Here is a 72,089-nt window from a genome sequence, read left to right as displayed (position 1 = left end):
TATCTCCATAATTATCAATATCATAAGTATTACAATAATAAATATTTTGCTTATTTTTATTTCATTTCTTTGGGATCATTATAATTTGCGAACTATATAAAAAAGGGTTTTGTATCCGCTCCATTGCTTCCTGCTGGTGGGTAAGTTGGAGTCCTCCATACAGGTGGCTTTAACGCTCTAACGTTGCTAACGAGCCCTCGGGTTGAACTAGTGATGTCGTACTATTAATTTATTATTAAGCCAAAAATGTTACTGGTTTTATTTTATATACAGAGTATTATATTTTATGATTTGTTTGTATGGTGTTTCAATTAAACTTTTTTTTATTTAATTTTATTTTATTTGCATACCGCCGACTAACTTGTTTTACATTTAATTTAAAGTGCAACTGCACTCAAAATCAAAATATACTTTATTCAAGTGGGTTTTTACAAGCACTTTTGAATCGTCATTTAACAATTAAGTGAAGCTACCACCGGTTCGGAAAGTAGATTCTACCGAGAAGAACCGGCAAGAAACTCAGTAGTTACTCTTTTTCAACATTAAAAAAAATACAGTCATGTTAGTTTAATACAATTATTTAAATTAATATATCCTGCCTGGAAGTCAACAGGTATTAATTGCACGCTTTTTATCATCTACAAAATCTTGTATCGAATAATCTTTCTTACCTATATATATATATATAAAAATCTTTTTTACCAATTTTTTTTTATAAACGATTTGAATTTACGGGACGGCAAAGTTAAAAATGTCTGCGGAATTTTATTATAGAAATGGATACCTTGTTCCAAGAAAGATTTATTGACTTTGCGGAGTCGGAAACTTGGCGTTATAAACAATAAACACTTCGAGTCGAAGCATAGATTATAAAATAAGTTACGAATATTAAGAAGATAAAACTTATTACTTCTCTTGATACATTCAATAAACAGTTATTTAAAAACTGTAAAGAAAATAAGAATTAATTTAAGTTGCTATGTTTCAGCTCTGCCATCCACAGGACCAGTTATAACCGGTTCTCGGCTGCGATATCAGATTGGGGATCGAGTTCAAGTGAACTGCACGTCTGGACGCTCGCGCCCCGCCACGAGGCTCTCGTGGTACATCAACGGCGAACCGGCCCCGCTCTCCAGTGTTCTCGAGCCGGAGATTTACAAACACGAAGATGGCTTAGAAACTACGAGTCTCGTTCTCGATTTTAAGGCCAAGCCGAAGCACTTTAAGAAGGGAGACTTGAAGTTAAAGGTGCGTTAACCCAATTTCCAGGAAACAAGGCACTTAAATCTAATTCTCGGAAATTAAATAAATTATGAAATATTTTCCCTTGATAAACAATTTAATGAAAATATTGAAGCTTTTGTATTTATTTATAGATAATTTGATCCCTCCCTAAACGATATACATATTATTATTATTATTTTAACAGGAAAACAAAAAATAAGAAAATTGTTATGACAGTCTTTTGTTATATTATAATGTATTTAACTTTACCGTTGACAAAGATTTTAGTCTTGTAACGGTTCAGATTACGTTAAATAATATACATTATACATATTATGTGTTCCGGGCTAGAGGTATCCAGTATCGTACAGACATAATGAATGAATTTGAAAGAGATAATTGGAGCTGTTTGTTTAATTTTACCACCTACGACCAGGTCTCTTATTCGTGTCTACCGTCTTAGAAATAATCAATAATTAATTCATAATATACTCGGATATGAAACTTAAACCTATCGGACAAAATCGTGTATATTCCACGCGGCTTAAGAAACACATGCAACGTTACATGACAAGCGGTCCGAACAATATATGTACATGTAACATGTGTCGTGTGACATACACTAGCCCGATTGGCTTGAAATTTTGTATTTACTCCTTTCGAAGCGTAGACCTTCATTAAGGATTTTTGAAAATTTCAATAGCAAGTAGAGCGACGGCTAACTTCGTATAAATTTAACCTGTCCGAAGTCCGGACGGACAACTAGTATAATAAAATAGAATACCTATTAATGTAATTATCAGTTTATGCTATTTACTAATTGGTATTTGATTACTTTAAATACCAGTTAATATTTATAGTATGATATTATAAATTAATTTTGCATCGCTACATACCTTTTTACATTACTAAAAATATAAAAATGTATACAGTTTTTAAATATCAGGTCCCGTACAAAATATTAATTTAATGTTAAAAATATAAAAACAGTTTTTACTTAGAATATATTTATTTATTTTTATCCGGCAGTGCCTCGCAACCATCGCTACAGTGTACTGGCGCAGCAACGAAGAGAGCGTGCAAGGGGAGCGCGTGAAGGGCTACTCGCGCTCCAAGGAGTCGCTGGAGGGCGCCTCGCGCGCCGACCGCGTGCAGGCCGCGGGCAAGTCCGGCGGCCGCGCCGACCGCGTGCCCGCCCTACCGCTGACGCTCCTAGTAGCTCTCCTTCTCTATTTGCCGACGAGATTTCACAAAATGTAAATAATATATGTAAATAGGCAAAACCCGCATCAATCTTCAAAGATAGATATTTGCCGCGTTTGACTGAATAAATTAATAGCATATTTAGTATAAAATAAAATATCAGAAGTAAATTATTATATTACATCGATAAAGCATCAACTTTATCGTATATATAAGTTTAGATGTCATAAGATCACTTTGGAAAACGAATAAGCTCTCAGACAGACAGGAGTGTGAATTTGTTATTAAATAACATTCAAATGTAAGTCAATTAAATTGCTCGTTTTTTTAGAAAATAAAAATAATAAAACCAACATTTGATCTCAACGATATACATTCTTTAGAAATAATCAAAGTACATAATAATTTATGTAAAAAAAGTTAAAGTAATGGCGAAATCGAATCACGTAATATTTTTATGATTAAGATAAATATTTTTTTTAATTCGTATTAATACATTTTTCAAATGAATTATTTCCTCAAATGTCTACATTAAATTATTAATTTAAGGTTTGTTTACTTTCCCTAGTCATTAAAATAGTTTTTATTTTTAATCGAGAAACAAACAAGGGTATTTTCTGTATTCTTTATACTATGTATGTAATAAGGTATAACATGATTTTTTTTATTAAATCTTATTTCTTAAATAGAACTGTAAAATAAATAAAAATATAAGATTATCAATACTCGATCAATCAGTGTTTAAATTTTTGTTTTTAGAATGGTTTTTATTGTAAGGTAATTTTACGAAGATTTCGACATTTTTTGGCGCTGATGAAGTTAAATAATGCTGTAAGGTAAGGTAAAAAATATCCTATGATAAGACTGTACAGGGATGAATAGTATAGAGAATTTGAGTACTAAATGAACTATTAGCGTTCAATATTATTGTTATTATTAAATGACGTTATTTATCGAGAAATACTCGATTTGTTCCAAAAACTACAATTTTATTTTCACTGATCGGGACAAATTTTTATAATAATGATATAGACATTTGATTTTATTGGCTGTTTAAATATTACGACGTACCAATCGTACAATCGTACGTGTATATGTCGGACGGTTATTGTCAAAGCTATGATTACATTAATTTCATTAGTGGCATTACACTGACTTGCACGGAATTTTGGCAATGTTGTCAATTATCACAAGCCAATTTCTATTAAATTATAATTTCACATAGGTACATTCAAATATAGTATAAAATTCACAGAATGGTTTTTAAAAATATTTACAACGGAGACAGGAAGTTCTAAGTAATCATCATCCTAAACAATAGAATTTCCGACAGCACTTTTTTGTTTTTGGGTATACGCCTTGTTCCCCGAGCCTTTTTCCTGCTTCGGTCCTGTGACAACCTATTGACTGTGACGATATCATTCTTAGTCTGTCTGTTCTCAATTCACCGATGTGCTATCCATTACATTGTACAAAGACAAACCCTGTTTCTCGAACTTAGTCATAGAGTTCGATCAAAAGCATTGACCATTGCTCTTTTCACAATTCTGGTACTTTACGAGTCATTGACCATGTGCCAGCACTGGCCATAATAATGAGCTATCAGTAACGAGAGACTAGTTTTCAAACACTGTGATATGAGGCGTAAAATCAAAAGCCACGCATCCAAATCGTAATAAAACAAACTGTCCAATATTAAAAACGTTTAATTATTTTTGCAATCGAAGTATTTTACATTTGCATAGATTATTTACCATCGATGAGTCGACCAATTAATTTTAGTATTTTTTCAATGGATTTTAACTAAAATTATTCACCAATTCCCCGAATATTGCCAGCGAAATTAAAATATCACAACTTTTACAATAAGTTCGTTAAACCTACGATATAAACTCGCAGTCATTTGGCGATAAAAGAGATACACACATCTTAATATTAGGATAAAAACACAATGGTTACATAATACATGGATTTTGAATTAGAAAATAAAGTAATTTTATCGAATACATAAAGTTTTCGAAATGTTTTTCAATAACGTGAACGCATTCATTAGTCAATGCAGAAATAGTTCCTTCGTTTATTTTTGGTTGTGTTTTAGTTACTGTCCACTATGTGTATGTTTTTAACATGAACTTTATTATATATAAAAATAAAAAAATAGTTTATTATATTTTTTTTACATTAAGCAGTTTTTTCATCGAGTGAAATCTTACATTTTTCGTGCAGTTACAAAATGACTATAGTCTGTTCGCGTTAAGAATGCAGTGAGTTGTCATTCTTTACCGGCTTAAAGGGGGCGGCCCTTTGACCAATCAAATATTTTCAAATTACATTTAAATTACATTTATTTACATATTTTCAATTGACATAACGTCATCTAGTAGCCTTGAATAAATTAAATATAAATATATAAATAAACAAAATTTAAATTATAAAAATATCAGTTAATAATTAATTAAATGTGAACTTGACTTTGTAATTTGAAAATATTTGATAGGTCAGGGGGCGGAGTAAAGCCGGTAAACAATGACAACTCACTGCATTCTTAACGCGAACAAAGTATAATGTTCCAATTAATAGATATAGTAAATATAAACGTTGGACTTCACGGTAGTACCTGTTATTGCATAAATTATAATACCTACCTACAAAATAAACGTTGAAATTTCAATATTATAAATGTATGCGTACCCCCGTGAAAGGATTCAGAGCACACATATGATCGCGCGATCAATCATTTCGCACGTCAAGGTTGCGTCTGTTTCGCATTTTGCGGAGGTTCGCATTGACGTCGAATATCGTGAAATTGTTATTCCACGATCACGTTGAAACATTTATACATTTCCTGAAATATTGATACCATAATGTTGACACGGGAGTATAATACATCACTATCCTCCTCAATTTAATTAAAATAGATCCAGTGGATCATGGAACACAAATACGAGGAGACAAAGAATATTTTCAATATTTATTTTGTATGATATCTGATGCGATACTTTTATTTGCATTGTCTGATAGGCCACTGTTACTTTAATATTGGGCTCACTCGTGATGACCTGAGTTTGTAAATGTTCTACCAATAAAACAAAGTTTTTTTTAAGAAATCGGTAGGCGGACTGAGCAATGAATACCTATCAGTGAGCCAGCCCATATACATTAATTCGATTTATCAAATACAACTTACCACCAGGTAATCATGCCAATTTCCTACCTATATTATACAGTAGTACTTTTACAGGTTTTATTATTGTTCTAATATAAACAGTAATGTACAATGTTCATTAAAAACATATCCGACCTTTATAAACTGTGTTTACATCGAAACAAAAATGATACGTATTATTTGTAAATTGTCTTGCCTGTGGGCAAACCTTACTTTGTTAATATCTTAAGTCCGTTCTATGACATAAAAAACAAGTATTAACAATCTACTTTGAGATAATTTGCTATATGTTTTAAAATATCAAGTTGAAATTGTTGCTTATTGTTATTAGAATATAATTATATATTATGTAATTATGTAAATAATGAGTATGAAAGCTCAAAGTAATAAAAATGTGGATACAAAAGGTGTTTTCTTTTGTTCAGCAGCCTCATACATTCTCTTTCTGCGCGCAAACACGTCCGGTCCCTTGCATTAATTTTTCAATTTTGTTTCGCTTAAATTCTTTAAAAACTCAACAAAAAATCACAATACTGCACGTTGTGTAATAGAGATACTGAAGTAGTGGCAGGTTAGTCTAAAACAAGAGCAACTATGCGAGTTTCTTTTCGTTTCTTCTCGCTAGAAACTATGGTAATATTTAATTATCGACGATTCAAAAACGCTCCATTGTGTATTTTCTAGGATAAAATTGATTTGATTTTAAAGCTACATACTTATACTGGACTCAAATCAAGCCTCGCCGGTTATACACCAGCGCCTCGGAAAGCACGGACCGTTGATCTCACACCTCCTTTTCGATCGTTCCGATTATGGCGGTACCATAGTAGACTTGTGTACGTACACTTGTGTTCTCTATTGTCTTGGGCAGATAGCCAGTAGCCCTCTATATTGACAGAAGTGTGGCGTCATTAAAAATGGTGCAACACGTGTAATACTACTAAATGCAGAATAGTCGCCACATGTCTAACTGCGGCCGTATCAAACGATATAAATGGATTGGCTTTTAAGCCGTTATTCTGTTATAGTCAGAGCGGGCAGGGCATATTATTATTTTTTTTTGTTAGAGATGGAAAATGCTTTATGCTTTACTATAATAAAGCATATGTCCACAGCGGTTATAAGAAACGTTCTTAAAAATAAATTGAAAGAAGTACTTATTGTTAAGTCCAAAACGTTTTGTTATTACTAACACGTATACAATATTATATTAAATAATTGCGATTTAAATATTGACAACTCCTTATTCAATTATTTTTGAAGGTTGTTCAACTAGGTAGATTTTACTTGTGACGCTTTGGTCGTAACAGATTACTTAAATGGGAATATCGTGTAACTTTCAAAATACGCTCAATTAATAATTTTAACAACAACAATAATTTTAACAATTAAGATTATGACATATTTTTATAATTATAACATATTTTAATTATGTAATTTTAATTTTAATATTTATATATTAGTGTGTAAATATTTGTATGTAACTTTATGACTGCACCGCCTACGCCAATGGTTTTGGAATCTCCCATTGATTGTGTTGTCTGGAAGAGATGGCTAATAAGACATAAGTCCGCCCGTTGTACAACACTTTTAATCTACTTCTTTTTATATTATTTTTTTTTTTTGTATTTTATTAATTTTGTGTTACTTTCCTTATTTTTGTTTTTGTTTGTTGTGTGCAATAAAATATAATTCATTCATTCATTCATTTTATTAGATTTTCGTCAAAGCTTTAGAAAATCAAATGTTTCATAAATTTGAATATTATTACAGCAAGCTTTTTATTTATAAAATCAATATTTAGATAATGATACTAAACAAATTCAATATTTCGTTTTTATAATTAAACGCACCTGAGAAAACCTTTTTTTCCGATCCGTTATCAATTTCCTGGACACGTACGGTACTTACATAGATCCTAAGTTAAGGCTTGCGAATCGAAGCTTACCTCTAACAAGCGGGGACGGAACAAAACGTTATAATACGAGCACACACTACTGGCGAACGGGATACTTAGTATTGTTGTGTTCCGGTTTGGATAGAGCCTGCAGTTATACAAGGACATAATACTACAGTTGCTAAGGTTGATGGTGCATTAGAGTTCAAAGGGATAATTTACATTTACTATCAGCCACATAAAATATATATTAGTGGGTAGCACGCAAAACGTCGCATTTATTCAATGGATTTTTCTGACAAATTCTATTCACGTGTTTTTCATGTTTCTATTTATATATATATATATATATATATATATATATATATATATATATATATATATATACAGTCATAGTTCGGCTTTCTACCCGGCCAGTAACTTCTATCCGCTCTCTAAAATTAACTCATTATTAAATAACAGCTTATTCATCTACGGATAGTGCTTTTCAAAATAAGACCATAATGATCTTTTACGTGCACTTATCGTAATCAATGGGACAAAAAACGGCTTACACTAATATATAAATATATAGGATGTGCGTTGTTAACTTTAGTTGTTGAACAACTATAAAAAGAAAAGGGTGTAATCTTTTAAGGGGCTTTAAAGTCAGTATATGAGTAAGTAAACCAAGATTTTTAGCTACTCATGTCCACTCCGGTCAAGTATTTATGTAAGATACTATCTTTACTGTTTCAGTTTAAACGGTAAATAAGCCAATAACATATACAACATAAGCAGTCAATACATAAAAAAATATAGTTTATTCGAATAACATTTTACTATAATCTCGAGTCATTTCACCGTGTGATAACTGTATAAACACAAAGCTACCATCGATTCAGAATGTTGATTCCACAAAGAAGTATCCCCAAAAAACACAGGGTTCACTCTATTTCACCATTTGAATACTAATAGTTATATTTCCTGGCTGAAATTCAACAAGTATAACTCCACGCTCTTTTATCATCAATACACTTTTAGTGCTGTTGTGCTCGAGTTTGACAGGTGCGTTAGTCAGTGTAACTAAACAACTACGGGCACAACAGCAGGCAGTCGTAATATTTTAGTTCCAAACATATTGGAGTATTGACGATGCTATTGGTGGTTAATATTTCTACTGTCTATATGATGGAAATAAATAAGCATGAGCTGGTATATTTACAAATCGGCCTTCCTATTTAGAATTAAATAAATAAATGTCAAAACAAAAGAAAGAAGGTACAATGGAACTGATGAACCTGTGTAGGACAAAATTCCCAAAAATTAAATAAGAAAAAAACTTAGTGAAAATAGACGTAACGTCTTGACCACGTGGTTGGTAATGCATTGACGGTCTGAGCAATGTAAACAGTGTCTTCGAGTGAAGGTCACCATCAGGTAACACGTTAGCTCTTCAGCGAACCCAAAATAAATTAAAAAAAAATATTCAATATCAATGACCGGGCTGTTATGTGTGAGTATTTGTATTAGACGCGGATATATTAGTTTAGGCGATGTTCCCTTTCGAGTCTCTCCTTCGTATTTCGGATAACGTGTTAAGCCTTTGGTCCCAGCTGCTAACAAAAACTATACTCGTTCTAAATCAATATGGTATTTACGTAAAGATTACGGCAGACCTTCTACAAACAATTAGTAATCTATCATTAATGTTAAATATATACAATTGTTAAAATACTCTCTCTTTATCATTAATGTTAAATATATACAATTGCTAAAAACTACTAAAAAGGCTGAATATTTGTTAATTTGTATCAACCAGTATGAACGATATACCTTTGTTATCAGGAACAGGATATATAATACATAGTCTAAAAGGGTTAGTTCTTGTATTGTAATGTAAAATGAGTGATGATATCAGGTGGTGTCGGGAAAAATGTCCACTACCGGGCTTATAAATAAAATTCTAACTCAAACTCAACTCAGATTCAACTCACACTACACTACACATCTGGTCTGATGAGTAAAGTTCTAGAATCGAGGCAACGAAATGCGAATTATTATCATTGTTAATCTATTGAACATTAGAATTTTATTATTTTGCCCGACAGAATAATGTATGAAATCGATAACCACGACATGATAGTTTAAAATTGATTTTTAGTCCAGGTGAAGAAAGAAAGAAAGAAAAGAAAGAAAGAAATTTACTTGGCGGTAGGGCTTTGTGCAAGCCTGTCTGGGTAGGTTCCACCCACTCATGATTTATTCTACCGCCAAATAACACTACTCAGTATTGTTGTACTCCGGTTTGAAGGGTGAGTGATCCAGTGAAACTACAGGCACGAGGGACATAACATCTTAGTTCCTAAGGTTGGTGGCACATTGACGATGTAAGGATTAGTTAATATTTCTTAAAGCGTCATTGTCATTGCGTGGTGAAGGCGACCACTTACCATCAGGTGGCTCGTCCGCCAACCTATATCATAAAAAAAGAAATGTTTATATGGACACGACACAATTATAAAAAGTATAAAAATTAAAGAAAACTAGGGTTTAAAAAAAATATCGGAGACGTTATTACGTTTTATCAGCGAAGTGCATGTCACGAGCCTCACGATATCACGAGCCCGTTGGATGTTTGCATGTCAGTGTAACATACGTGTCTTGTACATTCTTAATACAGCACTCAAAAGGCGTTTAGAAAAAACACAACATTCTATTTATTTTACAAGAAAATATTTCATTTCATGAACCGTTAGAAGATAAAAATTATTATTTTTAAAGTGCTTTAAGAAATAAGATTCTTCAAAGAGAATTGCAGAACACTGCCAATAACGCATACAAAATGTTACCTGACACTTATGACAATAACCATTTGTTACATAAGGACTTTTAATTTCTATTTTGAAAAATATAACTAAAAAGAGTAAAATTTTTTTTCTAAACAATTACATCGACTTCAATCAAGTGATCACGATTTATATTATTTATTAAATACATATTTACATACGATCGAAATTATTTTATTATTTTTTAGCGATCACTTTGAAGTCGGTGTTATTTTTTAGAAAAAAATATTTTATTGAATTGAGATTTTAAATTCATAATTATTATGAATATATATAGATAATTTATTTATTATAACATTTACATATTTATACTGAAAGACGTATAATGCGAATATAATCTAAAAATATGAGAAATCGCCCCTTTCTTTATGAGCAATATTTCAGTTATCCATAGCCAACTGCCGTCAACAATTTCAAATTTAGACAATCACTAATTAAATTAAATGTAAATAATAAAAAGTTTTTATATTGTATCTGAGTTTTTTTAAATAAAAACAAAGTAAAAAGTACGCAATCCATCGACCTAGATAAACTGTCGGCAACCTTCAGGAAACGCGCTAGATCTTCTAAGTTTTGCATATATACCTAGGTTTAGTTAGGGACACGAAAAGGGCTCCTTATATGTTAAGATATAAGATTAAATTAATTTTATAATAAATAATGTTTGCTTATATATAAATTGATAATTTTTACAACAGGATTCTATATCTAGAATTACGAACAAAACAGAAGTCAAATCACTTGTACTCTATCGCATACCAAATCCTTCTGCTGACAAATGAAAAAAGTTATTAGTTATTTTTATGAATTTTATAATACAATTAATTAATTTTATAAGATTTACGAATTTGGATAACCTTATTTTCGCTGACACTCATGTTTCTAGCATTTATAGTAAAATAAAATAGTTTCTCTAGTATTGATGTGTATTTCCTCACGCTTTCCTGCAATCTGTGGGAGTGATTTCGTGAAAAGGGACGGAAGTGTGTAACAGGAAGCTGAGGAAACGCGCGCTATTTGGTTTAACCAACGAGCGAGCACGGTACTAAAAGACCAAGGCGAGATATCCGATGTTACCTATAAAATGCGACCACTTTAAAAATCGCTTGTTTTTTTTTAATCTTCGTACAATATCTTCTACACGTACAAAGCGTATGCAGTAACCTATAGAACCTCGGTCTACCAATAGCAGTAATATCGTTACTTTTAAGGCATTGTGTTAGCCTGCCTGGAAACAACCATCACGTATTTTACCGCCAAAAAGTAACACATAGTTTTATGTTTCGTTTAGATTTCAGTCAGTTTAACACAAGCATAAGGGACATGACATCATCGTAGTGTGCGTGACGCATTGATAATTAAAGGAACGGTTGATACTTTATAAATTGCCAATGTCTATGGGTTATAATTATTATCCATATAAATTAAATATAATCTTAATACCCGTTTTACCAGTATTATACGTTTCTATTAAAATTGAAATTAAGTACTTTTTAGTCTTAATATGCGTCGCGATGTTATTTCCTTATTAAAGTTACGTCACTGCTGTATAAACAAGATTCAGTATGTGAACTCTTTTACTGCAAACTTCAATCCATGTGATTGATGCGAGGTGGGAATATACATATTTATTTATTCTCTCCCACATTACAGACATTACAGTTTAAACGTATCTTAATAATAAGTACAATTATGAGTGGGAGACAGGAGCCCAAACTAGGTTGCCCTGTGCTATAACTTATGATGTCATTCTCGCCGTAATATGAGTTGATATATCTGTCATGAAATAATATTTTGTTAATCAAATACAAGAAATACGACGAAAATGTTTAATTTACTATAAGATATGAGGCCAGAACTCATGTGTAATGTTCGTCCAGACAGCAGAAATATACCTACCAAAATTTGGAACACCGCAAATTGTCTATGAGAAAGCATAAGCATTAAAGGTTGAGTATGACATCCAAAATGCGCTACAACACTAAAAATAAATCAGCAATGCAGGAGAAAAACAAACTACGATCCTTTAGATTGCACTTTCACTATAAAGTAATCTCCAAGAAGTTTAAAACTACTTTCTTTTACTCAAGGAAGCGGTTTAAATTGAAGATTGTTAGCTAAGCAACGATACCTCATATCAATATTATGTTTGTTGTTAATACTAAAAACATTACCAAAAATTTTCAAATTTTCTCCCCGAAGGTACAGATAAGCTTAGTCCAGCAGCGACAGCAGTGGTACGGTAACTTTCTAGGGGCAACTAAGTAGTAATCGTCATAAAAGGCCATAATTATTTGACACCATGTGGTAAAAATCAACCACGCGATCTGAAAATCATATCTATTGTGCATGTAGTTATATTACTGGCTTACTGGTAAGTAACTACTTGAGTACTTGAGTAAGCCAGTAATATAACTACATGCACAAAGGGAACGTAACGGGAATACAAAGCATTGTTGACGGTTGTTTTGTGGTACAATACCTGTTGATTGAGGTTTGCAAAAATCCCTACCACAAATCACATACTATTTTACATTTATTAAAAATACACACAGAATTGCAAGTATCTGAACAAGGAAATAAATACTATCGCTAGTATCGATTGGGGCGATGGAAATCAAAGAAATAAGTCCGATCAATTGTCATTGGTACCGTGAGTCATCAAGCAATCCCCTCGCGTAATACACCCTGACATGACTCTTGCATTCAACTAACCCCAGCCCGTAAGGAAACTGAGGGTAACAATTTAAATGGGAATGCCTGGATATTGCTCACGCTATTGTGTTGACATCGAGGGGCGATCGGATCTGATAAGTACTATCTTTTTAAACGCCGCTCTCTTTATTTACAAACAAAATTAAAATATTAGTCAAGTAAATGTAAATGTATACTTCTTTTGATTTATTTATTTACAAATATTATAAACTAAGAGCCGAGATGGCACAGTGGTTAGAACGCGTGCATCCTAACCGATGATTGCGGGTTCAAATCCAGGCAAGTACCACTGAATATTCATGTATTTAAAATTTATCTCGTACTCGGTGAGAAAAACATCGTGAGCAAACCTGCTTGGGTCTAATTTCATAGAAATTCTGCCTCATATGTATTCCACCAACCCGCATTGGAACAGCGTGGTGGAATATGTTCCGAAACTTCTCCTAAAAGCGAAGGGAGGCCTTAGCCCGGCAGTGAAAAAATTACAGGCTGTTGTTGTTATTATACACTAATAATTTTCCCATGTTAATAAACAAACAAGTTCATAAATTAATACACACAACGCATACGAATCCACACGTACAAAACCGTGCGATTAACATACTGCCGAGTTAATATCGACGGCAAGAAAATATCTAAAACATCTTTATTAAGATGACAAATATAATGAAGAGCTTTCCTTTATGTTATAATGAAAATCTATCAAAATACTTGAATACTTCAAAGTCGTCGAGTACTACGAAGTCATTAAGCTAAAAATTCTATAGAATTAGTAAAGTCCAAATTAACCGTGTCAAAGGCAACAAGTCAGCCCAATTCCCGAACGTTAAATAACTGAGGATACTATTATGAAATAACAGGTATTTAAATGAATTTAATTAAATATTGAATGCTTACGAAATATATAACTTTATAAGTGATTTCGATTTAATGTCAATCATCAGTACTACTCGCATTATTCAAACGACAATATAAAAAAATAATAAATGAAAGGCGTATATATTTACATGCACTTGTATGTCCACAGCTGGACCAAATGGCAGCACATATCGAGCACATTTCGATTTACGGCACAGATTTAATAAGTTCGATAAAGTAAAGTAGCGGTGCTAACCGGACTTAAAAAAGGACCTCCTCAAATGATATTTTTTGAGTAAATTTTTTTTTTCAAGCGGCACATCATAGCACTTACTGGGCACATTACAGCACATTTTTTTTAAATAGTAATTCAAAAATTGCGATGTCGTCATAATGGACATGTAGAATTGTCGGATCACTCAGCATATTCTACCAATTTTTTCACGTGGAATGTTCCTAGGAATACGAAGTTTCACCCAAAGGTGGTTGGTGCACATTTTACTTGGGAACCTTCAAGATGAGAGCCTTCCTTCCTTTGATTTTTTTTTCTGGTCGGTAACGCACCTGCAATAATAATAATATATAAATAATAAATATGAGACAACATCACATACATTACTCTGATCCCAATGTAACTAGCTAAAGCACTTATGTTATGGAAAATCAGAAGTAACGAAGGTACCACAAACACCCAGACCCAAGACAACATAGAAAACTTATGGTAATCTACATCGACTCGGCCGGGAATCGAACCCGGGACCTCAGAGTGGCGTACCCATGAAAACCGGTGTACACACCACTCGACCACGGAGGTCGTCAAATAACTGAACTGTAAAATAAACACGTGAAATATCTTTTCCGGAATCAATTAATTGAACCCATGTTTTTAGTTTATATCAAAATACTTTAACATGAATACCCTATTACTACTATTAGCCTAATACTACTTGGTGGTAGGGCTTTGTGCAAGTCCACCTGGGTAGGTACAACCCACTCATCAGATATGCTACCGCTAAACAACAGTACGCAGAATTGTTGTGTTCCGGTTTGAAGGGTGAGTTAGCCAGTGTAACTACAGGCACAAGTGACTTAGCATCTTAGTTCCCAAGGTTGGTGGCGCATTGACGATGTAAGGATTAGTTAATATTTCTTACAGCGTCATTGTCTATGGGTGATGGTGACCACTCACCATGAGGTGGTCCATACGCTCGTCCTCTGACCTATTTCTTAAAAAAAAAAGACCCTGAAAGGCATTGTTAAGTAAACCTCAGGGACAAGTGGTATGAGTTTACGCGTTCCTCTAAATAATAACTTAAATAGTTTACTTCTCTACTTATTAGACGACTAGTAATTGATTTATTAAAGGTATTGTATTTTTATAATAATAATTGTATTACAGTACTTTTTTATTTACAATCTGAAATTATCCCTGCAATGAAAATGTGTACAAAATATATTGCTTAATTTCAACAAGAAATAACAACCTCAATCGCTCCACTGGGTAACGTCGGCAACGTTACTCTTTGTACTTAGAGTAAGAGTTCAAATTTTGATTATGATTAGTTGTTGTATGTTTGTAAACTTTTCAGATTATTTTTTAAATTGTTCTTTATAATAATGTTTTTCGTCAAGTTTAATAAATATGATCATTTAATATGCAACAGTAGAGTACTATTTTATCTGTTTTATAGACATACCTATAAATGTAAGCTTTGGTAGCTCACCAACTCATCGAGTGAATTCCGAAACTATAGATCCAATTGATTTGAAATTTATATCTTCAAAATTGTCCTTAAAATATTTTTGAAAATTTCATATTCAAGGGAAAACGGACATAATACATATTCGGAACGAACTAGTGTTATACAATTCAGATGAATATCTATAATAAGTTGTAGATTTTCTATAGATTTTCATTTAAGTTGTTTTGACGACATTACATATATTTATTTTTATTGCGAAGACCAACAGTTCTAAAACGGTCAATTAAGATATTAAAATCAAAAATCAAAATCGAAATAAACTTTATTCAAGTGGGCTTTTACAAGCACTTTTGAATCGTCATTTAACAATTAAGTGAACCACCGGTTTGGAAAGTAGATTCTACCGAGAAAAACCGGCAAGAAAGTCAGTAGTTACTCTTTTTCAACATTTAAAAAATACAAATTCATTTTAGTTAATAAAATTATTTAAATTAATATATCCTGCCCGGAAGTCGACAGGTAACAAGATCAACACAAATAAGAAAAACATTAGTCTAATCTATATGTAATTATAAATATAGACATTTACATTGATTAAAAATACATTATATAAGTCAATACTTATGTTCATATTTTATTTTAAATCAAGAGGTTATTATGCTAAGACTAGATTTATGTGAGCGTGTATCGCAGCTATATATCTTCGCGTTTTATATAATATTCTTGGTGCTGCTAAATTTGCATACAAGTAATATGTATTCTGGGAGAGAAGATTTTTTTTTTTTAAATGAGTTTTGCAACAATAGGTTTGATCAATGATTCTTTATCTTGTAATTATCTTGTTATGGATATTACAACTATAAGAATAATATATAAACTAAACAAAATTACAAAAGTAGTTATCAAAAATTATAACATATATTTCCCACCTGTTTGCACAAGTAAACCAAACAATATTTTGTAGGCGTCGTCATTAGCAACCATTGTAAAATATTTTTATAGTTTGTCCTTTTCCTAAAAGCATTTGCATATTATTATTTGTGAAAAATTCGGGGAGAGAAACTATCCATATTTGTTTTTTTATTTGTAGGATTGTTTACAATATTTGAATATTTCTTCTAAAGATTCTACTAAAAAATCTATATATACTTGTAAATACGTGTACCAAATTTTTGCTTCAAATTTGGTACACCATTTTTACAAAAAAAAACGCAGAAATGTACTGGAAATTTGGCCCTATTAAAGTTTATATAAAGAAGAAGTATTGAAAAAAGTTAATCTTTATACATAAAAGCGAATTACCATTCACTAATCAGTGATTACTAAATATCAGAAACTATAATACGATACAAAGGCTTTTGGAAGTTTGCAAGCAACAGGTTCAGTTTGTATTTTTATAAAATAATAAAAAAAAAACATATCACACTACGATCGGTTAAAGACCTACAAGTTTATCTACATAATATTTAATATGAAATATTAACAGTTAACGTGTACATTGCCTTTGACAACAAATGACCTATCGAGGTCGAAAAACAATAACTTTTTTTTATATTGTAGCAGTGACAAGGTTTCATACAGTTTAGCCTCATTTTCCCTTCGTATCTTTCGAATCAAAGAATCTAATACTTTATTAGCAATAAATTACGATCGAATTTCGAACAATGGGCGACCACTGGTATAATTAACTACCCTCATTCAAATTTAAAGTTTAAATTCCTATAAGTAACATCGAGAAATTCTTGCTTTATTTTTGTGTCCAAGATCTCAGCGTTTTACGGAAACATAGTAATGAATACCAGCGGTATCTAGCTTGAGAATACTTAAAGGCTGATAAGGACTTGCATGGTAGGACGTCTTTTCAGTGTGCACTTCACGGTCTCCCTCATTAGCACCATGACACATAGACGAAAGTGCTTAGTCAGCGCGTAGCTTTTTTTAGATAGTAAATATCAACAAGACATTGTATTCTGTAAGTGTAGCTTTAGAAATACAAAGTAGAATTTCGGTCTACTTCACAGGGAAACAGTGGAAATTTCAACTCGATGTTTTTTCATGTAGTAATTTTAGGCAAACGAAAAACGTTTTAGAAAATCAATTAATCTATACTAATAAATAAACAGATTTTTTTTTTTGGTTATGTTTGATGACCAAAATTTTTTTATGAAATAAGTTTGGCGGACGAACAAATGGGTTACCTGATGGTAAGTGGTCACCTCCACCCATAGATGGTGTTGTAATGAATATTAACCATTTCTTACATCACCAATTCGCTCCAACCATCTCGGGAAATGAGATATTATCAATTTAGAGTTACACTGACTCACTCATTCTTCAAACCGGAACACAACTAATAATCTGACGAGTGGGTGGTACCTACCAAGCTTGTACAAAGCCACACCGTCAAGTATTATTATGCTACTGAAAATACGATATATACCAGAAGATGCCAGTATCATTATGGTATTGTGTTTTACTATTTTGCTCGCTTTTAATTTAGTTTATTGATGTGACAAGCGTAAATATTATTGTCTGTTCATCATACCTATAACTATGTAAATGCGTAAATTCGATATTATTTAATTTCATACGATATATTATAGATATTATATAATTCCATATGGCCCTGATTTTCACAGTACCTATTTTTAATTAATATTTGTCTATTATTAAGTCTCCATGTAAATATTTATTTTGGTATGTTATATAACAAACCATACCATATACAACCAACCAAGTAAATAAAGAATAATTAATTTTATGAAATATTTCTTAATAACAAACAAACAAAAGGAAACTATAGCCGGTACAGGGAGAAAACACAAATTATTCACGTCCAGGTTTTCTCACGATGTTTTCTTTTGTTACCGAGCACGAGATGATTTATTAACGAAAATTAAGCAGAACAACTCAATGGTGCTTGCTTGGGTTTGAACCGGAAATAACCGGTGAAAGTGCACGCGTTCTAACTACTGGGCTATCTCGGCTCCAAGATGAGTTTATTCGTCAACTATTCCCAGCATACATACATATACACTTAAGGGCGACGGATCACACTTCCCTCTATGGTTCCATCCGGCTCTTGACAATTGCTTTGTTATTATAACCATTACTGAACTATCGAACAAACAAGTAATTTACCAATATTGAATGAGCTCAAGGTAAATTTGTATTGGCAAAGTTACTTTAATGCAATTTGGGACATTATGCATACAAAGATTACCCGGCAGTATTGCGATCCGACCGAAGTCATGGCATATTTGAATTACGATATTGTACAATTTATTATTCGATTAATTTAGATCTGATGTAGTCCAGTGGTTGGAACAATAATACCGGTTCAATCCCAGACAATTACCACTGAGATTTTATGTGTATTTTAGTAATAATAGACAAAAAAATACATATTTTAATACACTCGTTAGTAGAGAAAATCTTCACTTGGGAACCTTCAAGAGCGTACCTTTCCTTAAAGACCGGCAACGCATCTGCAACCCCTATTTGCATTGGTATTACTTTTTTTATGGAATAGGTTGGCGGACGAGCATAAGGGCCACCTGATGGTAAGTGGTCACCATCACCCATAGACAATGACGCTGTATTAACTATTCCTTCCATCGTCAATGTGCCACCAACCTCGGGAACTAAGATGTTATGTCCCTTGTTTCTGTAGTTACACTGGCTCACTCACCCTTCAAAACGGAACACAACAATACTGAGTACTGTTATTTGGCGGTAGAATAACTGATGAGTGGGTGGTACCTACCCAGACGGGCTTCGGGGCTTGCACAAAACCATACCACCAAGAGTAGAGATTACTGTATTGGTAATCACTTTTCATCAAGTGGAGTCTCCTACTCTTTCTCCATCAATTTCTGAAATAGATAAATGTTTGAACCTTAGCTTAAATCTTATTTTAAATTATCGACTCGGACAACCCACGTGAATACAAATAATATATGGGTCAATATATATTTATAGTAAGAAATCAGGCTGGCTGAAAGGTCAGTAGACGTCTGCCCATGGAAGAAACTATTATACGAGTGTAACTAAAAACGTAAATCGTGTAACGTAATCGTATGTGATGCCGGGAGAGTTTCAAGAAAAAGAATTAGGTAATGATCAACAACAGCAACAGTTTGTAAATCCACCACGGCTGGGTTAAGGCCTCCTCTCGTTTAGAGGAGAAGGTTTGAAACGGGTGTGAAATGCGGGTTGATGGGATACACATTTGACAGAATTTGTATCAAATTAGACATATACAGGTTTCCTCACGAGGTTTTCCTTCACCGTCGAGCACGAGATAATTTATAAACATAAATTAAGCATATGAATATTCAGTGGTGCTTACCTGGGTTTGAACCCGCAATAATTGGTTACGTTGCACACTTTCTAACCACTGAGTCAGCTCTGCTTGCTTGGTCATATTCATTAAATTCGATTGTAATACATAGAACTTATGAGTATAGTATGAATAACATTAGAAAGCAAATTAAATAATTTTATTGTCATCATCAAAATTTGATAATTATATTTAAGACATTTAGACCGATCGCTGAATAGCATGCATGCACTCAAGCAAACCGTTTGACGTTTAGACATATAGACGAATTACGACTTCGAAATTTGCGAATGTTTAATATACATACATATATATTGGACAACATCACATACATTACTTCGATCCCAATGTAAGTAGCTGAAGCACTTGTGTTATGGAAAATCAGAAGTAACGAAGGTACCACAAACACCCAGACCCAAGACGACGTAGAAAACTAATAAACCTTCTACCTAGACTCGGCCGAGAATCGATCCCGGGACCTCAGAGTGGCGTACCTGGTATAAACACCACTCAACCACAGAGGTCGTCTTAATGAATTAATAATTTCTCTATTAATTATTTTTAGAATGTTTATCAATTTCATGTTAATAATTTTGAGGAGTCCCGGATGCGCCTGTTGACGCCAAACATAGAATCTAAGATGTGGACGGAGTCAGTACAATATCCAGTTTTAAATTAGTTTTGCGCGAACATTTGTCCAAATTAGTTTTCTGATTAAAGCATTTGGCCACCGATTTTTTTATTGACAAAATTCAATAAAAGATATTTCAAAATTTAATAAAGTACTTACAATGTTTTACGTTAAAAAACCCATATTGAAATTATGATTGATGTTCTCGACATACACATACATATATTATTCTTATTTAATAGGCAACGGGCTCACATGGTATGTGAACTATAATAAGACTTACTTATATCGACAATGTGCCACCAATCCTTGTACCTGTACTAAAACTGGCTCACTTTAAAACTAGAACGCGATGATACTAAGGATTGGAGTAGAAAAATGGTCAGAAAGTGTGTGATACCAGTCACCTACCGCTACCTACCAGCGACTTCACATCATTTCAATACATATTCTTGCTCAGGCCTCGCGACCAAGTAAACTCTGAATCTAATACAGCGATATGAGTTAAGTGTTAACATGCGTATGAAGAGTCCCGTTTATTCCCTATCCCTTAGGAATTCTGAAATATTTATAGTTGTTGTTGATTGCATACTGTTTCACACCATCGTAAGTTTCGTTTTATCCTATTGCTAATTTAATGAAAAAAACACTAAATCCTAACCTTATTTGTAAATTACCTAAATAAAAGCATTTAGCCCACGTTTAATGAGTACAATTTAATAAATTCAAATTATTCCACCGTCGCCCCGCATCCCAGAGGCGAGGGAGTTCAATCCTCTAAACTACTCTGACCCGGCAGCTCACCGTTATTTTGATTAACAAAACTTTACGTCCGTCCGATATTACAAAATGTCTCGCTTTAAAAGTTATCAACTTTCTTAATAATACGCTGCTATGATTTACTCTGAACAGTTTCTTTTAATTAAGCCAAATATAATATAACGTAGTATTAAATTTAATTAATTGCCCGACTACAGCACGTTTGAGGGGAGCAGTGCCTTGAGGTTGTATGTTCCAGCGTCATTTCAACAAAAGATGAAGATTAACTTCCTACGAATGTCCCAAGCGAATAAGTCGCTTGAAGTTATCAAAAATGTAATAAAACTAACGGTAAATGAATTCTCGTTAACTTGCTTCGGTTTGCTTTTGTTCCTGTTAATATGTTACTTATTAACATAGTTGAGAAGCGACTTCGGTCATGTTCTCGAATAGGATTAAGAAGAGACAGTCTCTGCGTACATTAAAGTTCGCGATATGGCCCTCGTAAACCTTAATAACCGGTTACATAAGGCATTATATATGAAGTTGGTACGACTACCGTGTAAAGTTTAGGGATATTAGGCTTGAGTAAAAGTTCGACATTTGAATAAATCGCTTATATAATATAAATACATGCCGCAATGTCGCTACACTTTATTATTGTTTGTTTCTATGTTGTTATTTTTTACTCTTTATACTATATGATAAAACGTTAATTAAGATACTTTTGTGTTGATTGTTGATGTGAATTTCATTTAATAATGAAATTCACATTCACATCATATTATATTAATATTTTTATTTCGTTTCGAACGAAAATTATTACAAAATCGTTTAAGATATTTTTAGAATAAAAAAGACTTATAATTATATAAACTTATGTAATATATTATATACTATTTATATACCGTATCCCAGTGCTACTTTATATCTTATTGTAATCTTCGCGTTTCTCAAACACATACCAAAATAGAAGTAACAACATAGTCAATTGTTTTTTTTCCTCCTCTCTCTGTTGCTATTGATCTAATTTGCAACTTTGATTGGCTTTAAGCAATGCCATATAAAGTATGTTAATATATAAAAAAGCATTTACTCGTAATATCGTATCATATCAACGTAGCGTAATGACAGCGTAAGCTGATTTTTGTGATTATGGGACGATCCGTGCACGTAAATGATCGGCTATGGTCTTATTTTGAAGAGCTCTAATCATAGATATACAGAAAAATAATTTCATTATAGAATAATTTGAGAGGGTGGAAAAAAGTTATTGATGGGTTATATAGAGAAACATTTAAAAAAGTTTCATCAGCTTACAAAGAAAATAAATCTAAACAAAGCTTATCATAGGTTTTATTCGTACATAAACCTAAAAAAATTTTTGATTGAACGCGAAAATTCGCGGGCGACTAACTAGTTGTAGTTTTATTACAACTAGTATTAGTAATATATATTAGTAGTATTAAACGCACGTAGGTACGTACTATTAAAATTAAAAAAATAATTAATATCTTTTTTCAAACTCTAACACTGAGATTTGATTGGCCGATATTCAAAAACAAGAAGCAAAAAATGTGTCGTCAATACTCCAGACTTTATTATATTTAATGACTTACGTTTCCACCTGTGTATATTTGTATAACTTTCATTTCATACCATCTATTGTTAGGTATGCTGTTGCACCACGTGACGGTGACTACTACCATCCATTACCACTGAAAGAAATTGCAACTTTTCCTACAGCTCTCATGTCCCTTGTGCCTGTAGTTAGTTTACTTGTATTTGCGTGTACAATCTACATGATCTTTCGTAGTACTTCTTTCAAGCAATCCCTAACAATTGAATATTTCTTTATGACGATTTCTCTCATCGACAAGCAACATTCCAACTCTAAACACAAGTTTAGTATTTAAAAATTAACTTTCTTCTTTCAGATTGAATATACGATAACATTAAAGATCTTGCTCTACGCTCTGAAATACGACGTTTTTTTTTTGTTCACCTTATTAGTATAATATGGAAATTCTTATTGTTTGACATAATTTATCTTATGTTGGAATTTGTTTCCTAAGCAAGAGTAAATTTCCCATTACTCGCCCGTCTCGTTTGTATTAGGTTGAATCTTTTATAAAGACGAGGCATGTCCCGCAAGCACGCCGCCTAATGATGATTTACTAGTGCGAGTTCCCGCGGGCGGCGTAATTTTCCCTTACTCCAGCCACACTCTATTGTCCGAGCCAAAGTGAAAACAAACCAAGAACTCGTCCGTTTAATCATTCATTCCAGCGACCTGAGGTTTCATTTAGATTTATTTCTCCGTTTGTCGGTCAAGTCGTATAAATAAGGTCTTTATTTCTGCGAACCTAATACCGATTTAATATTGTGATTAATTCTCACTATTTTTCCGCTTGAAGTTTCAGCGAGTATTAACCATTCATTCGACTTAACATCAGCTTTTTGTTTATTCAAATATATTCAAAGACGAAAGCCATAAAGTCGAAAAGTTTTTGATATAATTCGGTGTCGAATTTTATTTGTCTCTGGGGGAGAAGTAAAGAAAAGTAATATGAAGCAGTTGAGTTATCGCGCGAGTTACGCTAATAGTTCAGTGCCCCGAGTGCGCGTCTTAAACGGAAACTATCGCGTTAGCGTTAACGTAATATGAATACGGAGATGTACCTATTACTTTAACATACAAGGCCACTGTAGTATACTTAATAAAATTGCGTTTTTGTAGTACAATTTAATGCTAGAATACGATTTGGGCTTATATATGTGCAAATGATTCTCAATAGTGATCGTTGTGAACGGCTTTCAATATTCCATTTTTTACTCTATAGATTATTGTTTGAGGGTACCATTTAAAATTATGTTGAGCCTTGTTTGTCTAATTCTTATGTGTTGGCTTTGTGTTCTCGTGTGTTTGTGGATTTATATAATACATGTATCGACAAATACACATTAAAACTCAGCGGTACTTGCCCGGGTTTGAACCCATTACGTTCGCTTAATATTCTAGTATTCTAAGCACTCGCCATCTCGGCTGCCCTTCCGTATATGTATATAGATATTTTTAAGTCTATATTGAATTATGCAGAATAATTTCTAATATATTAACATATTTTATGTATCTCATAAAATCTGGAATTAGGGTTGAACCCTGTTTATACGAACAGAGTACTCAAATAACTAGTATGTCAGACACTATGATATCGATAGAAATTTAAAAAAATATATGTTTACAAGTTTACAAAATAATTTTAATAAACTTAAATAAAAAAGCTAAAACCGATCTAGAAGACTTGTTTTTCAGTAAGCAACGGCAAATTCCTTCAGAGAAAATCATGAATAAGATTATTGTTATATACAAATGATTTTATTTTAACTTAAAAATGTATCATCCTTTGTTAATAAATAGGGTTTAGTCGTAACACATTGGCTAAGACTTTCGACTGAATATTTAGAATCATCGTTCAATAATATTACACCAAAATAAAAATAAAAATATAACAGAAAAAAAACTGATTAAATTTAACTATAGAATCATTCCATAACGAACTTTTAATACATTTAAAGTATTGACAAGAGTCGGTAAATATCGATAACACCACAACATCGAGTAGGTACGATCAAACATTAGTCGGCCTCGTTGCATATGCCGGTAGCATACGTCTTTGATTGAAGTAAATGGCGGAGGGTCGAAGGGCGACCACAGTCCTAGCGGCCCAGCTTAATTAACACCCGAAGCTAGTATTTAATGCTAGCAAATAGTCGTATTTGTCCAATATTACCTTTGTCCTTCGTGGAGAGAATTCATATGTTATTTTATTATCATAAATTACTTGTATTTTCATTGTTGTTACGTTTGTCTAGCGATGTGATTTATTTGAAATTGAACTAATTAAATCATATCGTTTAAAATTTATATTTGCATCGATTATACTAACTATACTTGGTGGGGCAATTTGTGAGCCCGTCGGAGCACTGATCACATATTCTTTACATATTATGTTATGTTTAAAAGGTTCTGTAACCAGAAAAAGCGACATCTTAGTATCCAAGTTTGGTACTGCATTGGCGATATAATAGAAGGTTTATATTTTTACATTACCAACGTTTATGGGCGATGATAATCACTTTCCTTCAAGTGTTACCACTAATACATACAGGTATAAATGTATTTTACTAACATGACGGTGTATTTTTAAATGAGAAATTACTGAGTTTCTTGCTATATTTTCTCGGTAGAATCTGCATTCCGACATGGAGGTAGCTTCACTTAATTTTTTTTTTAAATTAAAAAAAATGTTAAAGCCTACTTCATTTAAGTAGATATATTTTTATTTTAAATCTATCTATGGGTCTATGTGTTCTTATTAGAAAATGTCTAATTAGTTTTTGACATGGAAAACATTACAATATACATAATTCATTCTAATTTTTAAATTATCAAGTTACAGTCTCATTAACTTTTCAATAAAGATCCGACTTCGAACGTCATCAGAATAAAAAAATATTCTTTATTTGAATATTGGAATTTTAGTTGTCCAAACGATTTAATCACAAAACTAATTTGGACAAATGTTCGGGCGAAACTAATTTAAAACTGGATATTGGACTAACTTTATTGTTTTTGAACGAATCGTCTACATTAGAGCCATGTTTGAACACTTTTATATAACAGTATATTTTATTTACCTATACTATTTAAACTTTATAGGTTTATATGTATTGGTAACATCCAATACTGTCAATACAATTTTAGTACTTTTTGCGATCTACATAATGTTTAAATTTGATAATCGCCGTAATAAATATTATGGAATCAACATTACTTGCGTCACAAAAAAATGTTTCATATCTTCGTTATCTATTTTGTTATTTTTTAATGACTCAATATTTTAAGTACATACATTTAAGTAACAGCCTGGCAATGCCCCACTGATAAGCTAAAGTTTATCTCGCTTTGAGGAAGTGGTTCTAAACTAATTTCTCCAATCAGCACCAAAAGGGATTGGTAGATATTCATGTGATTGGATTTCATAGCATCAGATAAGATGGCCGATTGGTTAGAACGCGTGCATCTTAAAGTTCGAGAGTTCATACTCAGACAAGAACATTTGAATTTTTTATTCATGTACTTAAATTTTCTTATAATTTATCTCGTTCTCGCTGATGAAAGAAAACATGCACGAGTTTAATTTGAGTACAAACATATATTCGTCTCCAACGGCATCCCGGTTGAAATTTAAGGATTACTAATGACTATGTACAATTTTAATTAGACTCTAAATCTTGTTGAATTTCGTTGGATCTAGGCTTTACTTTGTCTCCTGGTGTTCATTGTTTATATTTACGACTGAAATCCGCTTTGTGCTACTCATCTAGTCATCTTACATAATGATAGCTATAATTTGCGTCGCAGTAATGTCTGTAGACTTGAGTTTTGCGAATCCCTTATTCAAAGTTTCGTTACATCTGTTAAATTATTGCGATCTTTCGCAAGAATATTGCCCCGACCGACACTTTGTGCCCCACCACGCTTACATAATTAGCTGTATTACATAAATTATATATTAAACAACGTGCCTGGTGTCTATCATAAAATTATATCAGTTGTGTTACGCGGAAATTCTATGTCCGTTACTTTTTACGTCTTGTAACGAAGGCTTTTAAAGTGGCATTAAAAAGTTTAAATGGCTCAGTAAATAAATATTTATATAAGACCGTGGGCATAAGTTTGGACAACGCTGGAGTTTTATACTTTTATATTGGGGTTAATATATATGTATTTATATATAATAAATTATCGCGTGGAATGTGTTTGATGAAATCGATCTAGCCATCCGCAGTGAATTTTCTTTTTTTTAACAGTAAAGGAAGACTTGCAGAAATGTGATTTTTCGAGAATGCCTTCAAAGTGCTCAAGGTTGTGGAAGAGATTTTATTTTAATATTATAAATATTAATAAAGCTGTTCACATAAATGAACATGATAAAAAATGATCTGCTGAAAGCTAAAATATGTAGGCACTACTATCTTAAACGCAACACGTTAGACAATATGAAATCTTTTGATATCCCCTAAACAGGTTAGAAGCAGTAACACAAAGTTCTATGCATAGGAGCGACATCTTACTGTCTGTCGGCAAACTTGGAAGTCACGTACAAAGTTCGCAATCTGATTGGAGTCACTGGGGACATGTTAGACAAGTACGAAAATATGCTTGCGCCTCAGCGTAAGCAGCTACTGTCATATTAATTTAACAATTATTCTTGCTCTTTATTGACGGGCACAGATTATCTATAAAACATTTTAAAAATAAAAGGATCGTTTTGTACGAAATTATTATGTCGTCTCAGAAATCTTCCGACTTATTTTCAAATATTAGTAATATTGGTAAACTGCTTATTTAAGCTCAATATTTTGCCGTTTCAATATCCAGTTTGAAGTTCAAAAATAACACACAAACTTATTAATAATTGTTTATAAGCACAAGCATAAAAACCACTTTGTCACGTACATAATGATACCTTTATTTGACCCCCTTAATCTTCAAATCGAAGTATAAGGGGTTCAAGATGAATTATGAAAAAACCCATATTCGTCTACTTTTTTTTCGTAAAAATGAAAGAAATAGAACCAATGTTCCAAATGAATTAAGAAATTATTAATATACTTATTTATTTAATATAAATGACGACAATAGCTCAGGATCGGAATTGTTTGTAATATTAAAATAGCCCTTTTTTACTCAATGCATATGTTTTTATACATAGTACATATACCAAGATAACATTTTTTAACATTTTTTGTCAATCTGTGTGTCTGTTTGTCCGTCTGTCTGTTTGTTCCGGCTAATCTCTGGATTGGCTGGACCGATTTTGACGGGACTTTCACTGGCAGATAACTGATGTAATAGGGAGTAACTTAGACTACAATAATATTTATTTTTTGTTCAATCTGTGAGTCAGTCAGTCATTCTTTGAGTTTTATTAAGCAGGCAAAAGTCACATCTACAATCAAACACAATATATTGGTCTTGATAGTATTAGTAATTATTATTTATTTATCTTTTTCTTGTCATTCTTCATTGCACCTCCGACTTACTGTGTTATGTGTGTCAACCAATAATTAAAAAGTTTTAACGATAGTGATGTATTAATATTTCTTAATTATGCAATCCATTAAGTATTGTATATTTCCATAAAAAAATTACCTGATTTACCATAATGTAGTAATAAAATGAAGCACCTAAGGATTCTAAAAAACTCTTGCACACATTCCTGCAATCAAATATAATATGATTACTGCAAAAAATATGAACCAAAATTACTTATTATAAGCAATAATAATAATAATTATTATTATTTGCATACAATATTGTAATATTGAAATTTATGACATTCATGACTAATGAGTAATGCGGCAAATCCCCCATGCTTTTTTATACTTTAAAATCATACACAACTTAATGCGAGGGCACAATTTTATATGACTCATTGACATAACTTATCGAGTTAATTAAAATCGCCCTCATTTTCTGGGAATCCTTACTCTTTACATGTGTTATATTTTCCTCTTTTTATGCGTAAAATTATTTTATGCGTATATTTATTTTTTTAAATCAGAATGATTATAAAAAAAGTCGTTACAATAAGAAACAGTCTAAATATTCCATTGCTGGGCTAAGGCTCTTTGAGGAGAAAGTTTGGACCTAATTCAAAATCGTCTGTTAAGATCAATTAATCAAATCGCTATTTGGCTTAACCAATTAGGTGGCATTGCAATATCCTGCATTTTTTTAATATGGTGCAATAAGCCCCAATTAAAAAAATAACAATAACAATAAAGGAATAAAATACATTGCTGTAGCAACATAAAGTAGAAGTAGCTTAAGATGATTAGAAATTAATTGACACCAAAATAATTATATATACATCTACCTTTACCTAACATATATCAAATAACATTATTATTTAATATACATCGCGAAAGTGTAAGCTATACGGGTACAATATAGTTTAATAGACTAGCGAATAAGGAGGCTCAAGGAGGCCTCCTTGCGGCACTCCTGCTTCAGTATTATAATGTATACCGATAAATGAAACCAACGCTCCGTGAAATTAATTTTGATTTATCTTGTTAATTTCTTATATTTTATGAATGATCTCATCAAAAGTGATTCTGAGATAAGATTTTGATAACTTATACTTGGATTTTGAATACATTTTTTGATTTATAGGTACAACTTAATATTTCAACTTAGTTCAAGTAAATCGTTTTAATTTTTTTGCATTTATTTAATAAATCACTTTCAATTTACTTAATAAATAAAGACAGTAATGGAGGATTTTATAATTTATATTTTATTGGAAAAAGAATGTTCGTTCTAGAAGGCGTATAATCAGCTTAACTTTTTGCAAAAAGATTAACAAGATAAAATTTAAGGTTTTTCAAAAGCTTTAGACAAAATAAACCATACTTTTGAAAAAAAATGTAAATTATTTTAAATTTATTGCTAACAAAGCGCTTGTGTTACGGTCTAAAGTCATCCGACGAATAGTAACGATTATATAAATTACATACATATATACTTATTTATGGCTAAAACCACACCACCCTTTTTCGTTCAATTTTTGAGATACCTTGCATAAATTAATCGCACGCACTGCAAAACTTCCGAGTAAACGTGCGAACATCAGCTGCGCATGCGTACGCGTCGCTTCGACATTTAAATATAGAACGTCGCTAGGAAATCGCCGTCCCATTTTATTGTCGAACCACCACAAACGGCTGATTTTAACCTCAAAATTGTCATAATTTGATGAACGGTTTAAATAATTGTGTATTATGTTATGTTTAAAATTTCCAATTAATGTGTGTTATGAAGTGAAATCTGGATAATCCTTTTACGTGAGTGAATGTGGACAGACTGTTAAAAATATTAAATCCGCGATGTACAGTGCACTGATAATTACGTTATTGCTGTGGAAACATGGTGAATCATTTACATTTTAATTTAATTTCACGCAATTCTCATAATGAATGCTTTCATTATTCCTCAAATTATTTTTACAGTTATAATATATTACACATGTTTACCGGGAACATGGCTATGTACATAATTATTACGGAAAATACAACGGAAGGAATTCAGGGGATATATCTTGCTTTGTAGGAAACTGTTCAGGCAAATTTTCAACTTTAAATATCGTGTATTCAGCGCACGTTTTACTGACCATAAAAGCGGCGAGTTAGGGGAAAATATTAATGGAAACAAGAACATTTTAGAACAAAAAATTTATAGTTCGTACCATTTAGAATGCCGGTGCTAGATTGCTCCTCGAATAGATATGACTGCATACAAATATTTAGCACTCTTTAAATTCTAGTAGATATTCACGGACCTTCGAACATTATACAGATTATTACGATTTAATAAATTTCATTGAAAATGTTGAATAAATTCGCTAATAAGCCTAAAAAATTATTACAATTAAATGTTTTCAATTTCATAAAATAATCAGTTTTATTTCAAAAATATCTATTTGCGTAGGAATATATAACGCGCTCATGACATTAATTCATTGTTTTAAAGCTTTAACCCAGATGATTGACTCAAGGATCTTAAACAAAGCGTCGCGGGTTCATGTCCGTGCAAATCACTTAATACACAGTACAAAATTACGGGTAGAACATACAAAATAAACTTGGTCAGCAATTTTAAGTCTTTATTCTGTTGCCACCGAACTTATCTTTCGAACATTTAAGGGCAGTTAGGGAATAGGAAATAAATACAATGTTTGTAATTCAATTACGCTTTATTAACAATGCTATATAATTATGCTTTTAATAATATTAACATAACATTCTCTTTTTTTTGGTTTATTTATGAGAAACTTCTAAATTACCTAATATTATCGTTACGAGTCAATGACCTTGGCAGCACGGGCGATAGTCGTAAGATGTAAAATTAAAAGAGACTGATTCTTAGTTGCTGATTATTGTAATTTCGATCTTAATTATTTGTGCGTAAGAGCGAATTTACTTTCATTTAATTTCATTGTCCTGTGTATGGTAAAAGGTTACCTTTTTTAATATAGTAAACTAACGAAACAGAGAGTAGTTGTGGAGTCTCCTGCTCAGTTGTCCATGATATTGATGCCCGTTGTCGAAATTCGTTCAGGTCAAAGGATAACCAGAGCGAAAATAAACAGAATCCAACTGACAGATCTATTCTTCACTTCAGTTTAGAAAATCGAACTTACTACACTATACTAGCGCTTACTATAATGTTTATTTAGAAAACCAACATTCGTCTAATGTATGAGTTGCTAGTGTTCTATGAAAAGAATTATGCTATAAACATATAAAATCATACTAAAATAAAATTCATATAAATATTTGGAAGCGTCTCTTGTACTTTTAACATGTATTTAAAAGAAATGATGATTGTATATCGAGATGTAACATCACTATGATTCTGTATGAATAGTGATTGAATTTAATTAATGATAGCAACTTAACACGATCACTGATTACGGCGATTATCGCATTACGGCGCATCCCTTCGCTTCACATATATTCATATAATTTTTGTGTTGCTTTGTAAAATTTAATATGTTAAATTTTTTGTTGGTAGAAAGATTAAAGCTATACGATATAGCGCTTGCACGTGAAATGAATATTCGAATATTTTGTTTAAGTTATATCGAATACGCGACCATTTACATACTATGACTTTAAAAAGAAAAGTTCAGTCATGCAGTATGCTGTGATGTTTATCTAAGATATTACACACGAGAAAATACTACAGCAAATTCACTTTAACTTAGATGACGAAAAATTAAATGTGTGCGTGAGTGCTCTTCATGTGTCATGCTGGCATCGCATATTGGCAGCCTAATGAGATCCACTTAGCTACCTTTCACAGATAAATGTATTCGATACTATGATACACCGCGAAACCATTCCCTGCACTGAAACACCTAAAATTATTCAAGACAGACTCCTATAATACTTTTTTTTGGCCTTTTGTGTGGGTGTTCCTCACACATCAATAAATCGATTTATAATATAGATCCACACACATCGGCACGACCAATATATATATTTTCTAACAGTTATATCTTTAGTGTATATAAATAATTCTTTAACAATTTTCAGGTGTCGTGGAAAGCATTCGTATACTCGATCTCCGCGTGCCAGGTCACGCTGCGGAGGGCGGCCAAGCTTTATTGGGCTGTCAGTTTGATCTAGAAGGGGACGACCTGTACTCAGTCAAGTGGTATAAGGACGGCAGGGAATTCTACCGCTATGTTCCTTCAAATAGCGAACCGACGAGCTACTTTTATGTGCCAGGTGTTTTCGTTGATGTTAGTACCTAAGTTATTTTTTCATTAACTCTTTCAAAAAATAGTTTCACGTGGTGGCTTATTTGAATCCGCCTGGGTGGTTTTCATGCATTCATTAGATATTCCACCTCAGCAGTACTCAGTATTTTTGTAGTCCAATTTGATGGATCAGTCAGCCAAAATTAACAGGTACAAGGGACATAAAATCTTAATGGTTCGCAAAGGTTTGTGGCGCATTGGCGATCTAAGAAATGCTTCCAATTTTTAATTCCTTGTAGCGCCTCTGTTTATAGCTAGTGATAAACACTTACCATCAGGTGGACTATTCACACGTCCACCTACAACAAAAACAAAAATAAAAAATAGTATTATAACGATTATACAAAACATGAGAATCTCCATGGATCCAAGCCCGGCCGAGTACAATTAAATTTAATGCAAATATGTATTTCATCAAATTTATGACGAAGGAAAAATTGTGAGGAAACTTGCATGCATCGTATAAAATTCTTTATTGGAGTAGTGTTGAAATAACCTCTTAACCTCATCTAGATAAGAGGCTTTAGCCCGACATGGGATAGTTTAATTTAGTGGTTGTTACTTTTTACTTTTTAATAACGTGCTTCCATCTTTAAATAATAACCGCTAAACAGCAGTATGTAGTATTGTTTTGTTCCGGTTTGAAGGGTGAGTAAGCTAGTGTAACTACAGGCACAAGGGACATAGGATCTTAGTTCCCAAGGTAAATGGCACATTGACGATGTAAGGAATAGTTAATATTTCTTACAGCAAAATTGTCCATGGGTGAAGGTGACCATTTACCATCAAGTGGTTCACATGATCCACCAATCTATTCCATAAAAAAGTGAACCAATAGAAATGCAACTGTTACAGTACAAAGATATAAACGTTAATGATCCTAAATCTTACAGTTATTATTGGCCTGTCTCGTGACCCAAATATTATAAATACTCCATACGTGACAATACGGACAGATGGAAGAATGTTAATCTAGAAGATTCGTACACGACGGTTATAGGGATATTGTTTTTGTCCTGAGCCCTTAAAGCGTTTCGCGTATATCCGATCCAACACGGGGTTTTATTAAAAACCGTCCAGTATTTCCACGTCACGCATGTACAAACGATAGCATCGTGCAGTACACGTTTTCAGAAATTTTATTTTTAGCCCCCGTGTCGACAAAAGGAAAATCATAAGAGAAACTTCACACTCATTCATTTTGTTACGATGTTATTGAAGTGAATTCGTCCATAAATTTGAGCGGCGGAAATATTGATGCAACGGTTTCAGGATAATACGAAACACTTGAACTACTCCGATACTATATGTTGTACTGTGCTGGGTCTCACTTCGATCAATGTGTACGATACTACATCTGCTGAAACATTTATATATTATATACATTAAAATTAAAGTGAGTAAAGTAACAGCCTGTAAATTACCCACTGCTGGGCTAAGGCCTCCTCTTCCATTAAGCAGAGGGTTTGGAACATATTCCACCACGCTGTTCCAATGCGAGTTGGTGGAATGCACATGTGGTAAAATTTCGATGAAATTAGACACATGCAGGTTTCTTCTCGATGTTTTCCTTCACCGCCGAGCACGAGATGAATTATAAACACAAATTGAGTATATAAATATAGTGGTGCTTGCCTGGGTTTGAACCCGAAATCATCGAGCAAGATGCACGAGTTCTAACCACTGGGCCATCTCAGCTCAGTCATATACATATTATGTAGCTTTAATAATAATCTGCCACGTTGGTTTAGTATCTGTATTGGTTCGTCCATCCTGAGTTTCAATCCTTAATTAAAGCCACTTAAATTTTGGTTTTTCTATCAAAAAATGATCAGAAGCCGAAAGATTTGAACTAGCAATGCTTACAATTACGTGCTTTGGAGAATATATTGGTCCTAATGCCAAATTATATCCAATTATAGTCACTGTTTTGCGGTTTTTTTGAGTTCACCTGCGTTTGCGCATAAACTAGTTACTCCATATGCACATCTCGGAACTCGAGACTTTTTAAATACGAATAAGATTTCAACAAAGTTGTAATACTTAAGTCTCCAACACAATTATTTCTACAATAATGAATGCTTTATTTAAATTAGCGACAAATATCATATCAAATGATAATGATAAGGTTATAGCACAATTTATATTCAGCAAAGTAAATAGGCTTCGATATGTAAGCTGTCAGTACAAGATAATGTTCGACGAAATAATATTTTGTCGAATATTTATTTGTCGTATTTAATAAATCCATGATATTAAAACGTAGGTTCTTGTTTACATGACCTTCTGAGTCAATATCCGAACAAATGATTAATTAGCCAGCCCGATGAGTATAATTCAGCTCTGAAATAAGTAAGCCTCGTTTAACTATTTGTCCCAAGTTTACGGTTAATTAAGGGTACATTTAATGGGAAGTCAAACAATATTGTTTTGTAAGATATCAATGTTCAAATCGCCGCTATGGTTACGACCTGTATACTTATAAGTTTTATATTGATTAACTATTCAATACGGTAGTTGATTTTTTAATTTTCACAAATTTAATATTAACCAATCCGGTTAGTGAAATTATACTTTTGAATTTTGATATTACAAAACATTGAATAATCAAGATAAAAATTCCAGGAAAATTGTAATTCACACTTTCTCTACTAATATTTGCATTTATCATACATATAAACCTTCCTCTTGAATTACTGACCATTGATAAAAACCGCATTTAATCCGTTTAAAAGATCTAAGTGTACAGACAGTGGGAAGCGACTTTGTTTTATACTATGTATAAAATAACAACTCAATACAATACAATTAAAGTGAACAAAAGGTAAAAATACTTGCATATCAAATATAAGTGAATTCATAATAATAATATTAAATACATTATTTATACTGTATTATAGTAAATTAGTATAGTAGTTGGTATACCATTAATATGGTTTGAAATAACGTCAGTTTGTTAAATCAAGTATAATAGATAATAGTTCGATTTTAGTTTAACTAACTTACTTTTATTACATTAATGAATTTAGGATGATGATTATTTATGCATTCTGCAAATGCATTTTTAATATTTTTACGTGATCGATATCGCAAACCGCGATGCAATCCTTTTGTCTCCTAATAAATCAGTGCGGGACGTTTTGCTACTGCAACTGTGGCACTGTGACACTTATCTCCGGAATGACAGCGCGCATAATGTGAAACTTTCGCGCGGCATACTCATTTATAGATAATACCTAATCATGCATGTAAACGACTTAATATCTCTTAATAAATAAATTCATATCGGTATTATTATATTTTTCCAAATAAATGCCTTTTCCCTATATTTTCAATAATGACGACATTACTAGATTTGTTGCTCTGTGTAGAGGCCTTTTGCGTGTCTTTCCTGTTTAATATGATTGTGTCCAATTATTTGTCCAATGATGTGTTCGTTTACTGAGGAACTGCGAAAAATTTGCATGTTTAATTAAACAATAACAATATTCAATATTCACTTGATTGCATCTCTGGCCCAGTTGCTTTTACTGGAAGCTTTTTTCCAAAAACCACACCTGCCCAACTCAATGGTACTTTTTGCAGTATAAATTAGATTGCGCATGTATTTTGTAATGTAATTTTTCTATATGTGTAAAACAACATAAACATCCATATTTTCCCAAACACACACACTTATTATTTACATTATTACTTTCATTCATGTAGATACTATACACACAGTCACCTGTTATATAAAACGTCAACATCATGTATAATACAAATCAAACTCTCTCACAATTGTTTACGCGTTTCTATTTTATTTTTCCAATATTGATATTTTTAAACTTATTGTCAACGTGTTTCGGATCTTTTTATAAAAATCACGAGCTTTTCTTATTTTAAATTACATTTTGAGAATGCCTTTAGTACAACACGAGTATTGTAAAATGTTTTAATCCGAGAAAGTGGGGCTGATTTGTTACGTACTTAATTTGTGATTATAATTCATCTCGTGCGGTGAAGGAAGACATCTTGACAAAATAAACACTGCTGCTGAAACAAACTACAAATCTCCTAAAGCAAAGTCTTGTCACAAAAGTAGGACACTAACAAGCTGTTAACAAAATCTACATATTGTTTTAAAAGTATACAATTTTCAAGATATCCCGATCATCCAGCACGGTCGTAACTCTTGAGCATATCACGCAAGATTCTGGTGGTCGCTATCGCTGTGAGGTATCCGGGGAAGCACCTTACTTCGTTACAGTTTCTGACGATAAAGACATCAGTATACATCGTAAGTAAATCAATTTTATTTGTAATATTAAATCTAATTGAGATACAAATTGTTACTATATGTTCACGAGTAATAAAGATATGCTTATAAAATTAAGTTTCCGACTCTATAACAAAATTCCGCAAACATTTTTAACTTTGCCGTATTATAAATTTAAATCATTTGCAAAAATTACATCATAAAGAAGGCACCATAAATACAAGATTTTATAGATAATAAAATAGCGTGGAGCTAATACTTCTTGATTTCCAGGCGAGTTAAATTAGATACATTTATATAACTGACTTTGTAGTTTTACATGCCCACTTGAATAAAGTATATTTTGATTTTGATTACACATATTCATTTTCAGTTCTACCAAACCATGCGCCAAAAATGACTGGTCTTAAAAATGAATTGAAAATAGGAGACTTACTCGTAGTAAACTGTACGTCACCGAGATCTCGTCCTAAAGCGCAAATAAAATGGCTAATTAACGACCTCCCAGCTCCTGCGAATTACTTACGAGGGCCCTGGGACAAAACGTCGAGAGAACGCTCTGATGCTCGGGATACAATCTTAGAATTGAGTTTTATTGTAAGACAGAACCACTTCCATGAAGGCGTGCTGACACTTAAGGTAAGAGGGCTGTATACTATTCTAATGTGCAAAGTTTTAGTTGTTTGTTCTGGATTCAAGCGCTCGTGTTAAGAGAAATTGCAAGTTTAGGGATACAGCAAAATTGTTAAAATTGTATTTGTTTTAGCATGGGTAAATCTAATGCAAAGTTTTAATAAAATGTTGTAATATATAACACAATAATCTTCATAACAATTTATGAAACAAAAAATTAACAGAATATTTTGTTGAACTCTTAACGTAATCTGATTTACGAGCAACATTTGCATTTTGATACAACAGATACATATGCTCTATTTCATTAAGTACATAAAATTGATTACTGATGTTATTATAGTTGACTAGTTACTAAACAAATACAATAATTAATCCCTAAAATATATTTGAACAACTCTTCTGACGTGTGAGGTTGACTCATAACCCAAATATTTTGAAAATCAATTAGAATGAGAGAGTAAAACTGTGGTTTTTTTCAGTGTCAAGCTTCCCTCGCTCCACTTTACCAAGAAGAAGTTATTCACCATATTTTACAAGTAACTGAGCCGACACAAATTGACAACTCTTATTCCGCACTGAACAACTACGAAGAGACCGTTTTCCAAGAAAACACGGACTTTTTGCCGGCGGCCGAATCGCAAAGTGATACGGAAATGCAAGGTTCATTTATTTCATGTAACTACTTTAATTTTTTTTTCTTATGTTAACTAAATATGCTGGAGATATTTTAGCGTACACTTATAAAAGTTTATTTAAGCGAAATTAAACTTTAATCATTGTAGAGGACCGTAATATGTTTTAATATTCATAATTCCATTTTATTTTATTTCGAGTAAAGCTCCAACTACTGCACCAAGAAAATAATATCAGTTGACACAAAATTAAACAAAACTGTCGAACTAATTTGTCTTTGCCTGCTTAAATAAATATTTAAAAAAAAGCCTAAGTAGTCACTTTCATTGGGATTAATGAAAGTGACTACTTAGGCTTTTTTTTTTGTTAAGTTGGATAACTTAAAAATTACTTAGACTTAGACTAGAATAGAATAAAATAGAAGAGAATTAATTCGATAACACCGCAAAGCGCCAAAATACAAACTGGCTAAAGATCACAATTCTTCCAGTAATTTGATGATATGTATTTTGGATAAATATAGGTATGAATAAGCTTGGATTACATATCATCATAATGATCAGCCTGTATTATCCTACTGCTGGATTTAGGCCTCCCCCAATGATATATAAAGTTCCATTAAATTCAGTTTAGTTGTTTCTCATATAACAATATCAAGCAGACAAGAGTTACTTTCGCAATGTACAGTAGATAAGAGATTCCTGAGCTACATATATAAGTATTAAGTCAGTCAGTTTTTGAACTTGATTCTACAATTTTTTTAACCATTTTCCAATATTACAATTTACGGTAATTTTTCAGATAAAAAAGCAGCATCAAAACTTTCGCCGTGGGCCATCTTACCATCTATGATATTCTTACGAATGTTCGTATAAATAACGCATATAATGCGCTATAAAATTTATATAAATAATGTTATTTGCATTTTGTTATTAATGTTAAGAAAATCAAAATCGCTTCGGTAAATTTCAAGTATCATTTTCATATGATATTCCTTAGCGTTATATTTGTGATAAGCATTTTGTTTTAAATTTCTCTTAGAGATTAAATGAGATAATATTGTGTCTGATATACATTTAAGAAATATGTATTGTTAAAAGACATGTATGTGTAAATTCTGTAATTAATTATTTAGTTACTCACTATAAATAATAATTGTTCCAGACTTAGGAGTGATTTATTTTAATAATTAAGATTTATAACATTTTTAATGTGATATAATTGTGTATTTTAATTTATAAAAAAAGGAAAATATTTGGTATTATATTTTATATATATTAGAATTTATTAATAAAATAGCTTATTTTCTCTTTCTTGCATGGTATTTGTATTCTTAATCATCAAAAACGATAAATAATAGCCAATAGCGTTTAAAATCCAAATTTTGAAAAAAAAACTCATGAATCAGTTTATATCATTTGCGATATAATCAAATTATAAGTTACTTGTGGAGTTGGTGGCAGGCAAACCAGGAAACGAGGATAATCCCAATAAGACGTCTTCATATTTAAATGGATTTGCTTTGAAATTATTCGATAATAATTCTTGAGTCCTAACCGACGCCCAGAAGCAAACAGATACAGTTAATATTGTGATATTAATTAATTTGAGGTATGATGAGAATGCGTATTTAATACAATTAGAAGCTTAAAGTACCTTTGTAATAGAAGACGTTGATTGGAGTAATGAATTTGTTGACTTACAATTCTTTTTTTGAATAATTAACGAATTAACTAAATCATAACTATATGAGTTTTTACCAGAGATTAGTGATATGAAAAAAACGAATGTTTACTTTATACTTGTTTATTTATTTGCTAAAAATTCTGATAGGGGTAACTGAGTGAACAACCGACTGTATCGCGAGTAACGTGTGAGGTGTAATCAATATCCGGAACCACGAGGACCGTTGGGGCCACCACTGGGATAACCATCGCTTCCTCCAAAACCATTGGATCCTCTGCCACCGCCCCGAGGACCACCCCTGCCGCCTTGAGGTCCACTGGGATAACCACCGTCACCTTGGCTACCGGGGTAATTCCCGCCTCCTTGTGAACTGCCAGGAAAGCCGCCACTGCCTCTGCCTCCAGGATATCCCTGTCCTTGGCTATCAAATCCTTGTCCATCAGGTCTTCCACTAGGATAACCAGATGAACCTGAGTCTTGGCCAAAACCAGGTTGTTGATATCTTCCACCTTGAGGTCCACCGCCTGATTGTGGGTAACCAGCACCATTTCCAGCGAAAGCGTCCGCACTTGCATCTGCACTACTATATCCCTGGTTTCCACCTGGAGCACCTCCTAAGAAAATTATCACGAGCTTTAGTTGAATCTTACTAACAATGGCTTTGTGAGAACTTATCTTGATAAGTTTCACTGATTTATCAGTTATTCTAATAATACATTCAATCTGCAGGGTATGATCAGTCAGTGTAGTTACAAGCACAGGGAAGCATTCGTTACAACTTAGATGCCACGGTCATAATTGTTGTAATACTTTTACATTGTCAGAAATTGTGAGTATTTCCAATATCACTATTACCTTAGGTAGAGTTGACTAATTACTCTTTGGAAAGTAAATTTTCCTATCACACATAATATAATCGCTTACTTATATATCAAATGAACTAGATATTTTAATATTTTATTAAAACTCACCACGTCCAAAGCCAGATCCAGTGCCACTACCAGCACCTGTTAAAGAAATACGTAAATTTTAATTTAGCTCCTTCAATGGTGGTAATTTTATAATTTATTTATCTAAAAATACTTTTGAAACGAACTGTTTTGTTTTAATGCTGTGATCTAAAGTTATTCGAACATTGTTTGTACCCTTTTTATAAATTACCAAAGAGTAAAAGTAAATAATTTTAAGATAAATAAAATACATATGCGCAGGCGCCATGCGCGCGATGAACAAACCCTCATATCGAATCTGGGGCTTATAGCCCTCACTATCTGCCTCGTACTCGACCACCTGCTTTCTGCCATCAGGTAGAACTACATTATATTCCCCTGTGGTCACATCTCCATCGCGCTGTTCTGAATGACCAAACTTAGTACCTGTCTCCGGATTATCAACCTCATAGCTAAATTCATATTTAGCGGGTTCCTGCGAAACGTAATTCATATCCGTCATCATAATACTATTGAAAGCACAAAATACATTTTCAAGCAATCGATTATATGATTTATTTACAACTTACATTAGATTCATTTACCCCTGATCCACGATAATTTTCATTTTGACTATTTAAATCATTACCGAAATCAGGGGTGCCGTACGACGACGACGGAGATCCGGATCCACCAAACGGTTGCCTCGAACCTTGGCCTCCGTTTCTTCCATTAGAGCCGGTACCGCCCGGAGATCGATATTGATTAGATGGTGTTCCATAAGAAGAGTCAGGTCTTTGGGATGAACCGCGTCCGCGGAATGGTCCGTTTGAAGAATCATTTGGTCCTCGTTGATTTGGAGTTCCGTATTCGGAACTTGGAGCAAAGCCTTGACCCGGTGCTTGAGATCCACGTGAACCACCTCTGGGAAAACCTCCGGATCCTTGTCCTGGTACACCATACTCTGCTGATGGAGAAGACGGATTTGCTCCTGAATTAAAACCATCGCCTAAGCTGGAATCGGAGTTAAATCCACCGGGAGATCTTCCCTGACTCCCTCCTGGAGGCCCATATTGTGATGATGGACGTCCTCCATTCCCAGATCCTGAGTTAGGAGGTAGATAGCTATTTACTGGTGGTTCGCATTTGCTCGTCGTTAATGCGAAAGCAGCTAAGCACAGAATCCACTGGGAAATAAATTAAATTTATCGTTAATATACCGAACACATTATTTCACGGGTAAATATTTAAAAATATGAAATAAAGAAAAGACAAATATTACGTACCAAAAACATATTTGCAGAGTAAATAATTATATTATTTGATTTTAAGTTATTATTCTTAGATGTTTCTGTTTCTGAACTCAGAAGTGGAATATATTTTGAATATCCAACCCAAACTTATATAGTGATCATATTGGTGAATGTCGTATTGACAACAATCCAAGAGGTGCGCACGCGCATCGTGTCTCAGCTTAATTTCGTGCATCCATCTCCAATGCGAGCAGCTGAAATTATTGCGGCACTCGACATTGCAATAATTTACAGGTATCTTTTATATCACCGTTGACACGGGAAACAAAACAAGCAACTCGTTCATTTATTTGCCCATGTTTTAATAAAAACCTCAAAAAGGTTTATATTATATAAACTTAAATTTAAAAAAAAAATGAGTTATATTATTTATTGAAATAGGAATTGAATATTCCTTTTATTTTGGTAAGTATATTGGTTTATTTGTTTTTAGTGACATCATATATCGAAAAAATCGTATGTTATATGATTCATATCATTTCTATATTCTTCATGAGATCTTTGTCGTACCTAATTTGGGCACTAAATTCAAATAGGTTATGTAGTCGTGTATATTAGATAAAATAAGGTTAAAACATAAGTGTCTCGAAAACAAAAGATTCAGAAGGGAATCTTAGTTCTTAAGATTGGTGGCGCATTGGCCATGTAAGGAATGGTTAATGTTTCAAAGAGCGCCATTATTGCCCTATCACATGGTGATAGGGCTTTGTGCAAGCCCGTCTGGGTAGGTACCAGCCACTCATCAGTTATTCTACCGCCAAATAACAGTACTCAGTATTGTTGTGTTCAGGTGTGAAGGGTGAGTGAGCCAGTGTAACTACAGACACAAGGGACATAACATCTTAGTTCCCAAGGTTAGTGGCACATTGACGATGTAAGGATTGACTTACAGTTTCATTGTCTATGGGTGATGGTGACCATTTACCATCAGGTGACCTACATATATGCTCGTCCGCCAACCTATACCATAAAAAAATTATCAATGTGGTGATCACTTACCATCCGGAGGCCCATTTGCTGTTTTGAAGCCTATATAAAAAATGTAATACAAAAATTACCAAGACTATCGCTAAATATTTTATTACATAAAAGGACTGACAAAACTTTAACAGTTTGGGTAGCTATGTTAATTGCTTATTACAGACTAAAATACAGAAAGTTTTGACTATAATAAGCCGACATTAATAAGTATATAAGCTATTTTTAGTGTAGTATAATATGCATATAAAATATCTATACAAACTGGACTAGTCAACAATTATTTTATAGATCTGTTTCCATTTACCTACTCTTTAGTTTGGTTTGTAAATTATACGCAGGGCTGTGGCATTGGTAATAAAATGACAATATTTCGTTATTATTTTAAAGTTATTATAGATATTTTTAAATAAAATAACATATATAACAATTTTAAATACGACAAGAAATCGTATTATACATATATTACTGATAAATTAAAAAAAAATGTAATTGTATAATTGACGTGTTCTTTTATTATTGTCATTAATTGACTATGCTCATTAAAGTAGTTTTAAAGAACATAGTTAATAAATCACTGTAATATATAAAAAAATTAAGTACTAAGTACCCAAATGACAGAGTTATTATGTTACTTCCTTTAACATACAAATCCCGTCAATTTGAGAGAGATGGTAGTAGCAGCCCTAGATTATTTCAAATACAAACTAAATCGGATCGTGAGCTTACTCCGTGCTCTTCCACAGTTGGCTCGTGTGATGCAATCTTTTCGCTCATTAACGTCCTCACACACGACAACACATTTATGAGCCATATCTAGGATACATTTTTACAATAAATTTTATATTTCATAACACGTGATTTAAACTACCAATACACTACACTCTCATTAGGTGACAATTTTATGTACACACAATATTATTTGCTTCGATAGAAGCTGTGACCGCGAGAAAAAATGACATACTTATAACGAGTTTCCTACCCCGAAATTATTCTTGGTTCATTTTCTCTAGAACAATATTCGATTATTTAATAAAATAACGCAATTTGAAGTATATCGAGTAAGCTTGAATGCTATGTTAAAAAGTAAGATAATCGCGGTGGAAAAGGATTTTGCTTAACATTAAAATTCAGGAGTCTGTAAAAGCCTCATTAGTAATCTTAAATTGAGTTCAACATACTATAAAATCATTCATAGTATTTTGATTTTTCTAATGTTATTAATCACGTATTATTTCTCTTTATTATCGTTATAACGCAGTTTTATCGTTATAATCGTCATAATGTAAATAATCCATTACATTAATCAATCTAAAAGTAATAGATTAATAATTTTCAATATGTATTTAAATTTATATTTTATAATATTTAAAATAAATTGTAATAAACATTTTCTTTCAAAAGTCAAAGTCAAAAGTCAAAAATCTTCCATCAATCCGGAAATTAATACATCGGATCTGAGATTCTTTTAATTTTACAATTAAACATTTTTACATGGAGACCCCCGAAAGATCCAGTTTTATATACGTATACAATGACACATGTACACTGACACAATAGATTTACTAATCCTGTGTAATCGGGTACTTGGTGTTACTAGTTTATGCTTGTTCTTAGTATCAAAGAACTATGCCACAGTATGTGTGAAGAAAGGCCATTTACGTTGCGTAAATATATAAAATTATCATCAATAACAAATTGAGTATTACAGCCATTTATTTCTTTAAATTTATAGCTGAACTAATCACTTAGACCCAGGCTATAGATTGCACGAATAGTCCTCTCAATACAAAAATGGTATTAATATCGGCTGCAAAAGTTGACTTTGAATTGTTATCCTACTGAAAATTAAATAAAAGAAGGCTGTAAACTCAATAGCGATAATGATGGCTGTTATTGTTTCACCTTTGGTATAAAACATCCTTTTTATTTTGAGGAGTACCAATATTTATTTATTTTTCATATTTTTAATAATAGCAGATTTATTAAGTCATTTAATATAAAAGACATTGGCGCTGTTAGAAACATTAACCTTTCCTTACATCGCCAATGCGCCGTCAACCTTGGGAACTGAGATGTTATGTCCCTTGCGCCTGCAGTTGCACTGGCTCACTCACCCTTTAAACCGGAATACAGCAATACTAATTTGGCGGTAGAATATCTGATAAGATGGCGGTATCTACCCAGACGAGCTTGCAAAGCCTACCTAGGATTATAAACCAAAAGTAATACCACATACGTAGTATTTAGGTTCAAGAAAGGAAGTCAAAAGTAGGAATTAAAAAACTGTTATAATGAAATATCACAAGTTTATTATGTAGCTCAATAAATACTCTTTGTTAACGTTTCGCTAATATACAGAGCAGTTTTGTCAACCGCGTAATTACAATACATTTGGCTTCGCACAACTAGTCTAATTCACCTAACTATGAGAGACGTCAAACACACATTAAAATTAAAACATTATCACAGACATCAAATACTTAAAATATCACATTCTCCCTTAAAAAAATACACAATTAACATAACATTTTCTACTACCAGTATTATTATTTTAGTAGCATTTATTGTAAAGCTGCTTCTAGACTATAGGAAAATTGTAAGTTCTTGTTATTACTACATTGTATAATTAACAAACATAGACATCACCAACAATTAGTTACATTTTTATAACAAACGACATATTCGGCTCATTAAATATAAAACAAACGTGGTAAATTTGCAGGATCATATATAAGTATATTTTAATTTATTAAAAAGTAAATAACATAGAAGAGAAAGTCTTCTAGCGAATAAATTAGTTATATTATGTTTTATAATAAAGATCCAACTTCATAACTAACAAAGTTAATGAAGTAAAATCATCGAATTGTAAATGTAATGTAATTGTAAATGAACTGTAAAGCTGCGTTATAGGAAACAAATAAAAACATTCGTGTTGTCCACGCGCGTTAGTGACAAATCAAGTTGTCAACAAATGTTTGTAATTATTGCTGACGTTCTGACGGACAAAAATTACTAGCACCCTTATAGCCAATAATTCGTTAGAGGATAAATAATCGAAGTTCTTATATGGACTTTACCAAATCCTCTAAAACTAATCTAAAACGGAAATGACCATAAGTTAAATGACATAATTAATTGATAATACTTTATATTAATTCATTGAGTTATTTAAAACGTTTACATATTAATATCATAACATATAAACAACTATATCCAAGAAACCGGAGGCGTACATTTTCAACTGTATCTCTTACGTATATTTTATTCCTATGACTAAAATTTCGTTTGAACCGATTTCAAATCGACCTCATTTTTCCTCTTCTTGCCCCGAAAGTGCTGCTCTATCTCGGCGAGCGATTTCCCTTTCGTCTCGGGGACCATGAACACAACGAAGAAAAACGCCACCGCGCAGAAACAAGCGTACATCCAAAACGTCCCCGCTGAAGTCAATACGCGCTGAAAGCGACAACACGTGTCAAAAATAAACACATTGATATTTGTAATTATGATATTTTGTTACGCACTACTCTAGTAATAATCAGTAACGAACTATGCATACCAGTAGAGTAAAATCTAGAAACAGAGCTGAAATTTCGCAAAAGTTTTGATGTTGGTAATTTTACAATCTGCTATGTACATAATATATTTGAAAGCGTCAATAGCGCAATAGTTAACGGGGCGCCTCACGACAAAAATTCGCAGAATCGATTATCCGTTTTAGTTATCATAGTATCCACTCCTAACACAAGTCATAAACTCAACAGGTAATTAAGGTGTAAATAGGAATATTAGTCTCTCCTTAATTCACTTGTACTACTGTTCTATAAAAAAATATTTCATGAATTTTAATGCATACAAAATAAACAAATACTTTTTTATTTAGCTGAAATGATTGTTTATAAAAATATCCGTGAATCAAATAAAATGTTATATAAAGTCTTACTGACATAATTATCCGTCTTACCTCCAAAGCATGATAAGATTTGATGACGGTGAACATGGATATGAGGTTGACGGCGCTGGCCATGGCGGACAGCTGCGAGCGGTAATGCGCGGGGAACAGCTCTCCGAGCAGTAGAAACGGGAGGCCTCCGAACCCAAGCGAAAATCCCAGCATGAACACCACCAAGCTGGCTATCGGCAGATACCTTTATAACAAATGTCTAAATTAAAAAAAAATACTGTAAGACTTCTTCATCACTCCCTAAACATCGGAATTGCGATTCAACAGGGAAATGCTGCCAGCATCCTTGCCACCATTCCACGCGATCAGCAATGAGCCTTGATCTTCGCGTTATCCAACAACAACAACAGCCTGTAAATTCCCACTGCTGGGCTAAAGGCCTCCTCTCCCTTTGAGGATAAGGTTTGGAACATATTCCACCACTCTGTTCCAATGCGAGTTGGTGGAATGGACATGTGGCAGAATTTCTATGAAATTTGTCACATACAGGTTTCCTCACGATGTTTTCCTTCACCGCTGAGCACGATATGAATTATAAAGACAAATTAAGCACATTAATCAGCGGTGCTTGCCTGGGTTTGAACCCGCAGTCATCGGTTAAGATGCGCGCGTTCTTACCACTGGGCCATCTCGACTCGTCGCGTTATCCATTCGTATGTAATTAGTTTCAACAAAAATAAAAGTCGACCTTAACGTAAAAAGCATCATAAATTAAGTTAAGGAAAGTTACATAAAATAAGTACAAATTCGATGTTAAATCATATCGTTACGAGAGAAGGACAATTTATGTAAAACCTGCAACACTATTGTGCTAACTTCGTATACTCGTATCGCTTCAAATGTTAAAAACCGACTTAGGTACAGTGGATACGATGTCTTGACGCGCGTATCCTTTGCATGTTATAATTACTGCAGTTCATGTCGCTTGTCACGTTCTAATATTTTACGATTGGCTGATGTGAATTTCGTGTTTGTTCTTACAGATTTATCTTAATATGAAACTGTGAAAGGCGATGGATGAAAAGCATGTATTTACCTAAGATGATATCGGTCGAATCTAAATACTGCACCATCCGTGATATGACAATTAAAAAGTGCTTGAAAAAGCCTACTCTATAAAAGAATATTTTGATTCTTAAAATATACTCGTAAAAGATAAATTGAATCAAGTTTTCGTGACAGAAAAGTTCAAAGAAAATTAATTACTATCTATCTAGTAGTATCTGATAATAATCTACCTACACAGTGTCTACTCACTACCTATAAAGTGTACCTACAAAAAAAAAACACCAAACATCATGAATAAATAACAACATTAAAAAACTAAAAAAATTAAAAAAACTTTGAAAAATGTTTTAGTTTCCCTATATATGTAAAGTAACCATATTATAGTTATATTTCGACTCAGTACTCATATGATAATAAAATATTGAAGTATTAAATAATTATTGTACATTTTATATAAAACAGAAATAGGTATTTTTTTCAATGCGTTACTACCGTTTTCGAGCCAAATTACTATTTTCATTTATTTTGTTAATATTTTATTTTTCAAAGATATATTATATATAAAGGCAATAAAAATAAAAGCATTCAAGTTTCGTACGCCTACCTTTTATATAATGCAATTGTTTATGGCGAATAAAGTATAAAAAAATAGCATTCGCTATATAAGCAAATTTTTGCTATACTTTTATAAACTGCAGTTTCCCAGTTGCAATTATTTCTTGCAATCATATTAAAATCAAATAAAATAATAAGTCCGTATTATTTGTTTCATGTAAAGAGTTACTATCCCATTGATATAGAGCTCTACTATTGTTATAGTTTAAATTCCCACGAGAGGTACAATAGTGCGGCACTCTTGCGAAGGGATGCTCGCACTTGTTGGCTTAAATATATAAATGTAACATTACTCATTATGTTTAAATGTATAATTTCTAGAGCTCCGCGGTCCTAAACACAAATATATAACGTGTTTTATTTAGATAGTAAATAAATAAATAAATAAGTATGAGACAACATCACATACCTTACTTTGATCCCAACGTAAGTAGCTAAAGCACTCATGTTATGAAAAATCAAAAGTAACGGCGGTACCACTAAACACCAGACCCAAGACAATATAGAAAATTAATGATAATCTACATCGACTCGACCGGGAATCGAACCCGGGACCTCGGAGTAGCTTACCCATGAAAACCAGTACACACCACTCGACCACGGAGGTCGTCAATATATATAGATAGTCTTATCAACTTATTAGATGACATTGGAACCTTTAATTAATTCGTAGGTTTATTTAAAATGTTATTGCCCATTTTATGTATAATTAATATTGAACATTTTTTTATTAATTGCGCGTGTTTAGTTGTTTGTATTTTTTTTTCGACCCGCACATTTTTTAAATGAACATTATCAATTGGTAGAAGTATTAAGTGTTTACAAAAGTATGTCAATAATTATATATATATATATATATAATACTCTTTATTGCACTGAGAAATTTTACATCGTAGTTTTATACATGAAATTTTTGTTTACAATGGCGGGCTTATTTCTAAAAGAAATTTCTTCCAGCGAACCCACAGCTGTGAGAGATAGTGTTATATAGCAGGTATAAATAGTGCAACATTAGATACTCTTAGTAATATTATATAAAAGAACCATAATTAATATTAAAATAATTATGATTAAATTTAAACATATTCTACCTAGAAATAAGCAAATACCAAGTCCACTTTTTTATTTTTAATACAATCTTGTGCCTTATTTATCAATGTATTATAAAAACATATTCTAATTTTATATGTCTGCCGTCTTTATTAGCCAGTCACGCTAAGACCTCTTGTAGTTATTGATGTGTACTATTGTACGACGATAACAATGTAGCGCATCTCATTAAATACCTATATTGAATTTGCTAAAAAAATTCAATTTAAATATAAATTCGATTAATTTAGGTTTTAACCACAAATCTTAATATTATTAGCAAGGAGGTAAAGGTATTGAGGTATTGTTTTTTGATAAACTCATAAAATACTTTGCTACTTAAATTCAATCACTTAAGAATCATGGAAAATATATCCAATTAACACCTTAATAAGTGTCGACGTAACATTTATAATATGATCGTCTATAAGAAAAAAATAGTAAAGAAATATATATTTGTCTAAGCCCAACCGAGCTTTGCCTAAATTTTAAAATAAATTTCGCCTGAAAACATTTCGAAGACGTGCCGGCAAAAATATCTTAAGGCTTAAGAGATTCAGAACCGCAACCCTATTTTTAATTAAATTATAAATTTGGATTACAATTTGATTTTATTAAAATACTAATAACACTGAAAGTAACTGAATTTCTTAGTCAATTACGCAGGACGTGCAGACAAATCTTTTTCTAATTTTATGACCGAAGTATTATTATCGGGTGAATGAAACAAAGGAAATTCTTCCATTTCATTTATCATTTAATTTTTATTATGAGATTTATCATTGCTCGCCGAGATAGCCCAGTAGTTAGGAACGATAATTACGGGTTGAAAATCCAGGTACGCACCACCAATTTTAATGTGCTTAATTTGTGTTTCTAATTCATCTTTTGCTCCGCGATGAACAAAACGCCGTAAGAAAAACATGTGGCTAATTTCAATGAAATTCTGTCACATGTGTATCTTTTGCATTGGAACAGCGTATTGCAATAAGCTCTAAGCCTTCTACTCAAAAGGGAGGCTTCTTAGTCCCAGTGGTGAAATATACTTTACTGGTGCTAAACTTATATTTAACGAGGAACACACGACACATACAACAACAGCCTGTAAATTCCCACTGCTGGGCTAAAGGTCTCCTCTCCCTTTGAGGGGAAGGTTTGGAACATATTTGGAACCCGCAATCATCGGTTAAGATGCACGCGTTCTAACCACTGGGCCATCTCGACTCTATTCTGCTGATGCTAAACTTATATTTACCAAGGAACAAATATCACTAAAATGTAAGTAAACATTCCACTGCATACGAATTTCGGCAAAATGATGATTCACTTAGGTGTTTTGTTTGTATATACATAATTATATACGCATTATTTAAAGCACATGTCAATATGTGCTAACCATGGGTCAATATGTGCTAACCATGGGTCAACATTCAATTAGAGTTCCTTAAACTATTTAAAAATGTAAAAAAAACCTATTGTCCGCACATACAAAGAATTGAATTTGATTTAACAAGTGTATGGCGATGAATAAAGTAAATCATTTGAAAGAAAACTCTAATGGTCGCCACAAACGTGAAACTTGAGTTAGAACCATTTCGAATTGTTTATTTTTCACATGTCCATCGTGTCATTGCACGGAGCTGTGTTTTAGAGTGCAATTTTAATATAAAACAAAACAATTGTATGTGTTTTATATATATTTCATGTAAATTGAATAAAGTTAAAAATATTATCCTTTCATATTTTACTTTTAAAAAAAATGTACAAAATATTCATGCATCTGTTTGAAAAAAAAAAAACTATAACAATATAACTGAAATCCCAACACAGGCTTCATTAAAAATAGTGCTATTATTTTAACAAACAATATTGAGTCTTGGTGATATTATTACCAACCGACGCGAAATCTTCCTCAGACGGATATAAACTGAGTAATACCTTTTTTACCATGAAGTTTTCCTACTTTTGCATAAATACGTACATATATCAAGAGTCGAGATGGCCCAGTGGTTATAACGCGTGCATCTTAACCGATGATTGCGGGTTCAAACCCAGGCAAGCACCGCTGTTTCATGTGCTTAATTTGTCTTTATAATTCATCTCGTGCTCAGCGGTAAAGGAAAACATCGTGAGGAAACCTGCATGTGACGAATTTCATAGAAAGTCTGCCACATGTGTATATACCAACCCGCATTGGAACAGCGTAGTGGAATATGTTCGAAAAACCTTCTCCTCAAAGGGAGAGGAGGCCTTTAGCCCAGCAGTGGGAATTTACAGGTTGTTGTTGTACATATTATGTACCTAATATAGCGATAAGAGGAATAAGTTAAACAGTCGCACCGACTCACCCCAGGTAAGAGTTGTGCTCGAATTCAAAGTAGAAGGCGGCGCCCATGGCGAGCATGGCGGCGCACATGGCGGCGGCCGACAGCAGCAGCAGCGGCCGCCGCCCCGCGCGGTCCACCAGCGCCGTGCTCGCGCCGTTGCTGAGCAGCTGCACGGCGCCCACTACGATCGTCGCCGTCATCGCGTCCAGCTTGCTTCCTGCGCGTACAACCGGATTGCCAGACTACCCGACTATACTTACACAGTATAAAACGATGAAAACGATGGGGAAGTATTATATTTAATTGAATAATTGCGCTAATTTCCTTCGGGATTTTTATTCCAAATTTCGCTACTGTGTAGTGTGCCCGTGCCTGTGTGTGCTTATGTGTTACATATACATGAATAATGGATGTGTTTAAGCTAGTGTACTTGCTTTCGGACTAAGGTATTTTTTCCTCGCAAGTAATTTGGAACTATTCGACTAGACTCAGTATGACAATATTTTTATTATATTTATGTTGCACGGCGCCCACTACGATCGTTGCCGTCATCACGTCCAGCTTGCTTCCTGCGCGTACAACCAGATTGCCAGACTACCCGACTATACTTACACAGTATAAAACGATGTCGCTCATCGCTGTCTGTCCCTTTTTTTTCTCGCTGGAAAAACGCGTTACGCGCTTCCCCCACGTGCTGGAAGGTGGGGGGGGGGTGTGGGACTCCCCGGTTCCCTGGACGCCGAGTGCGCCCAGATCCACCGGGTTTACCCACTAAAAAACCAGCGGTACCCTCTCCGTCTTTCGGCGGGCGTCACGATCGCTTACGCATGCTACCGTGACACCGCTATCTGTCCCTATGTAAGCTAAGAACCTTAAAATTTTGCTGCGGTTTTTTTTTTCAAAAGATAGATTTCATGGGGTTGGATTGTTTCCAGGGGAAGATTTATACCTATAAGACATGTACAGTATAGTATACATGAATTATTTTAGAAGTTTTTACATTGCAAAAGCTGACTGAATCCTACGAGATTAGATGAGAGAACAAATTTATGTCGAACTTTATACACCTCATAAAGGTCTTCAGTAAAGTCCACGATTTTAGACGTTCTGAAAACATTCTGTAGTTTATTTAGTAGCAGCATTGCACCCGTGCGACGCCGGAGCGGGTGGCTAGTTTGAATATAAAAACAAACGTGTCTCACAAACTTACGATACCAGTTTTCAAAGGCTACAAAAGTAAGAGATAAATCACTATCAACGAACCAATTAGACTCGTTAGAACCAAAATGAAAAGCTTGTCAAAGTACAATACTAACGAATTAAGAAGTACATTTGATGTTCTCGTGCAGTACTACACACGAGAGCAGGCGAAGTCATGAATATTACTTACGTTACTCGGTTGTATAATTAAATTAAATAAATCAACGCGACGCCAGAGCCCGCGCGTCATTATTATCATTACACGTTAAACGCTTAATTACGTTATTAGTGCGCCTTGAAACACATATCGGGGAAGTATTATATTTAATTGAATAATTGCGCTAATTTCCTTCGGGATTTTTATTCCAAATTTCGCTACTGTGTAGAGTGCCCGTGCCTGTGTGTGCTTATGTGTTACATATACATGAATAATGGATGTGTTTAAGCTAGTGTACTTGCTTTCGGACTAAGGTATTTTTTCCTCGCAAGTAATTTGGAACTATTCGACTAGACTCAGTATGACAATATTTTTATTATATTTATGTTCATTAAGTCGTAATTTATAGATACTTAAATAATAATTCCTTTACTTTATAAAAGACGCCAAATCGCAGTAAGGCTAAAATATAACATTAAAAAGAAGAAATTACTAAACAACTTTCTCAGCAAATAGATGAAAATAAAAATAATTATGTGTATATTATTATCATAAAAATATACTTTTTGAATTAAAAAAAGAACTATATTACAGAAACTATAGCAATAAAAAAAAGTCTCATCAATAATCGTTCGCTACCAAAGATTTTTTTTTAAGATTTAAGTTCAAAACCATAAATATCTTAAATATACAAGTAGGAGAAAAACAGCTTATTTTTTATCAGAACTCATCGTAGTCCTGTCGTATGATACAATTGTCCTTACCAGCGGTTTGGAATATTTCGACGGTGAAGAAGATGACAGCGTCGATACCGCTGAACTGTTGGAAGAAGAGCAACGCAAATCCCACAACGAGGGGCTTGATGACCGCCGAAGAAAAGAATACTTCGCGTGTAAACAGACTTTTGGGCTCTTCTACTTTTTCATTGTGCCTGCAAGAATTAAAAATAATTAAAATACCATAATCAGCTCAATAAATATAATAACCTAATGATGTGACAGTTAAATTTCCGATAAGACATAGCAGACAAGGCAAGTTAATTAATTTAATACCAAGATTACTTAGAAATAGAGCAGTATAAATTTATTTCAAAATAAAAAATATTTTTTAAAAAACTTCAGAATAGTAAATGATCAAGAACGATCTAAGATCCGTCTGCCACAAATTATTTCTGCCAACAATAAGAGCTACCGCGCACTGGTGATTTTTGTCACGGGGACTTAAAAGTGTTTGTCATTGTCACGTCACCTTTCCAAAGTGGAGTGCGCTCATTAATAGAAATAGGGCAAAAAATTTTCGAAATCGAAGTCGTCATTTGCCTCTATGGATTTCGAAGAGACGGTCGTTCTCCGTGAACTCGTGAGACTCGGCAGAAAAAGAAAGCGAAGAGAATACTGGGCACTAATTTCTTCCCACGCTTTAATTTTCACGTGAATATCTGAATACTCTTTCAACTTTTTATCATAAAGAGCTGGTCTCTTTTCCACTTCTTCTATTAGAACATCATTATCAATATCGTCTTCACGAAGGTTTACGTTTTGAGTAGACGGTAAAGCCATTTTGCGCGCGCCAAAGTCGGCAGTCAAAATTCATGCGTGCATTGCTATGAAAAAACGTAAAGACGCTGACAGTTTCGTCACAGGATTGTTCGCCGGTCGGCGTAAACAAATGTCACCCAATTGTCACGTCGTAACATGCGCGCAACTCCATATATATTCACGGACTTAACAAGAGTGACGAAACAGTCACCATGACCAAAATCACCAGTGTGCGCTAGCTCTAACACATCGCTAATAAATTGGTACAAATATTTAAGATTTCCGAAAGTAATATTTTACTCGGATTTTTTTTTAATTTGTTTCAATTTTTTTAGTCAATAATATTTATAATACAATAAAGACTATTTCATCTTTAGAATCATTATTTTTGTAAGATTTTTAAATGTATGTATGTAGACCTACGAAACGTTCGGAGTGACGTTAGATTCCATAGAAAAACTAATAATAATAAAGATCATATCATAAAATATGTAACATATATAATAATAGGTATATTACAGCCTTATAAAAATATATAAGGACTTTTTACAAATACTATACTGTTTAAGATTTAAATTCATGTAGTTTATTTTTATTTTTGTGCGACTTTCAGAAAAATAAACAATGAATTAAACTGTTCTCCTACTTTGAATTTATATTTTGTTAAGATTTGTCCAACGATTGTTAAGATTGTCATTGGTGTACGATATTTTACTCCGCTTGGGAATGAATATAATCAAGCAATCAAATAACTAATGTACATTAATTATTCAAACAAAACTCACTCTTGATCGTCCTCTTTGACGGTAGCGATGGCGTGTTGGGAGAGTTGCAACCACTTCACCGCGGCTGTGTTGTCCAGGCCTCTTGAACTCAACCATATTGGAGACTCCGGTAACGGGAGTAGAACAAAAAATAAAGCCGCTACAAGAAATTAAATATAAACTTCATTCATTTTAATCAATATACTGTTAATATCACAAAAAATTGAGATTTGATTATTATTTTTAGATTTTATTAGAGTCGAGATGGCCCAGTGGTTAGAACGCGTGCATCTTAACCGATGTTTGCCAGTTCAAACCCAGGCAAGCACCGCTGTTTCATGTGCTTAATTTGTCTTTAGAATTCATCTCGTGCTCAGCGGTGAAGGAAAACATCGTGAGGAAACCTGCATATGACAAATTTCATAGAAATTCTGCCACACGTGTATTCCACCAACCCGCATTGGAACAGCGTGGTGGAATATGTTCCAAACCTTCTCCTCAAAGGGAGAGGAGGCCTTTAGCCCAGCAGTGGGAATTTACAGGCTGTTGTTTTTGTTGTTGATTATTATTTGTATCTATAGAAGTTTTAAAGTTTTCGAAAGAAGTACCCAATAGTTGGTCACTGAGTAAACGCACACGAGTCAAGAAGTAAGATGTTTGTAACGTGTAAATTATGACCATCACGCACACCGAGATAATAATGTTAGCCCGTTTGTTTTAGTTGTTTTGTTCTACAACTCTGTAATGCGCTCTAAATAAATAATCTAAATAATACACATAAATATAAGTGCGATAACTGTATAAACAGTATTATAATGGCATTGTATATACATTTGATACCGGTGTAAGGGTATTTATAATTAAAAATATATATATCTTCAGACCGCCGAACTGGACGTCAAATATCTTCGAAATTATTATTTCATCAATGTATATTGTATAGCCCAAACAAATGACAATCTCGACAAATAAGGTTATCACTACACTAACTACAAGTGCGAAGGCATTTTTGAAACTTCAAGTCGTCTTGTCTACAAGTGAAAAGAAATTCATTTTTTGCCGAGATAATTATTTTTACTGATCATGATCCTTATGTACATCGATCAGTTACGATGAATATGATTTAAAATATATAGTAATATATAATAAATATGAGACAACATCACATACATTACTCTGATCCCAATGTAAGTAGCTGAAGCACTTGTGTTATAGAAAATCAGAAGCAACGACGGTACCACAAACACCCAGACCCAAGACAACATAGAAAACTAATGATAATCTACATCGACTCAGCCGGGAATCGAACCCAGGACCTAGGAGTGGCGTACCCATGAAAACTGGTGTTCACACCACTCGACCACGGAGGTCGTCATCGTCAATTTGGAAGATAACTAATAAAAATTGTTTAAATACACGAGTATGAAGGTAAAAGTTATTTATGGTTCATTCTACCTTTTCTTCTATTCCTTACAAAATTAAATCTTAGCTAAGTCGTAACGGAAGTCCTATTCTGCTAATGTATAATGCTTACGATAGGTTTCGTCGTCGACCGAACCGCAACGGGACATTTGTATTAGTAGAATAGGAAAATGGCTAAACGACAATAATTACGTTTCGATTCAATAAAGCGACTATTTGTTAGTATATTCATTAGCGGAATTGGCTCCAGGCATTTCTAACAAGATACTTATTTTTATACACATATATTGTTAACGCTAATAAATAAAAATTTTAACAAAAAGAAAAACCGACTTCAAACAAAACACTATTTTAAAACAAATGAATATGCACGAAAAAGTAATAAAAATAATTGCGTATTCAACATATTTTTTAGAGTCTTCCTAAGTTAAGTGAAATGAAAAATATTAGACTACTTAAAAGTCGATTAACGATTATATCATGTAGTTATAATTATTGTTATATTTGGAGCCGGTGTCAGCCACGGTGCCCTTGCCCCAACAATCAAAAGAAAGAAGCGATACGAGCCTCTTGATTGATTCAGTATATTATTGTGTAAAAGGTAATTTGTAAAAAACATATTTGTTAAAGTATTCTCGTATTGTTTTTTGATAGATATACTGTAGGGTTTTATTGGCTGACACCGACTCCAAATATAACAATAATTATAACTACATGATATAATCGTTAATCGACTTTTAAGTAGTCTAATATTTTTCATTTCACTTAACTTAGGAAGACTCTAAAAAATATGTTGAATACGCAATTATTTTTATTACTTTTTCGTGCATATTCATTTGTTTTAAAATAGTGTTTTGTTTGAAGTCGGTTTTTCTTTTTGTTAAAATTTTTATTTATTTTTTGATTTTAAGTGAAGCTGATGTTGACTAACTATTTTTTTTTAATATGGATAGATTAAGCGTTCCGTTTATATGAGTCAGAAACTACTTCGAGGACAATTTCAAAGGAAACTTGCGAATAAAGCATCGCTCGAAAGAGCTGTAATCGAACTCAGCAAAAAAACTTTGAAAAAGACCAACTTTATTTCGTACATCATATGACATCACATCACATACACAAAATTTGATTAAAGATAGTAAGAAATTCTGCCCCATATCGCACCCTAACTGCGAGCCGTATCGGCGTTCCATCACTACATAGTATAAAACAAAGTCGCTTTCTCTGTCCCTATATCTTTAAATCTACGCAATGGATTTTGATGCGGTTTTTTTTAAAAGATAGTGTGATTCAAGGGGAAGGTTTGTGTATATAATACATGAACAATATAGTAAAGAAACACTGATAATTTTAGAAGTTTGCGATGTGATGTCGTAAATAAACAAATTCTGTAGTATATTTAGTATCAGTATTGCACCCGTGCGAAGCCGGGGTGGGTAGCTAGTTGAATAAAATATTCGACTATGATAATTACATAAACATAACCACATTACGGAAGGTGACTCAAATATCCAAATAACTGATTCGACTGAAAGATTCGACTGAGTATCGCTAACGTGCTCCTCAGAATTGTTCCGTTCCCTTCAGTTCCGTTACTTTGTCATGGATCCTGTGCTCAGAACCTTACCAAACTTTCACCAAATTACCCTTGAAGTATATATTTTATAATAAAAAAAGAATTATCAAAATTCATTAACGTGATTTTCAGTTATTCACCTATTTGTCGCGCATATACATAATGCAAATTTAAGACTTATGTCGTTTTCATATGGATACCATCATCGGAAAAAAATAAAAAAAAAATGGGACCCCACGGGAAGCACTACCTTTCAAACAAAAAAAAAATTATCAAAATCGGTCCACCCAGTGAAAAGTTATGAGGTAACAAACATAAAAAAAAAAAAAAAAAAAAAAAAAAAAAAAAAAAAAAAAAAAAATACAGACGAATTGATAACCTCCTCCTTTTGGAAGTCGGTTGAAAAGCCACAAGCGTCATTATGTCGCAAATTGGCGTAAAGCAAATTATAGTAAAGTTGCTTATTAAAGTGTTAACTATACTATTTGATATGTATTTACCTGTATGTAGTAACTGATTGTATTAATAAATAAAACTATGACAGATTGTTCACATATTACGTTTCCATTAGGAATGTAGTTATACGTTTTTGACGACCTCCGTGGTCGAGTGGTGTGTACACCGGTTTTCAAGGGTACGCCACTCCGAGGTCCCGGGTTCGATTCCCGGCCGAGTCGATATAGATTATCATTAGTTTTCTATGTTGTCTTGGGTCTGGGTGTTTGTGGTACCTTCGTTACTTCTGATTTTCCATAACACAAATGCTTTAGCTACTTACATTGGGATCAGAGTAATGTATGTGATGTTGTCTCATATTTATTATTATAAGTCACGAATTTAACTGAACCAAATAACGTTATTATCTAAATTTAAAACACTAATTTATCAAGTAAATATTAAAAACAATTGCAACTTGTTAAATGCTATATTTACCGCAGAACAAGGCGGAGAGGAACGACAGATATCTCCATGACAACCAGTTACCGGCCAAGTAAGAGATTAGAATGCCCAGTGACATGGACAGCGTCGGCAAAGATCCCAGCCTTCCACGGATTTCAGGATCACAGCACTCGCTTACCTTACAACAAGACATTAAGTCATTTCTTGATTCACACACACATACTTACATCTTGTATTATCTACTTCACATATTCGAATGTGTTGTTATTCCTACACATAATATATCATAATACAAAATACAACCCATATAATCTCTCATATATTAGAAAATCTTTGTTATATACAACAAAAAATATTAACTAGAAATATATACAGTTGCGTATATTTCTAATAATAAATTATGTTAGTAAAACTTATAGAAACAGCTTTTAAATACTTATATTTTAATTGCGATATATTAAATTAATTATAACTTGCTATAAACAAATGTGTTTTGTATTACACTGAGCAATTATGATTGAATATAGACTTCCTTATATGAAACAATGTTGAACTGTTAACTATACCGACATCTGCTTTAGATCTATCACCTACGTAAATATTATTCAAGTACTAGAAATAAATTTAATAAATTAAAATAAGGAATTACACAAACAGATCACACGTGGCTGAGACTAATTAAAACATTAAAGAAGTTTGAGGCAAATGTAAATTTAAATTAAATATAGTAAACATATGTATATTGAATCAATTTTTAATGCTTTAATTTGTTTGATATTCGATATCGCATCGAGTAAAATTGACCTATAAGAATGAACCAGCGAGAATCATTCTCTTATTATAAAAAAAAAAAAACAGTTTTGCTGTAATTTGGTTCGAATTATCAACTTCCCACTGCCTGTCATTAACGGACACATTCATCTACTCTTTAGGTAGTTATTTTTAAATAGCTACGTCCAAGGTAATCAAAATTTAATATGATGTTCATTATTGTACTACGCACGCCGTTTGAAGTCGACATAACTTTTTGTTATCAAAATATTAAAGTCGTAAAAACAATGAAATCTCCATTGACTTCATCCTTCTAAAAACACGGAAATAGTATCTAATCGAATTATAATAACTTAAGGAAAAAGATATTGTTTTTTAAGCAATACAATAGGAGAAGGTTACAACCAATACTGTATCGTTTTCTATGGTAAAACAAATCTATGCATGTAAAAATAACGGTGCATGTGCACTGAAATGTTTGGCAGCTTATTTGAAACTGTTCGAAATTATTCAAAAAATCAACAACATTTAGACAATACATTTATTTTTCAAACAACATAAAAGAGACATTTTTTTGCCGTCACAAAAATTTTATTTGATAACTTTTGTGACGACTAAAAATTGTTCACTTTGTAAAAAGAATATTACATATCAATCTCAACTGCTGTTAAAAATACTATAATACATATGTACATCCGTGCACATCTATTATTGTCAGCTGTGCATCCTTTTGCAACAAATGTTTTATCAAGATATGAAACATAATTGTGTGTAAACTATTTATTTGTTATTACGTGGATGTTTAATTTATATCATCAACCATCATGGACACACTTGCATTCAATACCTTTTGGTTTATTTCTGTATTGTCAAGTGTATTTTTTGTATTAAATTAACTTTTAGCTGAATTCAAGTCTCAATATAACAATAAAGGGGGCTCCGTTCATATATTGCATAAGCGTTTATGTTTCTTTTGTAATAAGCGTCAACACCAATTGTAGTTCAGGAAAGGTTCCCTCAGTCAATGATATATGTATATACGCGTTTGTAACTACGTGTAACTATTTTGTAGCTTGTGATATGATCGGGTTTGCTAAATGTTTATCGTTAAAGTCTAAGTCTCTAAGCCTTAATAATCCTCCATTATTTTCATTTAATTATTAATCTAGACTAACTAGCTAAGTACAATGTTATATCGATCGATAATCTAAATTTTATTTTACTATAGTTAAGACTACAACCTATTAATACGTACGTCAGCGTTAAGATTACTTAAAAATTCTACACACTTTGATTAACATATTGAAAAACTGTTGTAAATAATATACTCACATATACTTGTGCTGGCGCTAAAGCGAATCCGACGCAAAGGCCTGACATGATACGACCCAGCAACACGAGCGGAAAGTTAGGTGCAAATCCGAGGATTAGCCAACTGGCAGCCCAAAGTGGTGCAGTCAGTTGCAAAGTTCGTTTTCTGCCCGCACGTTGCATTAATGGCCCGGAACACATACTGCCCAGAAAGGCTCCTAATGGTGGTATCGCACCTGTAGAATAACAAAATATCATAGTCAAATAGACTAATTACGTATGAAAGCATCATATTCAATTACGCTGATTCTCACATCCTACGCTTTGATAGTCGAACACGTCGTTTTCAATGACACTCGTATTGAAATTTGTGTTTCGTTTTATTCGCTAATATATTTGAAATTTCAATGGAATTTATAATAGCATCATAAAATACAAATACATTAAAAAAATCTGTGATTTGAATTCACGTGACTTGTCATATTAAACTATGAACAAAGATCCATATGCTTACCAATCCATGATTTTTGTTCGCTATGCTGAATCAGATCTGGATCCAAATTTTCTATCGAAGGTATAGCGGAAGCTGAATATCCTCGGACCAGGCCAATAATAAGGAAAGCGAGTGAAGCGCCGAAGGTGAGCCATAACTGAAATAATTTAGAAATAAGCACCGGTTGTTACGTCACAGGATATCTCCAAGAAAATCCCACACGCCTGCATCCTCAATCTTTTTATTTAGACTTTATTTCTAGACAGTGATCAACGATTGCCTATTCGAGTAACACTCGAGGAGTCGGTACTTTTATAAAATATATTTTATTTAACTTATACTATTAGGCAAAATGTGTAAGTCAAATATACCACTGTACTTTAAACTACAATTTGCCAACGATTGAGTTGAAATTTTGTGCAAACTTTTGGTGATAAATGCGGACTGTTGAAATCTGATAATCACTTAACAAGAATACTCGGACTAACGAGGTTTATTATAAATTAAGTTTTACCTGAATATGGCTCTAGCTTAATATAATCAAGTATTAACGTTTCAATTGGTACCTACTGCAAAATTCCCTTTTTTTTTTTTTTGAAGGTTAAATATTAATAGCTGTTGTGACTTTTATTTAAAGAAAAACATAACATATTTCGACTGACAAACAGCTCATCTGCTTTTAAAGGGGCACTACTGTTATCTTACATTATCAAAACCCAAGAAAATGTTCTCTTAATATTCTTTTAAATTATGATCTCAAAATCTTCTTATATTCACATATCTGACATTTAAATAAGGTATCTAAATTTATTTAAATTATGATTATTTTACTTACTACAACTTAATGTTATTAATTCTTATTTTAATAAATAATATTTATAGAGAGAGTATTGTAAGATCTTTTTCGTGTACAGTCTATTTCCTACGAGTGGGAGGTCTCCTTTTCTTTTTGAGAAGGCCTGTTCCTTTGCCTGGCTTTGAACTTGGAATGATAAGTTAGATTGTTGATTTTTCCTAAAACCTATCACATGAAATAGATGAAATTATCTACTTCCACAAAATAGTCAGTCATAAATGTGAAATAAATTCCCGGTTGATTCCGATTCTAAGATTACACTAAAGACACTTCAACTGATGGACATCAATGTTATCAATCAAATTTAAGACGGAAATAGGAATGTAAACAATTGACAGTTACCGAAGGAAAATGATCGTAATAAATCGATATTTTTTATAAAGCTATTTTGATATTTTGAAAATATTATTAATTATTTGATTTCTATTTCAATCCAGATAGTATTCCTTTAATATTGGCATTTAAAAAATCTGTTTTAGCCATCAGTTCCGTCTAGGAAACCGATGTCAAAACCTAAGCATTACATTAAAATTGCTTAATTGAAGAGTCAGCGAAGCGCCGAAGGTCGTTTCTGTCAACAAAGAACGTTTCTTCACCCGGATTGAATTAACCAAGTACTAATTTGTAATTGATAAAATGTGAACTCAATCACCGTGGCATAATTAAAGTATCGTATCATAGTGAAAAACCTTTTTTTTTACCAGCTCGAAGACTTTTGTATATACTATAACAACAACAAGTTGCCCGCGGTTTCGCTCGCGTTTTAGTGTATTGGTCATGCTGGCAAAAAAAGTGCCTAAAAGTGCCTATGGTCTTTTCATCGAGTTTAGGTTTGCTTCATGCCAATGAAAGAGTAACAGACAGACAGAGTTACTTTCACATTTATAATATTAATACAGAAATTTAGATTGTTATTATTATTAATATGTAAATATCATTTTTAGGCAAAACATCGAAGACTCGATCGGGTCAATAAATATTTCAATGATTGAAATCTATCGTCTTCGATGATATGATTACTGACTAACTACGGCAATTCATCTGGTATGGTACGACCGAAGCGTGACGATGTTTTCATAGGAGTTTTTATAATGTGCAACATTGATTTCAATTATGACATGACGTAACGTTATTACGTTACATGTTGAGTTGTAGCTCTGAGGCTAATTCGTAGGCCTTGATGACAAAAGGCATAACGCTATGCAGTCGATTTCTTCTCACTTGTGTGGGTGTTTTTTCTTATGATTTATAATACGTACGCAAAAAAAATATATTAACGCCTTTCTATATTTTTAATTATTTTCCGCCACATATGTATATATTGATTTAATTAATCATCTATCTATTATCTACCCTTAATAATCCCAAAGGTCAGCCAGAATCTCTATGTAAACAGTATTAAGGATCAATATATGAGTATCGTTTACTTTACTTTTGATGACAATTCATCAAAAGTGTAAATGCCCATATCTTTGACAGTGCAGGGACATTTTTCCTTGGCAATAAGATATTCACTGCTGGCTCTATTTACTTTAGCTAATATTACTGTGGATTTTCTGTTCCGGTCTAGGAAACCACGTTAAGTAATTGGTTTCAGCCGCTAGTGCAAACGTGATAAAAATGATTAAAGATAATTATATATCCCGATTTATATGTTACTACTTTTTCTCTTGGTTTTGTCAATTTCAACGTTCACCTTAAAATTATGTGATTTTATTATTAGAAAAATAACTATTTTGCTAATTAAAGCCGATGATCAGCTTCTCAATAACTTTCTACGAGAGGCAAGGCAAGTTCCGATATTTATATATTACCACGTACATACATATTGTAGATGCTTTTTCGTGTGATGTTGACCATGACCAGGTGGTAAACGTGCGTCTTAACAGATTGTGGCAAGTTCAAACCTACCAATTAATTTTTAAGTGCTAAATTTGTGTTTATATATTACATCTCGAGACCACCGCTGAAGAATAACGTCATGAGGAAACCTGCATATATCTAATTTCAACGAAATTTTACCAAAGGTCACCATATCAATATAATGTAGCAATATCGTTCAAGTATCTTGAAATCCGCTCCTCGAAAGAAGAGGAAGCCTCAGCCCAGTAGAGGGACATTTACAGATTATCGCAACGCGAAAACATAACAGTTACGTTAGTCTTCGTAATATTAGTATATATGTTAATAGGTAACATGAAAAATAAATCATCATGATGTATAAATTCTATATCAATTAATAAATATGTTATTACAGTTAAACTAAAATTATGCTCTTATAAAATTAACATAATTCTGTTTGAGTTCAAATAAACTGTAAATTTCGACGGTATTACTGAAAAAATCAATCTGATCAAAAGTTAAATTCTTACTTAAAAACATAATTTGCTTTACAAATTAATGAATATTATTTCTCATTTTAATAACGTTTTTATTAGTTCGTTTGAATTTTTATTACATTTCAAAGAAAAGCCTTGTAACACTCTTACAATTCTCTTGATACCTTAACTGCAAATATATACAAGCTACCCCGCCCCGGCTTCGTACGGATATAATATAGTTAATTGAATATTGAAGGATAAGTATACAAAAATATTTTTTTGGGCTAAAAACTTACGCGGACGTACACGAATCAACAACTGAAATTTCATGTAATTTGTAACGGTTAATTTAAGTAACCCATAGAAGTCGAACTGTTATTAATATTTTTTTTAATATTTCGCATGAACATACAACAATATTTCACGAATAATAATAACACAGTCAATAATGATTTTAAGAAAGACTCAAAGTAACTGTAGGTACATCGCTTTATTCAGCACTATTGTCTAAGTAAATCAAGTCAAACCAAATTCCTTTCTTCAATATATACAAGCATCACACTAACTTTTTTATTATTGAATTAAACATTACCACCGGTTCGGAAAATAAACCTCTAACCTGAGATGAACCGACGAAAGAAACTACGACGTTTTTTCTATATTTTGTGCTTGTTTACATATTTATTTTATTTAATAAAGAAATAGTCAGAAAGCGCTCGTTTTAAGCCTATGGTGTGCTATAAACCATCTAATCATATGTTGTGTATAAAATATTAGACACATTTCCTAAATAGCATCGAAATGTAAAACTATCTCTAACCTAACCTACAATCTGCGGAAACGATATGATTGTTACCTAAAGTTGCTGTTGATTTATATATATGTATACGTATATATAAATATGTTTCAAGGATATATGTTATACTCTCATGTTATTAGCGATAAATTGTTTTTTTAGCATAAACCTATTAAAGTAGAGGCCAATGAGTTCATTGACCTATATTTTAATTTCACATTAAGAATATTATCACTAGCATTATTAACACATTAGGTAGAATTCTATTGAAATTGTTTTGATATAACTTACATCTACATAAGTTACTTATAGGGTAGAATAACTAAATTATGCATGGAATAGCGCGTAACATCACATTGACAAAGAAGGTTTTACATTATGTAATATAGTTTTAAAAGCGTGCAACGTAAAAAACATGTATGGAAATTAATTATAATAAGTTTATTCATTACTTTCTTACATTGGATATACTAAGAATTTTTCACTCCTAATATTAAAAGCCTCCCATTCCGTAACAAACTTCACTTCTGTATACGATGAATTGATATGAACATAAATTTAAATAAACAAAAGAAAAAATGTAAAACAAACGAAATTGGAAAAGTATACATTATTTTAGCTTATGAAATCAGGGCATGGCATTACTTTGTTCACAAGTAGTACATCTCGAAACAGCTTATGATGTTAGCGTAGTCCGGGTGCTATACCGGCGAACACTGCCAAAAATATAACAGTAACGAGAAGACATTGTAAGAATAAAATTACATATTTCTAAAATGGGTAATAAAAAATTATAAATGTTGTTACAATTCTAATCAAAATAATTAATAAACTAATAGCGCTTATTCATTTACCGTTTCTAAGTTTCTGTTAGTTAGAAGATTGTGTGAGTGTAATTGTGTACGCTTGTATAAGTGCAACTACTACAGGCAAGCCAAACGATTCAAAGTGATGCTATTACAGTATACATTCCCTATTCTATGGGGCTTATTTTCAATTGTATAGAAAATAAAATGAAATCATAATAAATTACAAAAAATAAAATAAAAATATGTTGAATATAGGTACACAGAATTGATAAATATATAAAAATATTTATATGTAATATTGTATATTAAAAGAAAATGCAAATGAAGACAAGTGAGAGATTTTAGGTATGTTAATTGTAAGCGCTAAGAATAAGTCATGATACACAATACAAGATTATTGAGACGATAAAGAAACGTGCTAAAATAATTTTACTAGACAATAAAATTGCACGTAATTTTGTCAATGGTCTATTCTTAGAATATTACGAAGCAATTTCCAATAGTAATTTCACTGACCACATTCAGTAATTTCAATGACATCGTATATAATCCGTCTTAAATTAGTCTCCACCATTTTGACTGGACGATTCTGCGAAGTGACAGCTTATGCAAATTAAAGAGTAATAATATATGCCATAATTATTTTCATATGTCTGTTTTTATTGAATACTTTCGTAATCTTTTTTGATTTAAAAATAAAATGATTAATAAAGTAATGTTTCATTATAACATCGAAAATGTTTACACAGGTGATATTTTATTATAATAATTGAAGTGTAATTATAATGTCACGTCTTCGACTGTTGTCAAGACGAGACATTATGTTAAATATTAACAATTATTTAAAAAAAAAAAACTTAACATTCAAATGCAAATAACTACAAAAAGTCTCTCAATAGCAAACAAAGGCAAGTAAATCACGCATCGCATGATCAACGGAAGAAGTCTATCTAGTAAATTCAGTATACGCCGTATCGGGCGACCGACAAAATACCAATTCAATAGCTAAATCGTGGGCCATTCATGTATAGTACACTCGTTATATCTCAGTCTGAATCATGAAGATATTTTGTCCAAGCTATCTATTACTATTACTTATATATATTTTCCTCTTAAATCATAATGTAATCGAGGCGGCATATGCACAGTCAAGTCCATGCAAAACTAACTTAAATGAAATAGCCTTAAATATTTAATCTTAATAGTATATTGAGGCTATAATCATTAATATCGGCTATAAAAACATATTTCATAATATAATACTGGCTAATATATCACCGTGATATTTTAAATACGCATATGATATAATCTATCGAGAGAAATTGTAAGCATGTCCAGCATTTCACAATCTTACGATATTTAAGGAGATTACAATCTATGGGTATTTACAATTTTATAATGACATACATAATGTAATAATAAAACTGCTCAGTGAAAAATATTTACAAAATAGTTTTATTACTTTAACTTTATTCAAGTAAATTGACATTTTTAGTTATGTAATAATATTATTAAGTGAGTGTCATGTATTTTTTTCTGATAATAGGATTTTAATTGAATAATAGAATAATTTATTCATATAGGTACCCGTTTTATGCTCATATTATCCATTTTCCATGCGTATTTTTTCTTGCTCTTTGTAATTCATTGTTAGTTATAAGGATAATATGACATTTAAATATACGAATATATATAAAATCTATAGGTGCAAATATGGATATCTATTTAAAATATCGTAACAACTTATTACGATAAAATCTCTGCTCAATCTGAAGTAGAAGTAGTTGAGAATGGACGTAACATATCAATCACTAAATTATCACTAACAAAAAGATAAAATACTTGAAGGTACTATTTAAAATAGGAAGGCAGACTAACAAGAAAATAGACATGGGTGCTAAAGGAAATATTTAATATGCCTTTAATGTGAAAAGCCAATCGTAATATAAAAAATGCTGTCCCTTGTGCCTGTAATTACCTACTCTCGCTCAGTCACCCTTCCAAACGGATCGCAACCATACTAAAAATTGCTGTTTAAAATAATTTCTGAATAATATATTAATAAAAAGAAAAGATTTATAGATTTAAGATTATTAATAACTTTAATATAAAAGCATATAACGCGTGAGCCAGGTACAGTCCCGTGCATAAATGTAAGTAATAAATTAAACAAGCGTATTGTTTATAATTTCTTCACAATGTGATTTAAAATCTATTGTCATCGATACATACCTAATTGTATATCTCGATGACAAGTTGATAAACAGATTTACTGTAATTGTAAACACGAAATGGAGATATTTGCAATTTTGTGTGATGTTTAAACACTTTTTCCTTGAGTTTCATCAAGAAAAAAATACAATAGTATTTCGAGGCCAGCTCAAATAGCTTTAATTGGGAAATCAACATATTGCTATTATGTCGCTGTGATACTAATGTAATCTCTAACGTGTTGTAAAATAGAAGTTGAAATGCAATGCACAATAACAAAGTCGAGTAAATACATAATACATTTTTCCAAATACAAGTAATAGCACATGCAATTGTTGGAATTTTAAAAATAGAATAACATTTGGTCCGCCAGTTTAGATAGTCAGTACATGGCATAAACACATTTGATTGCAACAGGAAATTGAAATCGTTTTTCTTTTTTATAAAACAAAGCGGGAAATGATTGAATTGAATCTAGAGTACTTTTTTTATTTGTTATATTACTTTATATTATAAGTTTATCTGAAAATAACTTTGTCCAGTTGTATTTTGATTATTGTTACAGTCAAACAATCTAACCAACCTTTTAATTCTGACCACGCACTTTGAAATAAAAAAAACTAAATTAATATTAGCAAACAAGACACCTGCGGTAAGCGTTTACCACTACGCGTAGAATAAACCCAAATATTAAATATTCTTCAGATCACCAATGCGCCACAGGTACCTTGGGAACTAATAACACATACTGGAATGTTTTTTATTTTCAATATAATCTCAATATACTTAATGTTTATATTGTACGTACTTAAAAAATATTTTAATAACAAAACACTTTAGTTAAGCTGAGCTTAAAACTTTCTTTTAATGCAATTTTCTTAATAAAGATAAAGTGTATCTAAAAATATACAATGATTGATATTATTTAACACTTGAATCTATTTTAACGAATTAAATGATGAACGTGACATTTTTACAGATAGAAGTAGAACAATTAAAACTTCAATTCATGTTTAGTATCGACTAGTGTCCAATTAAAACCGGAAAATTGCTAAAACTATTCATTCCCACGTCTCAGTCAAAGCTTTCTACATTAAAATTAATTTTAGTTAAAGCGTTTAGTTAAAGATTGTACAGATTAGAAAAAAATATGAGAATGTTCATCTAGTATGATTACGCTTTAAAAATAACAATTACTAAAATTTGATCTTCAATGCGATTCTGTGAAAATTCACTCCGTATCTCACTCGAGAATTGTTGACAGTCAAGTGACGGTGATACAGCATTATCATACGCGTACTTATAATTCTTATTGTCAATGTTGCATATCAAATCTTGACATTTTAATATCGATTTCTGTGATAGTACGTACAGAATAACCCTACTGAGCATGGATGGGATTTAGAATTTGTAAAAAAACCAGAACACTTAAAATGAAGACATTAAATTTATAATAAGTAAAGAAATAATTCGTCGCACATTTTAAATTCAATTGTATATATATGAATTTAACTTTCCTTTTTATAGCGTATATATGTAGGTACCTACCTATTATATTATATCCTATATATAGATCTTTTACGGATAATATTCTCAATTCTAAAACTCAAACTATTATATTTCGATAAAAAGCAACCTATTATAGGTGCTTTTCCAAAACGTGATCTGTCTGTTTTAAATTTGATTGTTCTGGTGCGATTAAGTAAGAAACAATCCAAGCAAATTTTACATTTTTAATATTAGTAAGATGTAAGATTTGTATAATATATATATAATTGCACCTACTCTACTTACTACTTTGACGTAAAAAATTTTAAAAAAATGTGAAAAAGTTCAAACAATCGCGCTAATTTTAACCACAAACGATATCATTAATTTGTTCCACATTCTTAGTATTTTCTAAGAGTTGATAAGAACATAATAAATAATGTTACCTCACATTTTTTTAATATCGTACTTAAAAATAACTTACTTCATAAAAAATATTTTATTAAAAGATAAAAAATAATTACAGTAACGACGTTGAATGTTATTATTTAAACGATTTCTGTTAAACACAAACGTTTCCTGAGAACAAAATGACAATTCAATCTGTATATGTTTATTTAAATTATGGTACGTCGATTATTATAAATAAAATTAGACGACATATTTACATATATAAAAAATAAAATGTATAATGTTTAGTTACATTACAGTGCTGAATTCTAAAATCAATATTTTACTCATATTTCATATGTAATTTGGTAGCATATAAGATAAAATGTACATTACAAATAACATACCTGTTTTAAAAATGCCTCTGGTATTTTAGTCATCTCGAAAAAGTGAGTCAAGCGTCTCACTTGAAACACGACGTTATTCTAAGATAAAAAAATATATAAGAGTCGATATTAGTTCGAGTACGTCTTCCTAGACACGCGACAACAGTCCTTGGCACTACGTAGAGAATTTGCGAATAAAAATTAAATGGAGCAGGCGAGAGACCGGTGCCTCTTGACCGCCGGCTATGAATGCACCCGCTACGACTTCTTACGATCTGTTTTGATTAGAGATCACAATCGAATAAAAAAAATCCGCGTTTGCACAGCGGTCATGTGAGATTGTACTTTACCGCTAATGCGATAAATGACGTCGAACGACAAGGACCAGAACAAATCATTTAAATGACAAAATAATATGACACCTAGGCGTGAATTACATGACGACCTAACGGAGTTACTGAAATTACTTGTATTGAAATGTAATTGTTTATGATAACACAGCGAAATAAGGTCTAGGATAATAAGTTTTACATAAC

General features: G+C 32.4%; 4 protein-coding genes across 6 annotated transcripts in view; 2 read left to right on the top strand and 2 right to left on the bottom strand.

Annotated features, from left to right (window-relative positions):
- LOC124531792 overlaps positions 1-2,809 on the top strand; it is an 8,380-nt gene extending 5,571 nt beyond the window's left edge. Inside the window, exons 4-5 of the mRNA XM_047106319.1 lie at positions 989-1,248; positions 2,254-2,809. Of these exons, the coding sequence (XP_046962275.1) occupies positions 989-1,248; positions 2,254-2,484 (491 nt within the window). The 3' untranslated portion in view covers positions 2,485-2,809. The remainder of the gene's footprint in view (positions 1-988; positions 1,249-2,253) is intronic.
- A 27,266-nt stretch (positions 2,810-30,075) lies between these two features.
- On the top strand, positions 30,076-39,440 carry LOC124531916. Of its 2 annotated transcripts, none has more exons than XM_047106486.1 (6): positions 30,076-30,330; positions 32,499-32,707; positions 36,869-37,004; positions 37,357-37,622; positions 38,099-38,279; positions 39,054-39,440. In XM_047106486.1, exons 1-6 carry the CDS (start codon positions 30,288-30,290, stop codon positions 39,125-39,127), a joined length of 909 nt encoding a protein of 302 aa, XP_046962442.1. In that variant the 5' UTR covers positions 30,076-30,287; the 3' UTR covers positions 39,128-39,440. The 2 variants fall into 2 exon arrangements, with proteins under 2 accessions (XP_046962442.1, XP_046962441.1); XM_047106485.1 differs by having other exon boundaries at positions 38,099-38,294.
- Positions 39,441-40,054: 614 nt separating this feature from the next.
- Positions 40,055-42,256, bottom strand: LOC124531933 (pro-resilin-like). 2 transcript variants are annotated; one of them, XM_047106512.1, is made up of 5 exons: positions 42,154-42,256; positions 41,458-42,054; positions 41,174-41,363; positions 40,910-40,945; positions 40,055-40,552 (listed from the first exon to the last, which is right to left on the bottom strand). In XM_047106512.1, exons 1-5 carry the CDS (start codon positions 42,160-42,162, stop codon positions 40,137-40,139), a joined length of 1,248 nt encoding a protein of 415 aa, XP_046962468.1. In that variant the 5' UTR covers positions 42,163-42,256; the 3' UTR covers positions 40,055-40,136. The 2 variants fall into 2 exon arrangements, with proteins under 2 accessions (XP_046962468.1, XP_046962469.1); XM_047106513.1 differs by lacking the exon at positions 41,174-41,363 and having other exon boundaries at positions 41,517-42,054.
- A 4,028-nt stretch (positions 42,257-46,284) lies between these two features.
- Positions 46,285-71,840, bottom strand: LOC124532159 (facilitated trehalose transporter Tret1-like). Its single transcript, XM_047106883.1, has 9 exons — positions 71,575-71,840; positions 62,318-62,453; positions 61,825-62,039; positions 59,755-59,899; positions 55,848-55,986; positions 54,289-54,455; positions 52,189-52,384; positions 47,129-47,312; positions 46,285-46,620 (listed from the first exon to the last, which is right to left on the bottom strand). The coding sequence occupies exons 1-9, from the start codon at positions 71,605-71,607 to the stop codon at positions 46,438-46,440; spliced, it is 1,398 nt and encodes a 465-aa protein (XP_046962839.1). The 5' UTR covers positions 71,608-71,840; the 3' UTR covers positions 46,285-46,437.
- Between the last annotated feature and the right edge of the window lie 249 nt (positions 71,841-72,089).

Source organism: Vanessa cardui, chromosome 8, assembly GCF_905220365.1.
Source record: "Vanessa cardui chromosome 8, ilVanCard2.1, whole genome shotgun sequence".
NCBI lineage: Eukaryota > Metazoa > Arthropoda > Insecta > Lepidoptera > Nymphalidae > Vanessa > Vanessa cardui.
The sequence above is the reverse complement of the archived record's forward strand: the minus strand, read 5'-3'. Positions and strand labels throughout refer to the sequence as shown.

Excerpts from the sequence above, each read along its gene's own strand:
- LOC124531916 (XM_047106485.1), top strand. The coding sequence starts at position 30,288 with ATGTACAGTGCACTGATAATTACGTTATTGCTGTGGAAACATG. Across the intron at positions 37,005-37,356 it reads TAAAGACATCAGTATACATC|TTCTACCAAACCATGCGCCA; the intron begins GTAAGTAAATCA and ends ATTCATTTTCAG. Across the intron at positions 38,295-39,053 it reads GCAAGGTTCATTTATTTCAT|ATAAAAAAGCAGCATCAAAA; the intron begins GTAACTACTTTA and ends GTAATTTTTCAG.
- LOC124532159 (XM_047106883.1), bottom strand. The coding sequence starts at position 71,607 with ATGACTAAAATACCAGAGGCATTTTTAAAACAG. Across the intron at positions 55,987-59,754 it reads CCTCTCCGCCTTGTTCTGCG|CGGCTTTATTTTTTGTTCTA; the intron begins GTAAATATAGCA and ends AATTTCTTGTAG. Across the intron at positions 47,313-52,188 it reads GAGCACAACTCTTACCTGGG|GTATCTGCCGATAGCCAGCT; the intron begins GTGAGTCGGTGC and ends TTTGTTATAAAG.
- LOC124531933 (XM_047106512.1), bottom strand. Across the intron at positions 41,364-41,457 it reads CAGGGGTAAATGAATCTAAT|GAACCCGCTAAATATGAATT; the intron begins GTAAGTTGTAAA and ends TACGTTTCGCAG. Across the intron at positions 40,946-41,173 it reads GCCCCAGATTCGATATGAGG|GTGCTGGTAGTGGCACTGGA; the intron begins GTTTGTTCATCG and ends TTTCTTTAACAG.